At 42.8% G+C, this 71,303-nt stretch overlaps 4 protein-coding genes across 6 annotated transcripts in view; 2 read left to right on the forward strand and 2 right to left on the reverse strand.

Moving 5' to 3' along the window:
- The first annotated feature begins 4,302 nt into the window (after nucleotides 1-4,302).
- On the forward strand, nucleotides 4,303-6,802 carry KCNJ14 (potassium inwardly rectifying channel subfamily J member 14). The gene is made up of 2 exons (XM_042475059.1): nucleotides 4,303-5,001; nucleotides 6,251-6,802. Exons 1-2 carry the CDS (start codon nucleotides 4,303-4,305, stop codon nucleotides 6,800-6,802), a joined length of 1,251 nt encoding a protein of 416 aa, XP_042330993.1.
- Nucleotides 6,803-15,424: 8,622 nt separating this feature from the next.
- Nucleotides 15,425-38,807, forward strand: CYTH2 (cytohesin 2). Of its 2 annotated transcripts, XM_042474554.1 has the most exons (13): nucleotides 15,425-15,567; nucleotides 18,688-18,835; nucleotides 19,772-19,838; nucleotides 21,539-21,657; nucleotides 22,154-22,234; nucleotides 23,003-23,115; nucleotides 24,229-24,377; nucleotides 24,750-24,862; nucleotides 30,952-31,030; nucleotides 31,828-31,899; nucleotides 32,008-32,162; nucleotides 34,766-34,854; nucleotides 38,401-38,807. In XM_042474554.1, the coding sequence occupies exons 1-12, from the start codon at nucleotides 15,549-15,551 to the stop codon at nucleotides 34,851-34,853; spliced, it is 1,203 nt and encodes a 400-aa protein (XP_042330488.1). In that variant the 5' UTR covers nucleotides 15,425-15,548; the 3' UTR covers nucleotide 34,854; nucleotides 38,401-38,807. The 2 variants fall into 2 exon arrangements, with proteins under 2 accessions (XP_042330488.1, XP_042330489.1); XM_042474555.1 differs by having other exon boundaries at nucleotides 24,750-24,861; nucleotides 30,954-31,030; nucleotides 34,766-38,807.
- A 6,778-nt stretch (nucleotides 38,808-45,585) lies between these two features.
- On the reverse strand, nucleotides 45,586-63,808 carry LOC121934887 (neuronal pentraxin-1-like). The gene is made up of 5 exons (XM_042475800.1): nucleotides 62,542-63,808; nucleotides 51,318-51,498; nucleotides 48,673-48,920; nucleotides 47,160-47,339; nucleotides 45,586-46,748 (listed from the first exon to the last, which is right to left on the reverse strand). Exons 1-5 carry the CDS (start codon nucleotides 63,298-63,300, stop codon nucleotides 46,539-46,541), a joined length of 1,578 nt encoding a protein of 525 aa, XP_042331734.1. The 5' UTR covers nucleotides 63,301-63,808; the 3' UTR covers nucleotides 45,586-46,538.
- Nucleotides 63,809-69,694: 5,886 nt separating this feature from the next.
- Nucleotides 69,695-71,303, reverse strand: part of LOC121934712 (toll-like receptor 13) — a 19,123-nt gene continuing 17,514 nt past the window's right edge. For both annotated transcript variants that reach the window (XM_042475485.1, XM_042475484.1), the window contains exon 3: nucleotides 69,695-71,202. In XM_042475485.1, the coding sequence (XP_042331419.1) occupies nucleotides 71,040-71,202 (163 nt within the window). In that variant the 3' untranslated portion in view covers nucleotides 69,695-71,039. The remainder of the gene's footprint in view (nucleotides 71,203-71,303) is intronic.

Genomic DNA, 71,303 nt, shown 5'->3' on the forward strand with positions numbered 1-71,303 from the left:
GAGTCCTTTCCAGATTCTTTCCAGAGGGTGGGAAACCTCTGCATACTGTGTCCTCCAGTTAACTGTAATAGACCCCAGAGAGGGAAGCTGTCTTGAGAGCTCCATGTGTCTCTGGAGTCACCATGGTTCTGTGGCAGAACACCTTCTTGCATAAACAGCAAGTGCTGTACCACTGAGTGATGGGGCCTGCTACACAGATATGGGAGCTCAAGATACCTTGGACCTGGTTGTGGAGTCTAGTGCAATCAGTTTTAGGTATGGCAGGAAGTAGATGTCAGCTCCTTTCAGGGTTTTAAACTTTTTCTACAGGAAAACTGCTGTATTATTGGGTCCAGACTATCTGAAAGATCATAGCTCTCTGTACAAGTCTATATGAGTTTGAAGATCTTTTTTTGTTGTTGTTGGGGGGGGTCTTTCATAGGTAGCTCTGAGGAGGATTCAGGAGAGACCCTTCTTGATGACTGCTTCCAAGGAAGGCTCAATCTGCTGCCCCTCCCTTTTTTTTGTGAACTAGCAAAGGTCTTCTCCTTTAAATAGACCTTCAGCTTTTAGATACAGGTAGTACAACAAGTGTGGTGGTCCTTAATGTCTAAGAGGTTTTAATGTGTTTTCAACTGTTCTGAGTTTTTGTTAATGCTTTTTAATTTTTGTATTCAGATTGTTTTTGCTATTTTCTTTTAATTGTACATTGTAAGCCACTTTGGGTCCCATGTGGGAGAAAAGCAGGATATAAATTAAGCGACTAAATATACTCTTAAGACATGTGACAAGTTTCTGCAGGTAAAACGTTTCTTGTCACTACATCTGCAGGTCAAAAGAAGCTTTACTCCATAAATTTCTATCTAAGGGTCGAGGCATTACTAGGGGAAATAACAGTAAACATAGTTTCTTTGGGAGATCTGCCAAACAAGATTACAGTCTCTGTGTCGATGTGCTTTCAAGTCGCCTGTTGACTTATGGTGCCCCCATGAATTTCATAGGTTTTTTAAAGGCAAGAAATATTCAAGCTGTGGCAGCACCGCAGAAATAATCCAGATGACCCCACTTTAGCTGCCATGGCTCAGTGCTGTGGAATTCCAGGAACTGTCATTTTAGTAGATATTTAGCCTTCTTTGTCAGAAAGCAGTGCCACAATAAACTACAATTCCCAGAATCCCATAACATTGAGACATGGCAATTAAAGTGGTGTCAACTTGGATTATTTCTGCAGTATTGATGCACCCCCCAGAGCTGGTTTGCTATGAATCAAACCCTGTGGGCCTCAGAGAAAGGCAAAAACCCACTGAATAAATCTTGACAAGAAAGCCCCATGATAGGGTTGCCTTCGGATCACCATAAACTGGAAATGATTGGAAGCAGACAACTACAAGCCCAGAATTCACTAATTTCACAGACTAATACAGAGCAGAAATAAAGAAAAAATAAAGCCATTACATTGCTCATATTAGCAAAGCTGATTTTAGTTGTAGGCATTTGTTTGCTGGGTTTCCTTTTTAGAAATTATCATGAAAAATGTTTGACTACTCAGTCTTGACAATTCATGCTGCTTTTTATCTTTATATAGTCCCCTAGATCATTAGTCACTCATTAAAAGAGTCAATAGAAGCCCAACTAGGCAGCGTGATTCAGTGGTTGAAGAGCTCATCAGAGAAGTTTCATATCACTAAGTGGTAGAAGGCCATCTTTCTTCCTCTTAGGATCTAACTTCTCCATGCTCAAAATAGAAGACAGTGGTGATATACATGGGCTAGAGTTAGGGTGAGCCCTCTTTTTCATTCACTTGAAGAAGTATGTTTAATAGCCTTTCTGAAAGGAAGTAGGGGGGATCTGCTTTGAGCACTGCCCTTCCTGGGCTGCTGCCACACTACAGAATTAAAGAAGTTTGACACTGCTTTAACTGCCATGGCTCCATCCTATGGAATCCTGGGATTTGTAGTCTGATGTGGCACCAGAGCTTTCTGACAGAGAAGGCTAAATAGCTCACAAAACTACAAATCCCAGGTTTCCATAGCATTGAGCCATGGTGGTTAAAGCGGTGTCAAAATGTATTAATTCTGCAGGGTAGATGCACCCCTGGATGGTTTAACTTGGTGTTCTTTAAAGCATACAAAAACAGCAGATAGTTCTGCTGGTCCAATGGAGTGAGGGGGGAAGTATGAGAAAAAGAGAAACATTTCACTCTGCAAAAATTCACAATAGCATTGATACCTGTGCTAGAACTAACTAAAATGCCAGAATCATAGAATCATAGAGTTGGAAGAGACCCCTAGGGCCATCCAGTCCAACCCCCTGCCATGCAGGAAATCTAAATCAAAGCATCCCCATTGACAGATGTCCATCCAGCCTCTGTTTGAAGACCTCTAAGGAAGGAGACCCCACTACACTCCGAGGGAATTTGTTCCACTGTCAAACAGTAACAGAAAGTGATCTGATTTACAGTATGTTATAGCGCAATTGTCCCCCTCTAGATTTGCTGTTGCTCTCTAGATTTCTTCGACTGCAGGTCCCATTACAGCCAGACAGCATGGCTAAAGGCCAGTTATGTTAGCTGGGGATGATGGAAGACTAATACACACCTGAAGGGAGAGGAGGCAGAGAAGATTGTCAAAAGAGCCTTTTTTAAAACAAAGTTACAGATAGAGTGTCCCTTATCCAAAATGCTTGGGACCAAAAGTGTTTGGATTTTAGATTTATTTATTTATGTATTTATTCATTTGGCTTTGGAATATTTCAGTATACATAATGAGACATCTTACAGAGGGGACCCAAGTCTAAACATGAAATTCATTTGTGTTTTGTATACAGCTTATATACATAATCTGGAGATAATTTATGCATAATATTTTTTAACAATTTTGTTCATGAAAAAAACACTGAATCATCAGAAAGAAAAGGTGTCACTATCTTAGCCACCCATAAAAAAAAGTTTTGGATTTTGGATTTTGGAATTTTAGATCAGGGAGATTCAGCCTGTCCTGCCAGTTTAAAAAGCATATTTTCAAGGCATGAGCTTGTTAGGAAAAACTAACTGGTTGCTTAGCTTCAGCCAGGTCTAGCATTGATATCTCTTTTTAGTAGCAGTGGAATCTGGAACATGTGAGAAGGACACTGTGTGTTCCCCTCTACACCTAATAAGTGTGTTCTGTCCATCATCACAGCTTCTAAATCTCATTTCCATGTAGAACTGACCTCTATGCCCTCTCCTCTCACAAATCAGTTAATGACCATGATAGAGCAACACCATAGCTCCTCTGCAAAAAGCCATGCAAACTATGAGACAGTGAAAGCAAGCAAGTGTGTCTTCTCTTCACATTTGCTTTTCACAGTTTGAAATCCTGGATGGAAGGAGAGTGCACCTTCTAAGACTGGATCCTCTCCATAGAATAAAATAAAGAAAATAAACTTGGAGAGGTGTGAGTTCTGTTGTATAGAACTACAATTTCTGTGTTCTTTCAAGTGCTTTAAGAAATCAGTAGATTTCACTCCAACTCCCATCTACCACTTTCTTTCACTCCAACTCCCATCTACCTCATTCTGCATGACCAGTAGATAGGGATTTTGGGGACAATAATGCTAGGAAATGTAGAGGGCAGTAGAAAGAGAAGGAGACCACATGCCAGATGGCTGGACTTGATCAGAGAGTCCACAGGCCTGAGCCTGTAGGACCTGAGCAGAGCAGTTGAGGACAGAAGGTCCTCGGGGCAGCTGACAACAAGTCCAGCAACCTCTGGATGGTCACAGGTTGCACAAAATGATATGGCCCACACATATGCAAAAATGACTTTCATGTTTAGAGTTAAGACCCTCGTCTAGCTTGGAGATAATTTTATACATAATAGGTTTAATAATTTTGTGCATGAAACAAAGTTTGGGTACCCTGAACCATCAGAAAGCAAAGGTGTCACTATCTCAGCCAACCATGAAAAAAGTTTTGGATTTTGGAGTCCCAAATTAAGATAGGAATTAAGTATTTAGGGCTTATTCAAAAATGAAACAGAGGCGAGTTAAGAACCCTCTCCTTTCAGTTCTGCTTTGCTTCACATCATGCTTTTGTCAAATTAGAAACAAAGATGAGTTCTAGAGATATGATATGAGGAACTGATTATTATTAATGAGACAATTGGTCAGCTCTTTCCATTTTCCTTCTATAGGTTGTTTTGAAGTTGCAAGTGTCCACTGCACCAAATCTTCACTCGCTGACTCCCCACTAATACCACCTTTTCCTGAACAACACACAGGCTGGGCCACCAATCCCCCAAGCCCGGCCTAGCTTTGGCCGGGACAAAGGCAAATCCCTCCGAGATGGGGGTGGCCAAAGCCATCCGCCGTCTCAGTGGGGGTGGCGGGGTGGGAGAGCTCCAAGAAGAGGAATCAGTGGAGTCCCCCACCACCTGCCATAATGGCAGACCTGCTCTGGCCCACCAGCGCAGTCGCTTCGTCAAGAAAGATGGCCACTGCAATGTGGAGTTTGTCAACCTGAATGAGAACGGCCTGCGGTACATCACTGATCTCTTCACCACATGTGTGGACATCCGCTGGCGCTGGATGATGGTCATCTTCTGTCTCTCATTTGTCTTGTCCTGGCTTCTCTTTGGTTTCACTTTCTGGCTCATTGCTGCTCTGCATGGGGACCTGGCACCCGACCAACCACCCGACTCAAAGGCTTGCTTCTCTGAGGTCACCAGCTTTACGGCCGCTTTCCTCTTCTCACTGGAAACCCAGACGTCCATTGGGTATGGCTTCCGCAGCATCACAGAAGAGTGCCCTTCTGCCGTCCTGGCTGTGGTTTTCCAGTGCATACTGGGATGCATCATTGATGCCTTCATTATTGGAGCAATCATGGCCAAGATTGCCAAGCCCAAAAAGCGCAATGAGACCCTTATCTTTAGCGATACTGCTGTGGTAGCCATGCGTGATGGGAAGCTCTGTCTCATGTGGCGTGTGGCCAACCTGCGGAAGAGCCATCTGGTGGAGGCCCATGTCCGGGCACAGCTGTTGCAGGTAAGGACAACACCAATGGGAAGTCCATAGACAAAATATAAAAAGGAAGAGTAGAATGGCAACAAGATGTTTCTGGAAATTCTTTGAATTACTATTCTGGATTTTTCAAATTAGTGGGTTATACTGGCAGATGGGGACGGATTTATGGGATTCACAGTTTAGGAAGGATTATTTATTATTCTTAGACAGAGAACTCTAGTACCTCACAGGTCCACTAACCCCAGGATTCCAGAAGATGTAGCTAATCCATGGCAGTTATAGTGGAATTATAGTGCTATAATTGTGTGTGATGTGAAAAGATCCTTGATCAGGACCAGACAGATCTCAGGTTTGTGGCAGGATCTATTTTGGTTTTTATTCAAACCCCAACCAGTGCCAGATGAAAAAGAATCAACAAATACAGAACCTAGGCACTAGTTCTGAGTCTGTTGTTGTTGTGTGTCTTGAAGTAATTTCCATCTAATCATGACCCTAAAGGCAAACCTATCACTCAGGATTTTTGGCAAGATTTGTTCCAAGGGGGTCTGTTCATACCTTCCTCTGAGGCTGAAAGACTTGCTCAAGATCACCCAGTACTGAAACTAAATAGAGCACACAGCCTTTCTGTACACATATCAGAAGTTCAGTATAATTAAGGGTGGAATAAAGGAACCATTTTGTTGCTGTTGTTGTTGAACAAGCAAGAATCAGAGATCCTTGTCAACCTACTGTACATCATTCAAAGATTAGTGATTAGATTCATGCTGGCTACCTCTGATCAAGATAGGGAAGGAGAGGTGAGGTTATGGAGAGGTGGGCAAAGAGATAAGAGTGTGAACATGTGCCTAGAAGAGTAACAGCAGTAATCAAAGTCATGGTGGTTATAGCAGTAAATTATAATGGATGAAAAGCAGGATGGATAAATATGTGGATCTGTAGACAAAGAAGGAAAACCAGAAGGAGTGGAAGGAAAGATGGACATACAAGTGGCAATAACAGGAGGTCCATTCACATATGGAACAGGCTCCTTATTTTTTGCTATATTGTCTGTAGGAGATCACACAGAGTGAAGTAGACTGTACATAGAAATCATCAGCAGTAACCAATAGCTATTTTGGCAACTGAATTGACAGGGTTTTGTTGTTGTTGTTGTTTTACTATAGTAAAAAAAGGCAGCTAGCCACTGTAGATCATGTGTTAAAGCCTGTGTCCATTAAAAAGGTACAGTTCAGTATATAACCCCCTTCTTCCTCTGCTTTCTTACCTACAGCCTCGTGTGACCCCTGAGGGTGAGTACATCCCCCTGGATCACAATGATGTCAATGTAGGCTTCGACAGTGGCACTGACCGCATCTTTCTGGTGTCACCAGTGACAATCGTACATGAAATTGATGCTGAAAGCCCCCTGTACGAATATGGCCCTGCTGATCTGGCTGAGGCTGACTTTGAACTGGTGGTTATCTTGGAAGGTATGGTGGAAGCCACAGCAATGACCACACAATGCCGTAGCTCCTTCCTGCCCAGCGAGCTGCGCTGGGGACACCGCTTTGAGCCCGTACTCTTTGAACGACGCGGCCACTATGAGATTGACTTCCTGCATTTCAATCGTACATATGAGGTACCCGGAACCCCAGCTTGCAGTGCTAAGGAGTTGAGTGAACGCAAATACAGGGCACCCCCTGCAGGGGCCACAGCTGCTCGTGCCTCCTTCTGCTATGAGAATGAGGTAGCACTCAGCTGTTGCCGTGAGGAAGAGGAGGAAGAGGAAAAGCAAAGCAGCAGGCGAGTGAGCCTGGAGAATGAGATGTCCACCACTACGTGACAACAGTGATCTCTTTGGACTGAGGAGGGACAGTGGGAAGTGGGCATAGCTCCATCACCACACTTCATATTGTTGGGCAGCTGGGGTAACTGGCCAAAGAATAACGCTTTCATACTTCATTCACCCTGTTCCCAAATCTGGCAACTAGGTTTTGGCTTTCTGGAACAAGTAGCGATGTCTCTCTTGGACTGCAGACAGACGGAAATGCTCATTTCTGAGTATCTAGGCTCAAATGACAGTTCTGGCACAAGCTGAAGCATTCTCTCTCCCTCATGCCTATGATAATCCGAGCTGTTGAAGAGAGTTAAAGAATTACAAATGGGAGAGGCAGGTGACAAATGAACACTCCATAGGAAAATTTGAGTTGTAAGAAAGTACCTGTTCCATCTGTCTCTGAGGAGCTGGAATATTACCTGCCTTCTACGGCAGTGTGATTTCTGGTTGTATTAATACTGATGGGATCTTGATGGATCTACCCATCAAGACAGTATGAGGAGCATATAAATTGTTCTCAGTCAGGAAAATCTCTCACATGTTTCTCTGGGGCAAAGATGTCTTCTTTATAGGGCTCTACAATGAATAAGAGGCAGTAAGGTTAAGTGGAAATGACTAGTCAATGGAATTACAGGGAATTGGAATGTATCTATAACGTCTAGGAAAAGTGCAAAGGGGGTGGCTTGTTTTGTAGCGTTTTAGAGGTGTGTTTCTCATTTGCTACAAGGGCTAGAAATTATATGCCCAATGGGCTATAAACTGCACATGATCTTAACTGCCCTCCCCCCAGCCCCAAAACTTGTTTGTCAAGCCTAAATGAAGAAACCCTGTTTAAACTCCAGCAAAACTAACTGGATGGTGTGGATTTTTTTTTTTACGAAAAAATATCTGAATGCATACCATGGGCTGACAATGTTTATAATAAGGTGAATATTTCTTTATGAGATGTATAAGTTGTATAAAATATGTTCTCATAAAAAATGAAATTAAAACTATTTTAACCCCCCTCATGTTTGAAGTCCTGCAAAAGAAAATGAACAGTATATAATGAAGGAAGATATATGCCCAAATGCAAACAATGCACAGTCATTGCCACCATATCTTAAATTTAGGAACAAAGGCCAGAATCTTACATCATTGTCTCCATATATAACTTTATATGCTATGTGGCAGAGGCAGTAAGAAACACTGTTAATAAATTGTGAAGATAGGTAACGGGACACCAGCAAGTGTGCCCAATATGCATTGGTGCCTGATGTGCATCAGTCCCATTGCACATCAGTCGCTTTGCCGGCTCTGCTACGTAGCAACTAACAGCAATCCTCTAGCAGATACAGATGTCACAAAACTGCCCAATTGTAATTCTCACATACTACATCCAATTATGAAGATTCCCAAACAGTCTTTTTGTAACAGCCACAATATTCTGAAATATGGATATGAACCTATCTCCTGAAAAGGATTTACACACATGCCTCTCCCCAGTCAAATCAGATGCATATATTTCAGTGTGTTCTAGAAATAAGGGGGAAAGGGGGAAACAGACGAGGACCAGGTTTATGTCCTGACCACATCACCATGGTCCACTGATGGTCAGATTGAAACTGTCTTGCAGAATATGAAATTGCCTTACATACAGTACTTGTCCACTTAATCTAGGCTTGTATGTTCCAGGTATGACCCAAGTGAGGTTCTGGGGCTCCATGCAGAACCACTCATGGTTGTTTTTGTGGTGTCTGACACAGCCTCCAGGCTTCCCCAGACCACCATGAATGCTCCAAGAGCAACAATTCACCTTTTAAATGGATTGCCATGCTGTTTAGCTTCTTCTTTCCCCCCCAAAATAACCTAGAAGTAGACTTCCCCAGTCAGTTCTACTTTGGTGTGTGTGTGTGTGTGTGTGTGTGTGTGTGTAAGACAGAATTTTGGCAGTCCTTCAGAACATCTCATGAAATTGGCCCTCAGAGCCACTAAAGTTGCTACCAGTCAGAGAAGACTATTAGCAAATTGTTCCAATTTCAAGCAGTGTTTTTTCTCATCAGTAGTTGGAGATGCTAAGTAAGGAGTGAAACAGACCCTCAGCATTCAAAACCAGTGCTCCACCACTAATCTCTGGTCCCTTCTCCATGTGACTCTCCTTCTACTGATTCATTTTCATTCATTTTAATGAGACATAATGGAATTTGCTGAGATGCTCTATCTGTCTCCCACTTTTCTGGCCACAAGTGTCCCAAAACTACCATCAGTCCTATCATTGCCTTTGGAATGGGAATGAAAGGAAGGGAATTATCACAACATCAGTCTAAACATCTGCTTTTACCCCTGAAGCAGGGTGCATTTCAGTTCTATATGAGAAATCTCGATATAAACAGCTGCTGTTCAAGCTGGTTGGGTGACATCAGCGTAGGCTGAAGGTCAGAGCGGTGAGAGCTCAGATTGGATTCGCAGCTGGGAGCTCAGATTAATACGACACAGTCCCATCACTAATCCTGACTGCTTTATACCAGTAACACTGGAGGGAGGCAGACATATTTGGGACCCGCTTCCTCTGCACACCTCCCACATCCTGCTCCTCTCTCTGGTCACATCACCTTGTGCCTCAAAGTGCTGGCACCTGCTCTTCATTCCAGCACCACAGAAGTGATGGGATGTCAGGAACTCCTCAACAGCCACTACAGAGAAGGTGACAAGATCAAGTGGGAAAGCATTCCTGTTGAGCCAAAAATAACCTCTTATGTGCCCATATCTTCCAGCCTTGGACATCTATCAGATTCAGATGGCATATGAAGGTCACCACAGGTTGGGACAGAGGTCAAACACCAGCTCCAGTCTCTTGGGGGGGGGGTGACCTGACATTCACCTGTGGCTTCCCCCACATTGCGAATGACCTCCATTCTGACTTGCTAGTATTTCTCGAAATGATATAATAACAGCCTCCAACGTTTCCTTCGCCTTCAACAAGGCAAGGTCATTTGGCAGGTCTTTTGGGTCATCTCAGGAAAGGCAAAATGTTGAGATACAATGACAAGGCAATTATTATTATGTTATTTTACTTGATATAAATAAGTAGGAGGGAGGGAGAGGTCATTTAGATTTTTACAATTTTAATTCTGTTTTGTTTTAGTTCTTTATTTATTTTCTTCAGGCACCAAAATGCCTGCGGTTTTAGGCTGCTTGATACCAATAACGACCTGTCATTATTGTGCCACACATCAGTATATTTATTATACTATCCATCCCTTCCTCCAAGGAGTTTAGGACAAGATTAGACCTCTCTTCACCATCCACTGTATCATCACACCAACTCAGTGAGGTAGCAGCTGACCCAAAATATCCAAGTAAGGTTGGATTGGGTGTGCATTTGAATTTAGGTCTCATTGGTATAGTTTGAATGACCAAGTGAGCTGGAGACTCTGGGAACTGTAATACAACAAAGTAACTTTCCAAGCTCTGGCTTTAAAACTATTTAGCCACATGTTACTGCAGCCACAACCCCTCTTCTTTATCTCTGAAGAGATGTTCTCTACATTCTTAATTTAATAATAATAATAGGATTTATTTACAAATGGCAACTGACAATGAACTGTGAAGCAGGTGACAGACAATTCAAACACAAGTCTTTCTGCTACTCTCACTTGTCCCCTGTCATACATACACACACAGCAAGGCTCCCGTAGCTCTAGGGGTTATCTGACTTGTCTCTTGCTCAAAGTCCTTCTTCCTCCCCCCATCAATCAAAAAATGGAAATCAGCTCTATAGCCAATACAGTGTACACACTTCACATCTGCATTAAAGAACAGTTTAAAGGAAAGCAAATGTAAGTATTGCAAGTGAAAACAGCTATAGAAGCAAGGTCATCTGGATTGTCTCAGTAGATGAGACAGTCCTGCAGGGCAATGCACATTGAGATGAAGGAGCCAGGTCGCATACTCTCCAACTGACCTGATTTGGTAGGGACAGCCTTGGTTTATCCTCTGTCATCCCATTTTCAGCTGTTTTTCAAATGTCACTATTGCTCTCGCCTCCTATTTTCCCTCTTTGTCCACAGCTTACTTCAGTTGCTGCATACCAAGTTCAAAGTGCAAAAGTAGCTTATATTCATTAAATTCAAGAATGAGAAGAGGAGAGAAAGAGTGGAAACCTGCACTTCCCTGTAGACTCAGGCAAAAGCAACCCACTGCAGCCTCTTCTAGTTGGTATGTTCTTCCTCATTCCTAATTTTTGTCACCTTGACCACACTTTGGTGTAGCTTGGCCATATGTGTCCTAGTTTTCATCTGTGAAATGTTGGTGGCTATAGGTCTGGGAATTTATCATCAGTGCTTGTCAGACTAGGATGGAACCCAGTTGTGCCTGATGGGGACAGAAGATTGGCCAGCTAAATACAGTCTGCAAGGAGGTAGCAGATAAGAAGAGGAAACCAAAAGAACCTTTATGCATGGAAGTAAGCACCTCCCTGACCTGACCCTATTTGTCAAAGAACACAAGAATACTGAAACTCCAGATCAAATGTTGAAACTACAGGGAGAGGAGGGTTATGGAAAAGTCAGTTTTGTAGCATTCTTGCGTCTCTGTCAATCCTATATGGTACTAATCCTTTTAATCTCTACCACAGATGCCTAAGTCAAACCATTGGTTCACCTAGCCATTGGTTCTTCTGCACCTGTCTTTCCACTAACACAGTACCTACTTTTAGACTCCATCTCCCATGATAATAAATAATAAATAAATAAACTTTATTCTTCTACCCCATCTTTCTGCTGCAACAATCAAGGCGGCTTACATGACTAGAATATATTGGAATAATATATACTCTCAATAAATAAATTGACACCCCCCCCCCCTTTTAAAACAGGATTAAATGATGATGCTTGACCATGCTGACTAGGGATTATGAGAAGTACACTTCAAAACTTGTGAAAGGCTAGACTCCACATTAATTTTGGCTCTTCAGGCTTTCTGAGGCCTCTCTGGAGATACCAGGGATTGAACTCAGTAGCCTTTACCTGCAAAGCATATGCTCTATCACTTAGCTATAGATTTCCCTCTTTTCATCCACTGTAACAGTAAGGACAGTCATCTACTGGTGTTGTCATCCAGCATGAATGAAATGAAGTAACCAGACCACCTCTGATTTGAAAGATGGGCACAGAAGAGAGCAGTTTGCTGCACTCCAAATGCTTAACTCCCAGTACCATCAAAGTGGCGAGAAGGCTAATGGGGACATCTCGCATTCCAGCTCATTTTTGAAAATCAAGAGTAGTTGTATAAGAACTGAGCATCAGAGAGACCAAGAATATAAATACTCAATAAACGAGGCATGGCAAATAGTTTCTCCACTCCAAGGGAATTATTTTAAGCAGATTCAGAAATGTGTTTGGGGCAAGTAAGCAAAAGAAATTCTGGTACAAAAGGCTGTGAGTATAGATTTGCTCCATCACCACCCTGTGCTAGCACTAAATCCATCGCTGGTAAACTTGCTTGGCCTCCATCCAACTAATCAGCACTGACACAGGGCATCTTATTAGAGACAGATGGTTCACAAGCAACTCTTCATCTGGACCTGCCAGCAGTCGAAACAACACTTGAGCCTCCTGCTCAAAGAATCAACATTCACACACCAGTTATCTCAGTCAGCCAGCTCCCCATCTGATCTGACAGCAGCCTCATGACAGTAACCCACAGCAGTCTGCGCTCACTTGCATTAATTCTCTACTCATCCATTTGGGGACTCACATGCACACAGAACTGTGGGATTTAGCATAGATTATCTTGCCACACCCTCCAGCGTCTACCAATGGAACTACAATGTCTGGATTTTTCCTTTGCTGTGCTACATGGCACAAAAAGTGCTGTTGGCATTTCCTGAGCCTGGAATTCACAAATGAGATCCACTTGCAGAGCGCAAGAGAAGCTCAAACAAACCATTCGTATCTTCAGTGAAAACATCCTGTGTCTTCTCTCATTTAAACCAACTTCTAAAAGATTTCCTCCCATTATCTTCAGGTAAAAGTAAAGGTAAAGGTATTTTCCTTTGACAAGGTTGCTCATCTTCATTACTAAGCCGAAGAGTCAGCGCTGTCAAAGACAACTCTGTGATCGTATCGCCAGCAGGACTGCACAGAACGCTGTTACCTTCCCACTGAAGTGGTACATATTTATCTACCTGCACTTTGACATGCTTTTGAACTGCTAGGTTGGCAGAAGCTGGGACTTGTGATAGGAGCTCACTTCATCACTTGGCACTTGGGCCACAATAACTGCCGACCTTGCAGTCATCAAAGTCAGAGTCTTAACCACTGACCCACTGCGTCCCTCTTAGAATACTTAATAGGTGTTACAACTAGTGTGTGCAACGCTTAAGAATTCTTGAGTAAGGAAGAAAGACAGCAATAACTTAGGACCGAAACAGACAGGCCAAAAGGACTGCACCAGGACTGCGCTGGCCCCAATTGTGCTGGAACAGTGGTGACCAACAGGCCCAGTCCCTATCCAGGCCACTGTTGTGGTCCTGAACTGGATCCTCAGAATGAGAGGATCATACCTGCTCCTTTTTGGCCCAATTCTTCTTGCTTGGTGCAGCACCAGCACAGTTTCCAGTCATGTTCACAGCGTGCAATGTCTAAACTCTGCACCCCCAAAGCTGGTGCTTTGTGCCCATCTGTTTTAGGCCTTAGAGGAAAAAAGTAAAGACTTTATCATAGTAACTTCATTCTAAAATAGTAAAGTTACTTAGGGTGCTAATCTAATCTAGCTGTATTCTAGGGAAGAGCTGAGAGAGTTCTAGGAAGGAGAGGAAGCGGAAGCATCCTTAAGAGACAAAAGCTCATTTTGATTTATCAATAATAAATTGTTGGAAAAAATGTGGTTTTTCCACTATATCTTTAATCTCAAAGAAAAACAATGTGTAGAGAGATATTGTAGCACCTTTGAGACTAATGAAAGGGGGGGAAAGCATACTCATCCCTCCACATTTGCGGCTTTGACTTTTGCAAATTTGATTATTCACAGATTTTTTTAACTTGTTCTCTCTAGGAATACTTAGGCCCTTCAGCGCAAATCAAGTCGCATGGAAGGACCTAGACTAGAGATTCCTGCAGAGAACACTTCGCTAGGCATTTGTAGCTCCTCCAGTGCAGTTCTATGGTCAATATCTGGGCAGATGTTGACCACAGAGTTGCACTGGAGGACCTAGATATTCCTAGAGAGGTGTTCTCTCAGGTAAAAACATAGTGTTTTTGTTATTTGCAGTTTTTCCACATTCATGGGGGTCCTGTGCCCCTAACCCCAGCGAATGTGGAGGGACAAGTGTATTCATTCTTCTAAAGAGGAAGGGACTGAGCTAGGGGAGAAGAAATGAATTCAGCTGGCAGAGTTCAGTCTTCGGCAAGGTGAAATAATCTGCTGTCAAGTCGTTTCATACTTATGGCGACCCTATAATGGGCTTTTCTTGGCAAGATTCTTCAGAGGGGGCTTGCCCTCCTCTGAGGCTGAGAGAGTGTGACTTGCCCAGGATCACCCAATGGCCGAGCTGGGATTTGAATCCTGTGTACCAGTCACTCAAACCACTACGCCAGGTTGTCTCTCCCTTCTTGCAATATGGGGGTAGCCCAAATGCCCTCCTTTTCCAGGAGATGCCCTACATTTCAGCCTTCTGTCCAGGTCCAAAATGTCCTCCCTTTTGAGCCTGACTGAGAGAAGCATTACATTGCTATGAGTGGTTTTTTAATGGCTTTTCTTTGGTTATGTCCTCCGCTTTTCTTGACTGTCCTCCATTTTGCAGTGGCTTGTCTTCCTTTGTGGTCACCCTGTAATAGTCCTGAATGGGAAAGGCATAAGAGGCTGCATCCATACTGGAGAAATAACCCGGTTTGGTACCGCTTTAACTCTTTGTCTGACTCTTTGCTATGGAATTCTGGGAGTTGGAGTTTGTTGTGGGGCCCAGAGCGGAGCCTTGAGCCAGGCAAAGAGTTAAAGCGGTACCAAACCGGGTTATTTCTCCAGTATGGAATTAGAAAGAAAGAAAAAAACATGGATTCCTCTCTTCCCTTTTGCTTATATGTTGTCTTTGATATGGCTCCATCCTAAAATAAATAAACAAATAATACAAATATAAGTATAATGAACAATATAAATATAATAATAAAAGAAAATAATAAAATGCTACAGAATCCTGGGATTTGTAGTTCCTGGTGACACCAGAGCGATCTGACATAGAAGGCTAAATATCTCACAAAACTACAAATCCCAGGATTCCATAGGATGTCACTACAACATTTTAAAGCGATGTCAAACTGCGTTATTTCTACAGTGCGGATACACTCCTTTCTTTTCCCCCCCAGGAAATCTAATTAGCACGCTATAGTTTTCCTATCTCTATGTTCAAAGGGGTGGGGCCACTGAAAGCCTTATATCCATGAAGAAGATCAGTTGGGCTCTTGTAGAAAATGTAATTGGACGACTCCCCTGTCAATAATACCACGGAGATGCCTATTGGTTGCGATGGGCGTACGTCGTAATATGGGAACATCCTCCTTGTTTCTATTGGTTCCCTCGCCAGGCCGTCAAGGGCGGGCTAAAGAGTTCTTTCCTTCCTATTGGCTACGCTGTTCGTGGGGGGCGGGACGTTCCTTCTAGTGTAAGGCCAGGTGGCTGAGGGAGGAAGGCGCAGCCGTCGAAATCTCGAAGAAAGGAAAGACAAGGAGACAGTGGGGAGCTTGGCTTTTCCCTCTGTGGGGACGCTCTGGTCACCATGGAGGACGGTATCTATGGTAGGTCCTCCCATTAATCTGGGGTGGGGGGCAATAATATTGAGACCCACCCATTACCTACAATGGAAAAATAGGCTGGGAGGACTGAGCCATTCTTAACGGGAGGAGAAGGGGGCGGGGCCGATCCCTTACAAAGAGGGGTGGGGCTGGGATGAACCAAACGAAACACGGGGGGAAACATGTCGCTGGATTGTCCCATTGTACGAAAGGGGGAAATGATGATTATATGAAATCTTAACGACGGGCTTCTGACGTGACCCATATTAATTATATTTATCGGGCGGGTCTTATTTTAAGTCTGTGCCATTCACAGTGTAGGGGAGAGGAGGCTGGGTTGTACTACAGCAGTCTCCCCTATCTTGTCAAAATGGACGAGGCCGTTGAAACCGAACCTGACAGGAACCAAGGGTTCTGGGCCGTACCAATTTTTAGGGTGGGGGGGATTGGGCGGAGGAAGGGAGTCGTGAGGAAACCCGTTACAATTTAAATGGGGGACTGTACCATTCCGATTCCGAAGGAGGGGGGACTGTGGGTGTGCTAGAGACACATTTCCTCCCTCAGAGCTGTATTTTATTCATGGAGCACATTGTCATAATAATAATAAATGTCAATAAATCACTGTTTTACATAATTTATGTTTTCATTTTGGGTGAAAAGGAGCAGACTGAAAACTGCTGAGGGCTTCTATACTTTTAATGGGTATAAAAGATGGCACTTCAGCAGCTGTGTGTTGCTTTATCACACAATTGGGTAATAAGCAACACCTGCTGATATTCTTTCTTCATTGAAAACACAGGAGCCCTCTCAAGTTTTCACTCTGGCAACTCTACTATGGGCATAATTAAAATAATAATAATAATAGATTTATTTATATCCTGCCTTTCCAAAAGGATCAAGTCAGGTTACCAGAAGATACACAAACAGATACAGACATGTACACAACTTAAAAAATTATATATCTCCTTATCCCTTGCCTTAACTAAAACACCAACACTATCAATACAAATTTAAATAAAAATACTACTACGGATAGTTAACATTGGGCCAAAACGCACTGCAGAAATAATCCAGTTTGAGACCGCTGTAAACTGCCTATGAAAGCTCATGCTAGCACCTTACTTTCAGTTAGCCTGAAGGGTGCTACAATATCCCAGTGTGTGTACAAAACACTGTTCTGGTTGGAAGCAAGCTATCCCAGGTGAAGGAGTGCTTTGTGTTTCACCTTCTTTTCAACCATGCTCTCGGGGTGTTATACGTGATTCTTTCCCCATCTCCTTGAGTGATGTAGGCTGGGCTGAGAGACATTGAATTGAGGTCAGCTTTCAGGGCTATCTGGAAACCTGAGTCTTGGATGTCCTCGTCCAAACCCCAGCCGACACTCCTCTGAGGACAGATTATTCTCACACATCAATGTACTGGTTGAATTGTCACAGTCAGTGTAGGGATACAGTACACCCACCCACCCAAAGGCTGGTTAGAAATGATGTAAAATCTGGAGTTCCAGATCAGGCAATGGACAACCCCTTCACTAATAGGCAATTTGGATATGCAGGACCTTGTAATCTCAGTTCATTTGTGTTCACAGGCATACTGTTTGCAATTTACTACTTTACAACCACTGAGTTTGCTATCCATATATCAAAGATGGAAGTCTGGGAGAGGCTCACAGCGCAGTGTCTTGTACTACACACATGTTGCAATAAATCTCAAATGACTACCTCTGTATGGACCTAAACACCTGAATGAACTAGTGCATGTTAGCATCCCCATCACTCCAGCCTTCATTGAATAAAGATGTGTTTATTGTGAGCACAAAACTGGTAATTAAAGTATGGGTCTTATTAGGTTCATAGTTAGGCATTATGGTCTTGGGTGGTGGGTCCCGCTGAATTGAATGGGCTTTTATTTTTAAGTAAGCATCCACAAAATTGGAGTTCATAATGTTCATTGAGGAGAAATTCTGCCCATTTTATGCTGTACCCTGCAAACTCCTTTCCAGGACAATGCTCCCCCCCCCCATTACTATACTACTTTGTCATGCTCTTTTCTCATGTGTTGTGTGCATTTCTGTATACGATCTATACTATTTATCTTGTTCTTTGTTTTCTTCCTTTTGTGTATATGTCAGAGAGAAAACACATCCTGAAGAAGCAAATAAATATTTTGAAATAGATGAATTAATATTAGAAATGTAAAATTTCATGAATTCAGTAATCAATAGTACTAAGTGTTAACACTAAATAATATTAGTATTATTAAATAATATTTTAGATACCAATAATCTAAACCATCACACTAATCATTTAATGTAGTAGTCAATGTCGGCCTGCAACAAAGAATCTGCTTTACATATTTATACATATCCCCTTCCCCCATTTCCTCCTTTTCTTTCACTCTTCCTTCCTGTTCCATAGTCTGTATCTTGGTACAGTATGTCCTTTTCTCTGTCCTTCTAAAGCAAGTGGGAATCATGCAACCAGGCCTGCAAGTGTTGCTGGCCTGCAGCTTCAAGCATTCCTCACCACTGGCTAAGTCTGCTGAGACTTGCAGTCCAATAGAATCTGGAGGACCACAAACTCAACCAGTTCTAGTCATAAAGTATAAGGTACTGCTAGAATATTAATAAAGTGCTGGCTGGTCATGAAAAATGGAACAGTTTTTGTTGGGTTTATGGACATTGCTGTCTCTCAGGGTTGGGGGACAATTTGCCATGCAAATGTTTTATACTGTAGTTCCTATACTCTGTTACCCTTGGCCATGCTGGGTAGGGCTGATGGCAACCGAAGGCTGAAACATTTGGAAACATCAAGGTCTCATGAGCTTCCGTTATCTTTTGTACACCCATGCCTTGAATTGTTCTGTAGAGAGTATTTTAGCAGCTGAGAGGCTGCCTCTGCTGAGCTTCTTTACAGCTATTAAAGGTACAAAGAGGTCATCTAATCTCCTCTTTTCCATGGGGCTTTTGGGGAAAGATAGGGCCTTTACCAGAAGAGAGGGATTCTTTTGATTCCACCCCCAACCCCCTTTCTAGTCTGTGTTTTCCAATGCTGCCATCACCAGGAGTGAACTAAATACCTAGAAGATTACAGTTTCCAATCCTCTTTCCTCTTGCTAATGCAGTGCCTCCAGACCTGACGACGGAAGAGAGGGTCGAGTTGGAGAACATCCGTCGGCGTAAGCAAGAGCTCCTGGTGGAAATCCAGCGGCTACGAGATGAGCTGAGTGAAGCCATGAACGAGGTGGAGGGGCTGGAAGCCAATGAGGGAAGGTGAGGGGCTTCCTTTTGTCTTCAGTTGGCTACACCTTGACTCTAGGCTAGAGATTCTTTACATCAGGAGTTATTTCTTCTAGATTGTGGCTGCACCATAGTCTTAGACAAAAAAAAGCAATGTTTTCGGGAAAATAAAAGATGGTGGGCCTCATTAGGCTTTGATTTCTGCTTGTTGATCACTCTTGGAGGCAAGCACTGTCCAGGATGAACAGAACCAAACAGACCCATCCACAAGCAAAAACAAAAGTGAAACCTTTTTCTTCTCTTGCCACAATAACTGCACCTTAATTTGGAGAATATGTGAATACCTTGTCTTAAAGATTTTAGTCATCGTGTTAAAATAAAACATTCCATGATTGATTTTCTTCCTTTTTCCAATTTTTTAAATTTGGGGGCGGGGGATCAAAAGAGGCGGGGGAAATGGGTTTTCCCTCCAATTTTTCCATTTTTTTTTTCTGGGCTTCACATCTCTATCACACTACTTTGAAATCTTCAGATATAAATAGTTTTAAGTAAATAAAATAGGCAACAATGTTTTTATCATCTCAATCATTTTCATAATTTCAGAATATCCTTTCTAATTACCTTATCTGAATGCTGGGGGGGGGGGACGTGGTCCAGTCGTGGAACTGATTGTACCATGCCAGAACACAAGTGGGCAGTTCCAGACACCACCACCACCAACTCACCGCCAAAAAAACAAGTGTGTGGAAAGTATGAAAGAACTAATTAATTAATTAATTGATTTGTTTTATTTATATACCGCTATTCCAAAGATCATAGCGGTGAACAGCAAGTAAGCTAATTAGCAAGTAAGCTAATTTGCCCCCAACAGTCTGGGTACTCATTTTAGCGACCTCGGAAGGATGATACTTGCACTCTCTTTTGTGAAGCATCAAAGAGTTAATAGATATACTTCCTTGTTTTGAACAGTAAAACTCTTCAGAGGAACCGAAAGATGGGGATGGGTCGCAAGAAATTTAACATGGATCCCAAAAAGGTAAGTAGGTCCTGGGGTTGATGCAATCATTTGTTAAGATTTTGTGGAAAACTAGTATAGGTTGATTAACCTTTATCCAAAATTCTTGGGACTAGAATTGTTGAGCTGGTATATTTTGGGGTTGTGGAGTATGTAAGTAGCATAGTGCATACCTGTACTGTATTTAGGAGGCTGGAGAGAGACGCAAGGATCTGTGAAATGGTTGGAGGCATTGATTCGTGATGATCGCTATGCTTGAATTCCTGCCATTTCACACATTCCCAGTCTCTCTCCAGCCTCACATCTTTTTGCCACTAGCCACTCGGTTCTGTCTTCAAAGCAGCATTGCAAAGCTGTCCATTCGTCTCTCTACAGACTCAGGTTTCTCTCCAGCCTTAGGTCTTCCTGTCACTAACCACCCACTTCCACCTACAAAGCAACAGCAGCTGCTACATTCCTACTTGTCTGTGTCCAGTTTCATGTCTATCTCCAGCCTCGTGTCCTTTTGCCATGAGTTGCCCCCTTCTGTCTTTGAAGCAGCAGAGTCACTTCTGCTCGTTCATCTCCTGTAGCCTTGCTTTTCTCTCCATCTTTGTGTCTCATTCATTTGTTGCTTGCTGTATATACTCATGTATATGTTTAGAAACTTTAGTGAAAAAATTGATGCAATACAACTGAGGGCGAGAACAGACTGGCAGCTTCAGCTGGCTTCAAGCTGGGTTGGGAGCATGGCATGTACATGCACCATGTCCCCAAGTTGCCCAGAAGTCACACTGGTGATTACACACTGGGCGACATCCGGTCAACTTAGGGGCTTGGCGTTTAGATGCCACATACCCCGGAGCTAGTGGAAAGCTGACTCCAAAGGCAAAGGGGCGGCTTTTCTCTACCCCAAATAAGAGTGGGTTTTTTCCTCCCGCTCCTGTTTGGGTGGAAGCTGGCTGGATTGAGGCCACATGTCTGTTTGCCGCAACCCCAATTCAGCCTTAATTGGGGAGGCTCCAAACCACCCCATCGGGGCTGTCTCTTTCACCCCTGAGTTGACTTATCCACAGGTCACTGTAAGTACTGTACCTTAATTCTTATATTATAAAGGAAACAAGGCAAGAATGTAATCTGTCTTGAAAGCGCGCGCACACACACACCTTTTATTCTCATCAACCTTTACTGTGAGCACAAACAGTTATGCCTGCTGGAATTTTGGAAGTTCTTTGGCATTGTTTTCCTTTGCTTTATCCTTTAAATCCTTTGTTATTTCCCAGTTGGTTTTATCTTTCATTTTATCCATGGGTCGTATCAAAATCCATAATTTTGGCCCCAGAATCTGCCTTCAATTTATACATGAGTTCAATTTGTAGTCGAGTATATACAGTATATAGCACAAGGCTGCAGAGAGCCTGAGAATCTGAGAAACAAATAAGCAAGAGTGCCACCTCTGCTTCAAAGGTGAAAACAGATGGATGGGGGGGGATTCTGCTTTGGAGGGTTTTGAATTTTCAAATTAGGGGTGCTCAACCTGGACAAACCTGTTCTGGTGGAACATGAGCTACCTGGCATCCTGGATTTTCTGCCAGCGGAGTCAGGTCAGAATTCTGCTAGTGAAGACCAAGCAGCCAAGACTCCTAAGGTTTCTAAGATAAAAGATTTGGATGGGGTGGGAACAGGTTTGTGCTCAGATGCCTGGGTCCCATGATTCTCACCTTCTCTGTTATGTTCTACAGGGAATCCAGTTCCTGGTGGAAAATGAGCTGCTGCGCTCCACTCCTGAAGACATTGCCCGTTTCCTCTATAAAGGAGAAGGACTCAACAAGACAGCCATTGGAGACTACTTAGGAGAGCGGTAAGAAGGGATGGGAATGCAAAACACATGAAACATCCAAAAAGATTGGGGCGGTTGTAATGTACAGGTCTGTTACAGGAAAATTGGAGCTTTTTAGAACATGGGGATCTGAACTTAAGTTCACCCAGTAAAGTGTATATAGAAATGAGTTTGGGGCCTTTGCAAATGAGATGGGGGGTTTAAAATGGAAAGGATGGGATTGTGGCCTTGTACAATGCACCCTTGTTATACACTGGGGTTTGGTTCCAAGATCCCCTGTGGATAACAAAATCTGTGGATGCTCAAGTCTCATTAAATATAATGACATAGCAAAATGGTGTTCTTTATAAAAATGGAAAATCAAGGTTTGACATTTGAAATTTATACTTTTTCTGAACATTTTCAAACCATGGATGCTTGAATCCATGTATAAGAAAGGCCAACTGTAATAGATTGAGATGAAAGCAGTCATGGTAAAAAGGAGAGGCTTAATGTGAATTCTCCACACTTTTTTCAGGGAGGATTTTAATATTGCTGTGCTCCATGCTTTTGTCGATTTGCATGAATTTACTGATCTCAACCTTGTGCAAGCACTCAGGTAAGTCTGAAGCTCCTCAGTCCTGTGCTAGTGCAGCTCTGCCAGCTAGGGAAAGTCTCAAGGCTTTTCAGCTCCAGCCTGTATCAAAAGAGAAGATGTCACTGGAAAGGTGGCCTTTTCTTCAGCCAGAATTGGATGCTTTTAGCTCTCTTCTGTTTGATTCTTAAATGAGACAGACATCTGTGAAGTGTGCTATGTGGTACAAACAGTGGAAAAACTGATGATACCCATAAATATCAAGAAAGGAAAAGCATATACTTCAGTCTTTGGTCCCATACATTCTTCTGAAGTGAGACTGTCTTGTTTCTGGTGTACCAGCATCAATTTGTCCCATGTTGAACCATACCCATGCTTTAATATATATGTGACTGTACTGAGGCTTTCTTCTGTACAATAAGGACAGGGAACTTTTGCCTGCCAAATGTTTTGGATTACAATTCTAGGAGTTGAAGTCCCACGTACCCAGAGGGCCAAAACTTCCCCATCAATTATGTACATCAAACTTCAACTGAAGGAAGAAGCCAGGAGAGACTCATCAGGATATGTTTTTAATAGCAAAGATGTAGAGCTGGAAAGGGCTAGAAAATCATTACATTCAACATCTGCCTCAGAAATAAAATCTGGCATGTCTAAATATGACTAATTTGCCTAACTGCAGCATTACTGATAGAGAGAAAGAACAGATGCGATATTTGTGGAATAGCCAATTCAGGGCAGTTCTCTGTTATGGTATTTATTTGTTCATGAGTTTTTTCATTCTTTTTCCAGGCAGTTCCTGTGGAGTTTCCGATTGCCAGGGGAAGCTCAGAAGATTGACCGTATGATGGAGGCCTTTGCCCAGCGATATTGTCTGTGCAACCCAGGGGTCTTTCAGTCCACAGGTATTGCATACTCTAGGAAAGGGCAGAGTTACCCTTACCACAAGAGCAAGCAGACCTGAAAAGTATTCAGTAAAGCAAGAATGTCCCCTCTAACATGTGACTTTAAAAAAAATGACTTTCAGAGAGAGAGAGAGAGAATAGCTTTACCCTGCTCTTCGCCAAAATAGTCCCCCAGAGTGGCTTGCAAATTAATTTGATATTTCCATGCCCTCAGGCTTAAAATCTAAATAAGATAACACACAAAGAAAAGGGGACAGCAGTGAGGGGTGAGATTAAGTCCAGCAGATACTGCCTCTTCTCCCATTCAGAGGACCAAGCAATGGCAGTTGAGATGGAGGGAGAGCCTCTCATTAGTTGTTGAATCCAATGCATAGTACAGCTGTACCTGCCTCTTCTCTCCCTCAGAGGTCACAGGAATGGCAGTGGGGAAGGAGGGAGGGCCTTTCAGCTGCTGGTCCTAGACAAAGTAACAAGGTACAATAATAAGTAACATTTATTTGCTACTCCTTAAATGTTCCCCTTGGCTTGATTTTTTTGGTATGTTTTTATATTTGTAGCTGCTATTTTAAAGATTAATTTATTAATTAAAAGTAACTAAAATGTAAGTAAAAGTTATTAAATGTTACGTTCTTAACAACTAAAACAAGTTACTTTTTTATAATGAGTAGCTGAAACAAGTTGCCCTTTTAAATAATGAATAATGAGTCCGTCTGAAAAGCTAACATCCCAAACTCTGAGCATCGCCTGTTCAATTCTTTAAAGCCATAAAATAAACAGCTTTAATGTATTTTCACAAACACGTAATAGGATTAAGTTGTATAACAGGAGCAGGAAAGTTTTGATCTTCAGATGTTTAGGCTCAACTCTTCCTTTCTTCCTCACCTCCCACAATCCCACCCATGCTGGCTGGGGCTTCTAGGGCTTATTTTTCAAACCATCTGAAATCTGAGAAGTTGTTCACATCAGTTCTGTCAGATGCTTTACTTTGAATAATGAATGTATCTTGTGATAAGAACCTAATGCTAGGTAAATCTGCAAGGCTACATAAACTAGAAACAGAACAGATGTGCTGGGATGGGTATCAAGCTAGTTTGTTTTGTCCCATTCCCCCAGATACCTGTTATGTCCTCTCCTTTGCTGTGATCATGCTGAACACTAGCCTTCACAACCCCAACGTCCGTGATAAGCCTACAGTCGAGAGGTTTATCACCATGAACCGTGGCATCAACGATGGAGGAGATTTACCTGAGGAACTGCTGCGGGTGAGAGAGACTGGTGAAGGGAACGTGAGATCTTAGGTCTGCCTAGATGGACCTTTGGGTTGGCATTTTGTGGGGAGGGCAGCCTTTGAAGCTCATCTTCACCATCTCAAAAATCCTCTGCCTGCTTGCAAGAAGATTCATCTTCTTGTTTTGATATAACATTCTGACTGCAATTGTGATTTCTTTTTTATGTATTTATTTTAAATAACTGTTAAGAGCACTTTTTCCCTGTATTATTTTGTCTGTGTTTTGATGCCACGTGGTATCAATGCTGTGCCAAACACATACATGCACCCACACTCTCCTTTCCTTCTTGCCTTGGAAAGGAGTGTGGTCTGCCTGTAACTCCTCCCCTTCCTCCCCTCCCCCTAGAACCTGTACGACAGCATCCGTAATGAGCCCTTCAAGATCCCCGAGGATGATGGGAACGACTTGACACACACTTTTTTTAACCCTGACCGCGAGGGCTGGCTCCTCAAACTGGGTGAGAAGCGCCCCCTTCCACTTGCCCTTAAACATTGCAGCCTTATCCCCTACCATCCCTTGCTACCCTTCTCCTTGCCCCACCCCACCACCACTCCCGCTACCCCATGATCTTTGCACGTCTCTGCGCTCTCCTCTCTTCCCCCCACCTGTTGTGTCATTTAAAGCATGACCTCTCTCTTCATCAGATCAAAGGGATCCTCCTGAAATCCACCCCAGTATTCCTTCCCTCCCCTCCCCAGCATCAAATACGAATGACCCATTGGGATCCACTGTTCCATCAGGATGCAAGGATCTGGTTAAAACCAGGATCCTCCCTCCTTTCCCCTCTCCCCCAACTCCTCCTTGAGGTGGATCTCCTGTGACAGATGATGAGAGGGTCTGCTGGGATTTTTTCACATTCCCTCTAAAAAGCAGGGATCTACTAAAGAAGTTATAGATGTTACTGAAAGTTCATGGCCATTGAAAGACATGTTAAGGCCCTCTGGTATCTGACGTTTAGCCAGTTATTGCTGGTATGTTTCCAAACCTACCTTAAGCATTCATGAGGGCTAGAAAGCTGCTTTTCAAAAGAAAAGGGCAGCTTCTCAGGATACCGGATGCTACGTTCATTCCCATATTCAGTGCCAACTATTCAGGTAGCCTTTAGGCATGCATACTTTCACATGAGGCTAGGGTCACATGTGGTATAACTGGTCTCAGAAAACACTGGCAGACTTGTGGACATGTGTAGTTTACATGGCCAGTAGCTGCCCTTGCATGACTTCCAAAGGTTGAGGTTTCTGAGCCCTCTCTGGTGTAGGGACATGTAAGTCTATGATATCATTTCCAGCCTTGAAATAAAGAGAAGTAAATTGGCTTGACAAAGATCACCCTTCTAATTTTTTAATTTAATTTAATTTAATTTAATGCATTCTGGAACCCAGGGAAAGTTGGCTGTTGGTCCAAGTGGACATGAAATAGATAGAAGCAGGGTTTCTTCAGGTTCCTGAACAGTCAACTCTGACCAAGTGTAGGCACACAGTCAAGACAAGGCAGAGGTTAAGAGACATGTACACAAGAGCTTTGACAGCATCCTCATACCAGACAAAAGTTGCTTGGAGTGAGAATGGGGTTGCCATAATTCTCTACCACAAACCGGAACAAAATGTTGGACAAAATTTAGACCAAAATGCAGGACAATTGTAGGATAAAATTTAGCCCAAACTGTGGGACATTTAAGGTCCTCCATTTTTCTTAAATGTCCTACATTTGGGGCTAAATTTTATCCTACAATTGTCCTGCATTTTGGTCTAAATTTCGCCCTACATTTTGTCCCGGTTTGTGGTAGAGAATTATGGCAACCCTAAGAAGCAAGGGTTCTTGCTTCTTGGTATACAAGTCCCAGTGCACGGACTTGTATACCAAGCAAGGAATCTGCTGGACTTTCAGTCAGTTGACTTCAGAGATCTGGCCAGCTGGTATTGCAGTTGAGCAAGCCCTTGAGGCAGAGCACTTAGTCTGCTAAGCTTGCTGTGGAAATGGAGTGCTGATAGCAAGCATGGGAAGTAAAGTGTTGGAGGCTAACTGCCAGGAACTCCAGCTCAAGTCACTTGTATCTGGTGCCTCACAAGGAACTTGATGTTGGGTGAAAATATCTCATCTGGTCAGCTGTCATGAAGTAGACATTCTGCTTTAATTACTTTTCCTCCTCCTCTCAGTTCCAAGATCACCAGTTCTTGGACCTGCTAGAGGATGGCATTAGGACAGAAATAGAAGCTACAGAAATTCACTCCTTCCTGAATAAAGTAGCTCTGAAGAGGAAGCCAGTCTCCATTATCTTGCATTTCACCCTTCTCTCAAGGAGCACGATTGCCATTTCCTTTCACATCCTTTCCTGTCCTCCAAAGCTGGATGGGGCACCAAGACAACATAGTAATTGGTTTCAGGGGAGCAAGCCATAGCACATTAGAAGCCTTCAACTGGCAATCAGGATAAGGTGAAGAGTAGAGCAGGTCAGAAGTAAAGGAAAAGGAAAGAATTGTGTGACTCCTACTGCATGACTTTAAGGTAGACAAGCTGCCAATATCTGGTGTAAGAGGAGGTCTGCTGCTTATGCCATTAGCTCCCACACAAGGGGCGTATACAAGCATATATTTGCAGTGTTAGCTGGAACCCAAATTCGTGCTCTAGCTCAGATAAGGCAAAGGCCTGTTGTCATAGTCCAGGCTTCTATGTGGGCTGGGACTTGGAACACTGCAGCTACAGCTGATTTTGCTAGTATTCTCCAAAATATTAGTGATAGGTTTTCAAGTGACGTGCCAAAGTTTAAGGGGCCTGTCCCCTTATATTCATCCCAATTGACTTTAAACCCTCCTTCCCTGTGCCCTCCACCCCTACCCCTCACCCCTGTCCTAATGCTCCCAAATGCCTGTGTCTGTGTCGGAGGATTTTTGATTTGACCATGTACTTCTACCTTATGTTGATGTAACTTGTTCTCCTTTCTCTCTCTTCCTCTCTCTCTCTCTTCCTCCCTCTCTCTTTTCTCACCCCCATTCTCTCTATCCTGACTCCCCTGTTTCCCACCTTTCTCTCTTTCTCTCTCTCCCTACCTCTCTCTCTGCCCCTTCTTTCCCCACCACTGCTGCCCTGCCCCCTCTCTCCTCCACCATCCCACGGCGCGGACTACATATGTTCCACTGTCTGAATACTGCCCCCCAACCCAGGAGGTAGGTGCGCAGAGGGGGCATTTTGCTTTGCAGCTGAGAGCTGGTTTACCTGGTGCTCACCAGAAGAGAATGGGAGCTGTTGTTTGGGGAGGAGGGATGGTCAAGAATGTGGACGGTTAAGAATGCGTTCTGCTGGAAATGGATATTCGGAAATGAAGTCTTTTCTTCTCTGGAAGGGGTATGTGTTTGAATGTACCCCCTTTCTTCAATCTGGTGACTTTACCCAGATAATAATAATAATAATTAGTAGTAGTAGTAGTAGTAGTATCCCGCCTCTCCCTGTATTGGATCGAGGCAGGTTACAACAAACATCAGAACAATAAAAATAAAACACAACAAACCACAAGTAAAAACATAGCAAAACATATAAAATCCAATTCCCTATCTCCCTCCCACCTTAAAAATGTGTTGGGGCTCCAACTCCCATCATCTCCTGTGGCCATGTGGGTAGGAAATGATAGGTGTTGTAGTCCCATCACATTTGGGGGATGTGTTGATGCTCTGAAATTCAGCTGGCTGGGCAGGGCCCATGGATGAATTGCCCCGATCCTAAATTGGGTTGTGAGGCGCAGCAGCATTGCTCCTATCCAGTTTGTCTATTTTTTAATTGTTTTAAAGAGAGGAAAAAAATGTGAGAGAGCGAATGAATGGGTGTGAAGGAGAAAGGGCTATCTATACTTTTAAAATAGTTTCACAGGACATAACTAAGTGGAATATCCATATTTAGAGGAAGTACATGCCATTGCCAGAGTAGAAGCAGGAGAGTTCAAGACCTGCTTATGGGCTTTCCCAGAAGCATTTGGCTGTCACTTATTAGAAGCAGCAGAATGCTGGATTTGATGTGTTTTGTGTCTATTCTTTAAGGGGGGAGTTATACACACTATAGCTTTGCCCATTTCCACACAAGAAGATGCAACATTTCCTGTTCTCACTTCATAGCTATTTAAAGGCAGATGAACCCTCCCCTCCCTTGTATCTGTTTACCCTGAAGCAACCATTCTCAACCAAGGAGGCTTTACAGGTTGTTGCCTGTCATCTCCCAGAATCCCATGCTGCTTGGGGTTTCTGAGAGGTGAGCATACAGTCAGTAACTCCCATTAGCTCCAGCCAATGGTGAAGAATGCTGGGAGTTACAGTCCAGAAGCAGCTGGAGGGGCCACACTTTCACCATCCTTGATCTTAATGGGTGGGGGGAAGTGCATGTTTGTTGGAAAGTGAAATTGGGGAGGGGGGCTGAATGAAATCCCAGGCTTCCAAATTAGCCTCTCCAAAGGGCACACAGGAAGTATCTTAAACAAGCCCTATCCACATATATAAATTAACCTGGTCTCATACAGTACTGGGAATGGCTCTTGTCATTGCAAAAGGATCTGAGAATAAGTCAGCTTTGCAGCAGTGATTCATCTGAAGCCTCTAGCTTCTGCTTGGTTTGCATGCTGAAGTGGACAATATTTCTCCCCAGGGCCTTTTTCTGTATCTGCAGATTGGCCTTTGTTCAAAAGAATCCAATGCATCAGCAAAATCTGTCTCCTGGAGAGGTTACAGATTCAGTCCAATGACACATTGGAAGTCAGGAATTCCTCCTCTCCTTCCCTCTTACCCTTTACTGCAAGAGAACAAAAAGCCTAAAGCCAGAAACGGCTGCTTACTTCACCGAAGCAGCAGCAAATCTTTTTCCCCCTTTTAAGTCAGCAACATGCTTGCTTTGTAGAATATAGTCTAAAACCAGTAAATGTTAGGCATGACATTTGGATGCAAGTCAAAATCTGAATTTGGAACATCAATTTTCAATAGGTTGCTTTGTAAGTCACTTACTAACCACAATGGTAGCATTAGCCTTTAATTTTGTAAAGTGGATGGGGAGGGGTGTCTTTGCTAGAAAAAATTCTGCCTCCTATACGGATTCTGAAGTTGTCAAAGATGGCAGAGAGAAAGAATCCCACACTGTTGTGAGGAGCACAGGGCTGTTATTTTCAAGCTAAAAATATAGTGGGACCACACCCAGAGCTACCTAACTAAAGTAAGCAGAAACAGCAGTTGTGGTACCTGTATTTGTTATGTCAGAAAAATATCATTATTCTTTTCCCTCTTCCTCTTAGAACGTACCCTTGTTACTACTTGAAAAAGTCATGAGCAGCTGTATTAAAATTGAAAATTTCCAATGCATTCCTTCTTTTCCATATCCATGTGGACCTAAGATCACCACCACAAGCCTAATAACGGTTCACAGAGCAAACTTTGAATCATATCCCATTAATCTACCCTTCAACAAAAAGTGTGGGTGGGCAAAGCACGGGCTGTGGGCTACATACACGAGGTAAAAATATATATCTTCAAAAAATTATTCTTCAAAATAGCTGAATACTCTCCCTAGGGAAATGAGAGGCATTTTTATTGTGTTTTTGGCTGGGGGGGGGGGGGGCTGGACTAATTTAAGCCTAGTAGAGCCCTCTTAAGTGCCCAGAAGTTACTTCTTCCCACTTTGTGTTTTCAAAAGAGGTCTCTTCTGGACCTAAAACATGGTGAAAATACCCCCCAGGCCGTTGTTTTGTTTGGAGGCAATTTTTTAGGTGGGTCTGCAGGCCTCCTGAAAGGATTATACAGTCCCTTAATCTTCCAGAGTTGAACCTCCCTTGCTTTAAAGAGAAGGGCATCAGTAGGCAGAGGCCCATTGCATGCATTCTGTTTTTTCCAACTGCAATATTCTCTTTTTTTCTAGTGGCAAAAAAATACATCATGTTGACCAACAAAACCTGCCAGAAAGTAACTTCAGAAGTTGATGGAGTTATTTCATTTAGGCTGCATCCACACAGCAGAAGTAATCCAATTTGACAGTACTTTAACTACCAAGGCTCAGTGCTTGTCATGGCACCAGAGCTCTCTGAAAGAGAAGACTGTCTCACAAAACTGCAGTTCCCAGAATTCTGTAGTATTGAGCTATGGTAGTTAAAGTGGATTATTTCTACAGTGTGGATGCAGCCTTAGTGGAGGCCTACCACCGTTCATTCCCATCTTCATACGCCAGACCAGAATAACCCACATTTGTTAAGTAAATCCACACTTGAAAGGATTACATAGTTGTCTGTTCTGTAGAAACTTTCTCCTAGAGTTCCTAATTTGCAATTTTGTTTAATTTAGTTTGAACAATTTAGTTTGAACAGAATCATAGCAGTCTCACTCTGGGATTCTCCTTTTCCAGTCTTCTCCCATTTTGCTCATTTGTTGTTGGGCTTTTGGCCCTCTTTTTTCCTTATGTTTTTATTGAATGTGTTTATTGCATTGACTTAATCTGTAGGCATGGCTTCCTGCTGTAAAACAGGGAGAGGCTGGCAATCTAAGGAAGATACATAAAGATGAACACAAATCTCCCTGCTTTTCCTTTCAGGAGGCCGAGTGAAGACGTGGAAGAGACGCTGGTTCATCTTGACTGACAACTGCCTCTATTACTTTGAATACACTACAGTTAGTACAGTTTCCCTCCCCACTCTCTTCTACCCTACACTCCCTTTATCAGCAGTATAGAGTCCTGAAAGGCCCAGTCCAGGACAGCCCTGTGGTCTGCTATGTAATGAATGAGAAGGAAGAACCACCTTTGGGAATAATGGAAGTACTGGTATTGCACTGCTGTGACAGAGACCAAGGACACTGCAATAGTGTGGCTGCATGGGGCCCTGCATGTGAACTAGAATACCTGGAGTTTATTCAGGACATGTATAGACAGAGGATAGGCAGAGCATGGGAAGGACATCTGTTAAGGACATGGGTAGGATATGTGTTAAATTCAGCCTCATCTATGTCAGTGGGACCAACAACACCTCCATGCCTGTCTGGCCACCTTTCCATTGCTTTTACTGTTATGACCATAAATCACATATTGTGTCAAACACAGGAGAGCCACATGCTAGCTCAGTTTTTCCCAAACTTTGGTTCTCCAGATGTTTTGGACTTCGGCTGGCAAGTGTTTCTGGGAGTTGAAGTTCAAAATGCCTGGAGGACCGAAGTTTGGGAACAACTTGCTAAAGACTCAGAGCTAAAACTAATGAATATTAAGCGCTCATGCCAGTGAGCTGGAGAACGCCAATTCCTTTGTCAATGTGGAATGTTAGGTCCCATGCATTCAGGTTGGAGACTCACCCCCAAGTCTCAGAACAGGCCCACTGAGCTCAAATCTGGGGTTTCTTGAGCATAATCTTTTCCCCTGACTACACCCATCTATAGGGACACTTCCATTTTGTTCATATTTTTAAATTCATTGATAGGACAAGGAACCAAGAGGAATCATTCCCTTGGAGAATCTGAGTATCCGAGAAGTGGAAGACCCACGGAAACCAGTGAGTTAAGCTATCTTACATGAACTTTTCCATCTGATGGATGGGGTTTGGTTAGAAAGTACTTGCAAATGTCAGATCTTGTAACAGACTTCTCCCTCATTTTTTTAGAACTGCTTTGAGCTCTACATTCCCAACAATAAAGGCCAGCTAATCAAAGCTTGCAAGACAGAGGCTGATGGACGTGTGGTTGAAGGGAACCACATGGTTTACCGCATCTCTGCGCCTACACAGGAGGAGAAGGATGAGTGGATCAAATCTATCAAGTGAGGATAAGTCTCAGGTTCCTTTTTGAGCATCCCCAAACCTAGATCTTCTTTATGCTGTAGCCCACTGGTTCACAAATGTGAATCCCAGGTGTTTTTAGACTTAAGCTATGTGAGTTGCTGGCTAGTAATGCTGGTTGGAGTTTCTAGGGGGTAAAGACCAATAATAGCAAAGGATTCAGACTAGGAAGTAAATGTGCTAGGATCAGGGCACGTCTACACTGGAGAAGCAAAGCAGTTTGAAACTACTTATCCTATGGAAGCTTGGGACTTGTAGTTTTACAAGTTCTTTAGCTTTCTCTGCTAGAGTGTTGGTACCTCACAAAAATACAAATCCCAGGATTCTGTGGGATGGAGCAATGGCAGTTAAAGTGGTGTCAAAGTACATTATTTCTGCAGTATATATACACCCTTAGATATCACTACTATTCCAGGGAATCAGACTGTCTCTATTCAACATTCCTGGGACTGGAACACCAGGTTTATTATTTTACTTTTGTAGCTTGCTTTTCCTCAAGTGAAGCCAAGGCAGCATAAATGGTGTCTTCCTCCTCCTCCCCAGTTTAAACTTTATCCCTTGTGCAGTAAGCCAAGCCATTTGGGATTGACTAGCTCAGGGTCACCCAGTGAATTTCATGGTTCAGCAAGGCCTTGGATCTGAATCTCCCAAGTCCCATCTGGCATTATAATCTCTCCATCACACTGGCTCTCTAGATTCTTCAGTCCCATCTAGAACTCTGGTCAGCAACAGTTTTTAATGAGAATCTATTCATTATTGTGGTTAGAGGGCTGGGCTTGGGAGATCCAGTTCAATGGCTTACCTTGGGCTAGTTGCCCTCTCTCAACCTGACTTTTTGCACTTGTGAGGATAAAGTGGGGAGAAGGAGAGCCGCATGCTACACCATGAAAGCTGCAGACACTACTTTTTCTTACTGGAGGAAAGGCACGGTATAAATGTATTTCTTCACCATAAGAAATTTGGGGGAGCAGCAAGATGGAGGGGCATGACTTTAATGTAATAGAACTGGTGTAAAATTGTAGTACTTAGAGCTATACCTCTGAGATTCCCAAGATCATTATCTTAATTTAAGATCATCTGCTTCAGCAGATATTCAGATCAGGAATCGGACAAGAGACAGTTTTTTTATAATTAAAAGAATTTTGCGAGGGTAAAAATAAAACATTCAGAGACTGAAGTACAAGAGTTTATCAATTGGATCAGGCAAGAATTCAAGAAAATGTGCATCTTAAGAATTGCTTACAGACTATAGAGGTTACAGCTCCTTATTAAAAAGTTCTGCTGTCTAGTTGGTGGGTGGTGCAACATTGTGGGCAGAAAATGTAGCTATGTGGCTTAGATGGGATGGATTTGCTCTTTTTAGAAACAGTGACATAGAGTGAGTCACAAGTGTTCACCCTTTCTTGAAAAATCCCCACTTCTCGGATTGCCCTGAGAGGTTTCATTTTCTCATTGTGCTAGAATCTGGGTCTAATGTAAAGTTTACAAATGACACATCTTCTGATCTGACCTCAGCAAACATAGACGTGGCCTCTTTCTTGCTCGTTTCCCCCTCTAAACTAAGGGCCTATACTGACCAGCACTTTGTGCCGGCCTGTGGGCACAGTCAGGGCACAGTGTCCCCTAACTCCACCCCAGGGTGCCATTTTGGCGTGCACTGGTCCACATAGTACATGCCATCATGGCGCAACTGGTGCTGCATCTACATAATGCAGTGCCAAAAGGGTATCATAAAGCCGCACCACCATGGCTATGGCACCCCTAGGAAAACACAAAAAGGAGCTGCTTTTTGTGGCTCCTTTTTGCGCTGTCCAGAGGCTGATTCAGGGCAGCAGCATGAGGTTGCCGTGGCCCCAATCTGGCCAGTAAAGGGGCGGCTGCAGACCGTCCCTTTGGGGCAGTCTGTATAGCCCCTAAGTTTCTATTCTTTTTTTAGAGCAGATGTATTTATGCTATTCTTGTGACCCAGTGTAGCTCAGTCCCATACACTAGATTGGAGATGGGAAATGTGTGGTCCTCCAGATATTGGACAGCAAGTCCTATCTTCTCTCACCATTGGCTATGCTGGCTGATGGAGATTGCAGACCGACATCTGAAGTGAGCGCATATCCCCTGTCTCTTCACTGAAGAATGCAGGAATCCAAATGCTGTTAGTCTTTCCTCTTTTATCACATTGAATCCTGGTTCTATCCCAGGAAGGGAATTTGAAGGCTTTTCTCCCAAACATGGCAAAGGACTTACCTGCAAACAAGAGCAGATGTGCTTTTATTTTTTTTAAAGGCACAATTCTCCATACCTTCATTCTCTACTTATACAGTTGGCCCTTCATATCTGTGGACGTTCCCTTCTGGATCCCCCCTCCCCACATACACGGATGCCAAAAACTGCAGAACCTGTAGTCCTGTTGTGTTTGTTGGTGGCACAGTCATATGCTCATGTTGTCATTCAGGAAAATGGGACAGGGCCATGTGTGGATGATCCAAAATGAGAGCAAAATGTAGTGTGACATAAGAGAGGCTGTTTCATTATACCTACAGCCTAGCTGCAGCCTTGCTTACTGTGGTACCTTCCTCTTGTCTCCCAGGGCTGCTGTGAGCGTGGATCCTTTCTATGAGATGCTGGCTGCCCGCAAGAAACGAATCTCAGTGAAGCAGAAGCAGGAGCAGGCATGAGGTGGGGATTCTCCTGCATCTACCACCTCCCCCCTCCCCTCTGTGTCTCCTCCCTCTTGGACCTGCTGACAAACCCACCTGGGTTGAGCTCCATGAAACCAGCTGGCCCTCTTTCCCTCTTTGGATTATTGGACCATTCACAGCATTGCCAGTTTGATGGCATACCTGCCAGTACACACTTTCACATCTCCAGAGCTTATACTTGGTCTGTTGAAATATGCCTGAGGACATGAACTTGGGAACTGTCACCTACTAGTGTCTTCAAAATTTGCAGGCATCATTTGTTGGTTGGTGCAGCTTCTCCTCTGAAGAGGCCCTAAGCAGATGCAGGTGAAAGTTTCTATGTTATGCCACTGAGACCATGTGGCCTACAAACTTGGGCCATATTAAGTGAACACTTCCTGTTTGATCAGATCTTTTGATTTTTCCTCTTTAAATCTATCTTGAAGCCAATTGACTCATTCAGCAAAAGAAACTAGGAAAAGCTCTCTCAGAACAGAACCATTTTATTTTGTAGCAGGGAGGGATGGGACTGCCTATTTTGCTGGTCTATTACATAAAAATAGTATTCTGCATACCTACATCAAGGTTGTGAGGGAGTAGGCTAGCTTATCTTTCGGGCAGGCTAGCTTTGTAGAGTTTTTGATTTCCACACTCATTCTGTTTTTTTATTTCCTGAGCTCCATCCTAATGTTGATACAGTCATGAAAGTGTTATGCCACATAATATTTCCTGGGATTTGGGAGTACACAACATGTTCTGTTCCAAGGACCACATCTGATGTTAGTATGGGTCTGCACATGTACACATGAGTGTACACATTGTGCAGGGATCAGAAAAATATAATCTCCTTTATCTACGGAGATCTGGGCATCAACAAGGAAGAGAGATGATAGAAACCCAGGAAGCTGGTGGCTTCCATGTGAGTGGGACAGATAATCCATGCCAAATTTTCTTCTGAATGTTCTGGAGCTTTGACAGATTCTCTTCCCAAAATGGTTTCAACATCTTGGATAGTGCATATGGAGATCAGACTACATCCCAGTGGATTCACCCTCCCACTTAAAAGGGAACCACCAGCTGACAGAATGGAAGCCAAAGCATCTCTCATTGCACTGCATTGGAAAGATGAAGTCAGTGTGGCTTATCCTACTGAATCCACAACTGGGATGTTGTGAAATGCAGGTGGTGTCCCACTAGCTTCAAGGGCCACGTGTAGAAACCTTTGGCCATTTGTGAGCCTCAAAGTATAGAATGCCCCTTAGAGTCTGTTGCCAAACCATTCACACTGTGCATCCAGGTAACCAGGGTTCTCATGACTTATTAATATAAGCAACTGCTGTCCCCAATTACTTGGGCTTTGCTTTACAAAGATGTAAGCATGCCAGGAACCAGCAGGGGACAGCAAAGGCCCAGACAGCTGACACACCCACTGACACTACTTAAGTTCCTCCAACAGAAATTGCCAGCACAGAAGCACAAGTAACAGCTCTTGTTATTTTGCATCCAGGGACAGGGTCATGAAACAGGGTCAGGTACTTTCTACTGCTATCACCTCTCCTAGATATTGAAACACTTCCCCGCCCCAAAAATCCTTGCAGATTCAGCTGAAGATTGCCTCTGAAACTGATCTTGTTCTCTTTCTCTCTGAAGTCCTTTTCTTCTACTCAAGATCTACCGTCAAGCAATCTGGAGCTTCACTTTGGAGTTAATCCAGGATGTTTCCATTGCTTTAAAGAGGAATCTGATTATACTGGCATTATAAAGGGTATACATTCATTGGGATCTGTCCCTGATCCTGTAGTACATGCAAGGGGCAGGGATGACTGGGTTTTTTTTTTCTTCCCTAGATGGAGTTTAAATTAGAAACAGCTCCATCCCATCTGTGGTGCGTTGTCTTTGAAAATTCTGGTCATTGGCCTCAAACAAAACTGCTGCTGCTTAGTGTTCATACAGATGAACTAATCCCTGAGTTTAGTCTTTTGCTACTCTACAGACCTTCTAGTTGTTAAAAAGTTGGAACATTTCCACTTCCTGTTGAAACTTGCAGCTAGGATTAAAATCTGTGTTGGTAGTTCACAGGAGGCGAGGTTGCTGAGTACATTAACCCAGAGCAAAAAGAGTGCCTACCTCTTAGCCAGATAGCTCTACATTGTTGGATGGGCTCTTTTGCCACCATTTCTCTCAATTCTAAATTGAATTCTGCTCTTCCACCTCTGCTTTGCTTCAGGCAATCCTAATAGCTATGCAGGACTCTTTCTAGTCCTGGCATTGAGAATGCAGGGTTTGCAATGCAGCTCAGATCTTTCAAAGGGGCTAAGCTTCTGAGCCTGCAAAGGAATGTGGTAGTGTATTAGTCCATGTGCATTTCAATCTGATCAGTATTTCTCATCTGCAGGGAATCTTTAAATAGCCAATTTAAGTCTTGTTTGGTTTAAACATGAAGCACCAGAAGATCTGAGTGCCACATATTGCCCTGAATTTAAGAAGGTAATGGTTTTGTCCTAATCAAAATTACTAGTTGATTCTCTTTCTATATAGAAAAAAGGAAAACAAAGAGACAGTAGACATCAAGGGGTAAATAGCTTAGAATTGATTAATTTTCAGCCTATAAGTGCAGGAGAGAAAGAGCACACTACTATATTTGGGAACAGCTGATATGAAAAGGGTCTATATTAAGTCAATGCAAATTTTTGTCTGGCTAGAACATGCATTTTTATTGCTCCAACTTGTCTTCTCAAAATTCAGTGATACCAGTTTATAAATGTTTCTGCTAGACAGGTCCCTTCCCCATTTAAGTTATTTCACTGTGCCAAAGGGACTTGGAATACATTTCACTTTTGTAATACTGTACATCCATGCTTGTTGTATTCTATCCTGTCTACTAAACAGAAAGGAGGCAGGATTGTTTAGCCTAAAATTAGCTTGTTGGGTGCAGTAGACCCTATCAAGGGCTCCTGTCTCCAACAGCTTTCAACACTAATTGAATAGATGCTATTCCCAAAACCATCAGATGTTAACAGCCCTTCTTGAACTACTAGAATTACATTCTTGTAAATGCTATACTCCAATTCTATCCCCTCCCTCCATTAATTCTCAGTAGGCTGCACTGCCTTTTCACAAATACTGGCCTAGTTCTCCTTTTGGATCTTAAACCAGTTCCATCTCAAAGTTAGGTCCAAACATGTAGCGCATACATATTTACAAAAGCAAATAACTGCTGTTGTGAAAATTATCTGGATGACGACAGGTGAGGAGGTTTTTATCCCTTCCCTCCCTGCTCCAGCTCTGACAAAAATTATGCTCCCCAAACTGCTATTTGCATTAAGAGAAAAGCTCCAGTCACTCCAAGTGAAGAAGTGTTTTTGTCCTAGAGAATTAAAATAACCTCTTCCTATTTTGATAATAGTTGAATTTTAATTTAAAATGTACATGTTATATGCAAATATTTATTTAATGTCACACCTGTTTTTGCCTACATTTGCTATTTTCCCGATAACGTTTTTCTCAAACACTACAGATGACTTCTACTCTCTTCAAAATTTAGATCACATTTTTGGAAGTCAGGACGAAGTTCTTATCTCAAATTAGCTCTGGAAAAAATACTTTTAAAGCATCTACAACTGACACTTGGATGAATTGGGCTATTGGAAGAATCCCTTCTTACAGCCTTCAGGATAATTTTTGTTTTCTTGAGCAATATTAACAGTACACCTTTCCCTTCCTTACTCCCTATTGTGGATTAGTGTACTTTTATTGTGTGGGTGGGATGTGGGGAAATTTGACAAATCCCTCACCTGCTCCAGAAGGCGAAAGAAAAGGAAGGGCATTTTACTTGTTTTTTAATCTGTTTCTGATGATGACGATGATGTTTTTTTTAAAGAAGAAATGTTAATTATTATTTAAAATTTTAATGTATGCATCTCTGGATGATATGTAAACACTATGGACTTATCTATGTGTTGCTGGAGTCTTTATTTTTATAATTAGTTTTAAGGAATCTGAGCTGACTGAAAGAAGAGTTGCCCAGCACTGGAACAAGGATCTGAATCTTGTTGGTGCAGCTGTGCAGAGGTAATTATGCTAGCATAGATGTGGAAGCCAAGATGACAAAACTGAAACTGTTCTACTTTGGACACATCATAAGAAAACAGGACTCATTGGGGGGCAAAAACAATAATGCTAGGAAAGTTGGAGGGAAGCAGAAAGAGGAGGACCACATGCTAGATGAATGGACTGGAGGTCATGATGAATTTCAACACAGAGAAATGTAAGGTCATGCACTTAGGGCGGAAAAATGAAATGCACAGATATAGGATGGGTGACACCTGGCTGAACACGACTATATGTGAAAGGGATCTAGGAGTCAAGTAGACCACAAATTGAACATGAGTCAATAGTGCGATGCGGCAGCTAACAAGGCCAATGCAATTTTAGGTTGCATCAATAGAAGTATAGTGTCTAGTTCAAGGGAAGTAATAGTGCCACTCTATTCTGCTCTGGTCAGACCCCACCTGGAATATTGTGTCCAGTTCTGGGTCCCACAATTTAAAAAGGACATGTAGAAACGAGCATGTCCAAAGGAGAGCGACTAAAATGGTGAAGGGTCTGGAAACCATGCCATATGAGGAACGACTTAGGGAGCTGGGGATGTTTAGGCTGGAGAAGAGAAAGTTAAGAGGTGATATGGTAGCCCTCGTTAAATACTTGAATGGATGTCACATTGAGGAGGGAGCTAGTTTGTTTTCTGCTGCTCCAGAGACTAGGACCCGGAGGAATGGAATCTCCAGGAAAAGAGATTCCACCTCAACATTAGGAGGAACTTCCTGACAGTAAGGGCTGTTTGACAGTGGAACAAACTCGCTCGGAGTGTAGTGGAGTCTCCTTCCTTAGAGGTTTTTAAACAGAGGCTGGATGGCCATCTCTCAATGGGGATGCTTTGAGATTTTCTGTATGGCAGAATGGGGTTGGACTGGATAGCCCTTGCGGTCTCTTCCAACTCTATGATTCTAGTTTGCAGGACCAAAGAGCAGTGGATGATGAGGAGTCTTGGAGATGTCTCATCCACAGGGTTGCCTTGGATTGAAATTCACTCAAAGGCAGTTAACAATGACAAGGTGTGGGCAGCAGGAGGGAGAAGGGCACAAGCGCAACTGCCAAGAAGAAGTTAGAGGAAAGACAAGAAGGAGTGTTGGAGAAATAAGCTGTTCAGAGATGGCAGATTTTGTCTACCTTTCCTTGGCATGGCTTCGTCAGCCTCAAAAACTACAACCTCTAGGTTCTTTGTGCATCATTCTACTTCTGGATACAGTTGTCTTTCCCCAAAAGTAACCTGCATATTCCAGGCTTAACTGGTCCACCTCTATTGTAGGCACAGGACCTCATAGCCTCATTTGAGTAGTATCAAATTTATACAACATGTCACTCGATCCTTGTTTCAGTTTCATCTCATTTTTTGGGGGCAGGGGGGCGGGATTCTGGCACATTTCTAGTGTATGTGGGGATTTGGAGAAATAAAACGATTGCATTATTCAACACCTTTGAATCATTGGCAGGGGGAGGGGAAATCACATTAAAATGTATTTATTTTTACCAGGACTAGGGGCTTTGGTACGCTGCTACAGCCCACCAGAGGCACACAGGATTGAAAGTCCCTTTACCTTCTGCAGTTGGCTGCCCCAGTATAAATTCTGGTGTGTAGACTGAGAAACCTCTTATAGGGTTCTCTGTTCAAAAGAAGACAGTCTTGTTTGGAAAATTGACCTTTGATTGGTTTGGGACCATTGCCTCCTCTGGAATAATGGCAACCAAGCTTTTCCCCACAGTCACAGTTTCCACCCATTTGATTCAGGGGGACAAAAGCCACCTTAAAGGGAATACAGTGTGACCCCCATGCCTACAGGACCAGCACCCATGGTTTCACTTATGTCTGAAAAAAATATGTTCTCTCTAGGCATTTTCTAGGTCTTCCAGCATGGTTTTGTGGATGCTTCCAACAGAGGTTTGCCATAGAATTGTGCTGGAGGATCTAGAAATACTTTAAGAGGTGTCCTCTTCAGGAATCTCTAGATCCTCCATCCTTATTCTAGAGTAAACTTCCTCTAGGTGTCACCCGTTTCAGTAGAGTTGAAACTTGTAGTTTCACATTTCCACAATAAGTCTGGAAACTTCTCCGCCATTCCTTATGGATGCAGGAGTCTTAGTGTAGCTCTGCTAACTTTCATTTCAGTATAATGAGCCCCCTCTTAATTGTTGGCCTAATCTTCCTCAGCACTGCACAATAAAACTCATCCTATTTTCTAGCATGCTAGAGCAGCAAAATCTCTTCATCCCATCCTGCATTCCAAAGAGACTACAAATAGCTGGTAACTTTTGGGTTTGATGATTAGGATTGATAGAAAGAAAATTGTAACTAGAGAGAGGTATGAATATTTATAATATATATATAACTGCTGGAAGGAAGATCAGAAGTCATCTTTTTTTCACGGTGTGTTTTTTTTTTAATCTCTAATTCTTACTGCACTTTTCTAACTCATTAATTTTTAAAAAGCAAAGGAGAATACAGAAAATAAGGCATGGAATTGAAATGCCTTCAATGGTGGGAATGCAGTTTCTAAAGCCAGCATACCTTGGAGAAGTTAAAGAGAATCTTTCTTCCCCCACTCTGTTTCCCAGGAGCCAGGCTAGATTTCTTTGTGAGCTAATGCATCCTTCTTGCATTATGCTATTAATATATTGCTGCTCTGGTGACCTTGCATGTCTGTCCCACTGCCAAGGAGGCAAATCTGGCCTGAGCCATTGCTAATAAGATCAAGAACAAGCAAGTGACCTGCCTGGATATGAGCCAGAACAAAGCTGAAACTTCTTCGTTCCAAAACTGCTCCATTTTTTTGGTTGTTCGCTCCCTGTTGTGAATTTTGACCTAAAATATTTGTGGGCATTCTCTGGTCCTTGTTAGCATCATTTATTGGTTATACCTTATTGGTGCCCAGTGCACCTAGCAACTTGCATATAGTTCCTAGGAAGTCCTCCAGCTGTACAGCTTAGATGGCCAAAGCCTGCTCAGCTTTCTCTGCTGCGTTGTCAGATATTAACTGGATAGTTCATAGTTCCATTCAGTAATTAGTTAAGAGTAGCTAAGGAATTAATTTGGCATAATATTGGGGCCATGAGCCAATTAAAGAAGTTTTAATCAACCTTACATATTTTACTCAGTTCATCCATTCAATGTGCATAACGAGAAAATAGTTTTGAGGCAACAAGTTATTTAAAGATGGTGCTCATTTGTGCTCTAGCATGTAATATGTGGAAGATTTTTCCCAGTGATCCTGAAATCCCTATGAGATTTTATTTCTGGTGCAAATACAGAAATGTTCAACACTTATCTGCATTCTTGCCACCAGTGATTGGGGAAAAATTGGTCCAAATGTTACTGTGTACCTTCAATTCATTTCTGGCTTATTGCAACCCTAAGGCGAAGCTAGCATGGGGTTTTCTTGGCAAGATTTGTTCAGATGGGGTTTGTCATTGCCTTCCTCTGAAGCTGAGATGGTATTACTTTCCCAAGATCACTAGGTTTCCACAGAAGAGTAGGGATTCAAATGCTGTTCTCTCAAAGTCATAGTGAGTCCATTACAAATCACTACATCATCCTGGCCCAAATTAGTTCCAGACAAACGTATCAGGGGCTGCACCTCCACCTCACAGCTGGCTTAAGGCCTCAATATGCTTGTGCCCCTCATTTACCTCTATTGCACTCCTACACAGTGGATTGTGCCTACCTCATATCTTCCTTTGGAGCTTCGAAAGCTTGCAACAAGTTTTCGAAGTGCATTTCGGTTGTGCTAATAAAGGTATCACTGTAATATACCTTGTGAGGGAAACCAAGACCAGAAGCATTCGTCACAAAGCAAGGACTATCATGCTATTAAAAGGTAATGCAGAAATAAGTGTTTTCATAGTATTATTGCTACCATTGTAATCATATTAAAGATACAGTATAGCGAGCACCCTGGTGTGGTAGGTCATCAACCCACGTAATGGAAACTTACACATGCAAATGTCCCTAACAGAATTCTGGTCAGTGTGTAACTATAATCACAGTGTTATGTTTCACTTGTACTATGCCATCTTGTTACAGAATTTTGATGTTGCCTAGTTGATGATGCACAACACACAATCATTCAATCAGTGCAATACACAATGAAGGGCAACATACGAGTACAATGGTGCACGACAGCACCGCATGCACAACCCCACTTCTGTAACCCTCCACTATGTGGCTGTTACACCTTGGCCACCCATTTGTGTAAAGGAATATATGGGTGCGTGAGACACTGACAGGGTGCCTGCAGGTATCTGGAGAATGCTGAGCCCTTAGGACCATTAGGATAACTGTAATGAAATAAATGTATTATTAAATTAAAAGAAAACCAAAGGTAGTCAGGCAAGGGTCACAGTTTCTTTGGCAGGTTTATTGCATCCAGTTTGGAGTAAGAAAATTCAGAACTTTATATCACACCCACCCACCCCTTCTGCACATAAAACAAACATTGTCAAACCCCAGAAAATTTCAGTATTTACAAACAGAGAAAGAAAACCCTATGCAAAGAAGAGTTGATATAAATATATACACACACAGAGAGAGAAACACATACACATACCTACATATATACACACTAAAGAAGACATTGGGTGTTCTTTTGAGCAAGCATTCTTTCAGACTGGGTCTCCTACCTCCCTCTGACTTCTTTTGAAGACCTTCAGTTTAGATTCTGAACTTTAGAACCAAAGAGACATGGAGAACCATGATCTGTTGATCATTGGTGCACTTAGGTAATTCAATACTCAATTATTTTATATTCCCACACATACGCCCACATTAAATAACATTAGTTGTCCCTACATATACTTCAAAACACAAAAGGGCCAAATACCCCTTCTCTAGCTCCACTGTTTGTGTCACATCATACTACCTATGTATGCACACAACCCTCCATTGCAACTGCTTTCATGTTTTGCCTTTTTTTTAACCCTAGCATCTCATCTGTTTTGGTCTTTTCATGCAGCGGACATCTACTCTTCCAGATAATTAAGAAATTCTGATTCTTAGCCACACCTGTTCTAGTTATGTTAGACCTCTTCCACAGAATCAAATGTGCTGACTCCCACACTCTTTATCATAGTATTGTCACATACCTCTTTCTATTTACAATAGCAAATAAATAAAACCATAAGCTATTGGACTATCTATCTGATCCATCTACCACAACTATCAATATTGACCCACAAGACCATTTCCCCATTGTTTTTCCTCATCTCATGTTGTGTTTTCTGGGCTGAGTTTGCACTGAGGGTGTTGATTTTAAGACTTCAGCTAAGGACCACTTCCTTTCTACTTGGTCTGTCTCTTGTTGTATGCTGTGTTATAATGCGGATGTTGTGAAAGTCACCAATGGAGCTTATACCTGGAAAAGGGTTCATGGCATTGAGACCTTCCCCTCCCACACTATCACAGTGTTGAAAAGTGCTGTCTGCATGTGCATGCATCTTGTTAACTGCTGACAAATTGGGTTTGACTTATGGTGACCCTATGAATGAGAGGAGAGCAAGTATGGTGTAGTGCTTTGAGTGTTAGACTAGGACATTGGGAGACCAGCTTTGGAATCCCCACTCAGCCATGAAAACCACTGGATGACCTTGGGCCAATTACACTCTCTCAGCCATAGATGAAGCCAACAGCGAACCCTTCTGAACAAATTCTTCCAAGAAAACCCCATGATAGTGCCGCCTTAGGCTTGCCCTAAGTCAGAAATGACTTGAAGGCACACAATAATGAATGAAAGACCTCCAAGACACCCTGCCACCAACAGCTCTGCTCAAGTCCTGTAAATCCAGGGCCATGGCTTCTTTGATTGAGTCTTATCTCCCTGTAATACAATCTTTGTATTTTCCTACTGCATTCCAATTTACTAAGCATCAGCTTTTCTAATAAGTCATGTTATCTTATGATATGTCCAAAGTGCAAAAGCCTCAGTTTGGTCATTTTGACTTTGAAGCATGCAGTTTCCCATCCATTTTGTAGATCTAAGTGTTGTCCAACAAAGACCTAGAACTCCTCCCCCCCTGGAATTAATTTTGGGGGCCAAAACATCAATATCTTAAACACACCTTGCTTCTGAAAACGCCTCAATAATCAATGTAAGAACAAGAAATGACTTCCAGGGTCACATTTTAGGCTGAGTGTTGGCTGAAAATGCAAAAGTCCAGCCAGCTGGAAGGGTGTGAGGCTGAGGAGTGGCCCCTACCTCTGCTGTTGCTGATCTGTGCCTTTGGCCAACAGTAATGACAATAAGAAAACAAAATTTTATGGTGATGTGTAATGTGGTTTCATGGTGTTTCCAGAAACTATAACCTACCAATCCATATTTTATTTCTTTCTGTGGACTCGACTCCTGGTTTTGGTTTACACTACATCCAGATGATTTGGTTGATCCTCATTTGTAACATGATTTGGCTCATTGTGAGTTTTCTTATGCCAGAGGAGATATGTTGAAGCATTAGCAGGACTACCCTAATCTGTGCAAGTTAGGCTTGTCAAGGAGAAAAGTGAAGAGGGCACTTGTACCTTTAAGGGATGTGAAGAAGAGGGAATTTCACCCGGAGTTGCTCATCATGCAACCAGTTAGCAAGTAACACTTGCTGAAATTCCCTCTTCTACAAAACCGTTAAACGTTCTGGAGCTCTCTCTGGTTTCCACACAATCCCAGTGCAAATTCAACATTGGATTCAACTGGAACTAGTGGGATGGATGGGGAGAGTATGAAAATGGTTGTGTGAATCTACCTAGAGAAAAGCATCAAATATAGAGGCACATATTTTATATATGTGTGTGCATGCATATTATTTATATAAATACATACATATATATATATAAATAAAGAGCAGAGCAAAACATGCTTCTGTGGTCACATTTCCTACAAAGGCAACAGAAGGAAGCTGCTACTCAAAACTAAGCCTTCAGCTTTTCTAGGCGGCAGATGGGTGCATATTTAGGTTTGTCAAAGGTTGGATATTCCCACTCTTTAAACCACCTTCTCAATGAAGCAGTACAGCCCAATTGCAACCTTATGAAAGACCTATAAACAGACCCACAGTTTCCTGTGGCATAGCCACCTCTACTGGAATATAGTTTTCATTTACTTCAATATGCTAAATTCCAAAATATGATATTGCCATATAACATTTGGAGATATTACTTCTTTTAGAAAACCCTCTATGCCATAAAACTCTTCCATAGAATAGATGCTGTAAATATGTCCTTATTTATTTCCTGCTTTTTTCAAAGCTTTTCTTTTAGGTAAAATGATCAGGCACCCTTGCTACAAATCCAGAGATGCTGGCTCCAAGACCCTAAGACATTCGTATATTAAATTCTCTACAGACTTCTCATTCTCAACCCAGGGGACTGGGGAGAATCCCCACCTCAAATAGAAAGATTCTCCATTTGTTTCCACGCAAGGATTCCAGGAATCTTTCTTCCCCCTCCCACTTTGTAAAAATTGGTACTTTTTTCCCTTCAAGAAATCCTGGGGTCCTTGTTCCCAACCCTAGCCCCTGCCTTTAACTGCTAAATTCCATTGTCCTCCCAGAAAGCCCCCAAGTCTATTTGTTCTTTGTGACCTCTCAGTGGCAGGCATTAAATGGTAGCTTGACCACTCCTCCGTGAAGCTCCATGGAGGCTTCAGCCCAGTTGATGAGGTCGCCACCAGCAAAGCTAGTACAGGTTGCCATCTTGTAAACTTCTCCTGGTGTCAAAATATGGCCCCACATGTTGAAATCTGAGATTTCTCCAATGAAGGCTTGAGTGGCATCAAAGCGGCCACCAAGAGTGTCCTAAGGGAAGAGAAGTTCAGAGAGAGAAAGGAATGAAATCAATCAACCAACCAATCAATCAGTCTAGAACAGACCTGGGCAAAGTGTGGTTTGCAGGCCCCTGAATGACGCAGATACCACTACCCCGTTTTTAAAATGGGGGAGGCATTTTTCACCCCAAACCTTCTCAAAATGTATCAAAAGTAGAGATTTTGCTTCCACAACCCTCAAGGTCCTGCCATATAACCCCAACCCTTTTAAAAATGAGGCAGGGTTCAAAAAAGTGGCTAAAACTCAAGCCAGAAGTGATGCGATGTCATTTCTGGTCATGTTAGGTACACTGATGTGAGCTGGAAGAGTGTTCAGGGATGAAAAATCCATTACCAGTTCTTCTGCAGTTGCCCATGCCTGATCTAGAGGAATATGTTTTACCTGCTCCTGGCCCAGTACAAAAACACCCCCAGGTTTTATGGGATGCCAGGGAGCCAGATTCTCCCCACTCCCTCTTCGGACGCCATCCTGGTAAGATTCCCAAATGCCATCCCGGGTTGACCATGTCACACAGATATGGTGCCACTTGGCATCGTTAATGGTCAGTGGCAATGTGGCAGCCTATGAAACAAAGACAAGAAAAGGATTAAACCAGGAATAAGCAGACATGCAGAGCCTTCAGTATAGTGTTATTGTGTCATGGTTTGGATGGGACCCATTTTGTTGAACACTGCACAGTTTTTGATCTGGGAGAAGGAGATTTAAATCTGGGAGAAGGAGGAGGATCTGGAAGGAGATTCAGTGTGAGAGATTTTATTCAACTTTAACCTGCGTCACAGAGATAGACTCTGTGCAAACTTCCAACTTTTTCTGGAAGGAAATCAATACATATAGAAAGGCATTTTGGAACCTAAGGTCAGGATCCTATGATGATAAATACATAACAGACTATTTAGATGAGTGTTCTGGCAGTTTTAACAGCTACATAGGGAACTATCCAAGATCTCCCTACACAAAAAGAGCAGTCATGGTGACATGGTGGTGAACAACCCTGGCAACCACTGCCCATGCATGCTAACTACCAGAAGATGAGGTAGCCACACCACTGTTTGCCTCCAGCCAGAGGGCGATTCTTTGTAGAGCTGCCTATTTCATCTATGGCAGCACTGGCTTGGAAAAATGCAGTTCACCAAGCCATCCCTCCTATGGCACCTAGGCTCCAAGGATCTCTCAAAGCCATGCATTGAAGAAACTAATGGCTCCAGAAAAATGTGTGCCTCTTACTGGAGGCATCATGTGCTGAGAAATCTGCAGTAGTAATGCTGGGGAGGCATTCTGCTTCGCTCCACTGGAACTGAAAATAATCTTGGCTTGAGTTATTTTGCCTTGCCAACTGGTTTAAACATGAAAGCTGAATGCTCTCCTTTCATATCCCTTTATTAGCCTTCACAGAAGATTTTAAGGACTAATTAGACTTGCACTGCATTTCTAAGTGATTGAATGACATGCAAATTAAACACCTGGATGTTGTTTAACTAGAATAATTTATTCCAACCGCAGAGCTGGATATTAGGGATGGTGTTGGCCAAAGAACATTCTAGCACACAATTACTAGCAATCATGGATACGTATTTCTCAGCAAATTCTTGGTGCAATCTTCTTGACCCTTTATTAGTATCAAGAACAACCTGAGAAGAACCCATTTAGAACTATATTCTAGAACTACAATGTAGAGGGCCTAAAACTGCAGTGAACAAGTCAGGCTTCTGCCTCTTGAATTTATCGTTAGCCTCTCTTTAGATCTGGAGAGGCATCACTGACACACTTTAGACTAAGGGAACTTAAAGGCTCGACTTTGATGTCTAAATTATATCCTACATACATAGCTTCCCACAACCCGTCAACAAGTTACTAGATTAACTCTAAGCCTACAATATCGAACCTGCTCCCGTACCTTGTCATTGATTAGTAGTTCCATAGGGTTATTTCCCCACTCAATGAGCACCACTTCGTTGGCTTGGCCTGGCACTGAGTATGAGAATGGGGTACCCATCCCTGGTGCCGAACTTGATTTGAGCCATAGGCAGATGGAGAAGGCAAAGATCTCATGATGGAGAGTAGGCTTGACTTTGACATACATATAGTTGGTGCGGAGGGGAAATCCCACACGGAAATCCTCAGAATGCTTCTCCACCTTGTACCCTGGAGGACAGAGGGGATCAGAGATGTGGTACTGAGCTGCCAACACAGAGAAATGGAGGGGAAGTGGGTTTGTCCATCCATAGGCTGCCAGCTAACCTGCCTATTTGCCAAGCATCCATCCACAGGCATGCCTCTTACACTCATACATTCCAATACCAATGGTACCTAAGGCTGAGTAAAGGCAACTGAAATAACACATTTTTCTCCTTTTTACCTTGCCTTCTCTTCCTATCAACTTCTTATGTTGAATTTTACAATGTAAGCTCCTCAGAACAGGGACCTGTCATATGATTTTTTTGTAATACTACCATGCATACAGATGGTGCAACAGGCTTGATGATGGTGACAATGGTAGGTGTTCTGTATTGCAGTTACTGATTCATAACCTAGAGTTACAGAGCCATAACTGCTCCATGTTCAGTAGGACTATGTAAATACCTCCACAGCCCACCTGAACAGCAAGCAGATGGATTGGGTGAAGGAGGTCTTTTCAGTTGCCAATTGAGACTGAACCCCCTCTCACTAGTAAGTGAGGTTGCAATCAAAAGCAGTACCCTTGTCACAATTCCTTGTAGCAGCCTCGCTTACTGGCAGGAGGTTGGAAACATCATCCTTCTTGTGTCCCAACTGGCAGAAGACCTCCTTTGTCGGATCCAGCTGCTGACTCTTAAGGTGGGCTTAGAACAGTGCTTCTCAATTATTTTCTGTCATGCCCCCCCCCGGAAGAAGAAAACATTTCGCGCCCCCCGCGCGACTGTAAATAGTATCATTTGTCTATAAAATTGTTATAAGTACACCTCTGCATAACAGAGCCTCGCGCCCCCCCTGGGGGGCCCGCCCCACTATTTGAGAAAGGCTGGCTTAGAGGAAGGGCCAGGACAGAAGGCATTATTTAGTTATGCATACATGACTAAGTAAATGATGTAGAATGTTGGAAGGGGGAATCAATCTGCTAACTGTCTGTTGAACTATCTATCACGATTCTACAATTCATCTGTTCATCCCTATTCATTGAGTTCATCTCTACAGTTATCTCTGTCTCTCATGAATCACACACTGCTGTTATTAGTCCAACATAGAGATTGGAATCACATAGCCAGAGGCTCACATGCCTTACCATGGCCTTTTTTGCATCCCTGCTTTAAGAAACGTCTGCCAAAAATGGACAATTGGATACAAGAGTCAGCCCTCTTCCAAAGCAGAGATTTGCTTTAAAGATGAACGAGGTGGAGTTTTTTCTCCTTCCCACCCTGAAACCAGAAATTACTCTTTGGTCACTTCCAGGTGTTTTTTTTCTGGTGGGGGGGGGGGTTTGTAAGGGGAAATCATTTTTAGAGGAGGTAGTGGAGTCTTGAAGGGTTAAAATAGATGCTCAGAGTTGCCCTTCCCTGGTTTAATAAGCCAAGATGCCATTAGCCCTCAGCATTGCGAAAGTTGGGCAAGGCTGAATGATGTTGCAATTCATCAGCCTGTGGGGGTCCACACTTCTCCAGCTCTGCAATAACCTATCTGTCCACTGAGCTGTCCACTTCATTCTTTCCTGTCTTTCCATGGCCTCTCTACCGATCTGTTGACTGTAAACTCTCCCATCTATTCTTTAGCTCCACTTTTAAAAAAAATTATTTATGATTCACCCACAACACAATTACAGCCACTTATTCATCAACTAAAAGGCTTATTGTTGTAATCACCAATTGGGCTTTAGCATCAGGAGACGGTAGCTAAAGAGACTTAACTACATAATACACATACGTCTTCAGATACAGGGTCTCAGTCAGCAATAACCAACTGAATGAATTCATTTTGAAAAGTAACTTGCCTAGCTCTACCTTGGGTCAGCCATTATCTCTCAGCCTAACATATTTCACAGGGTTGTTTGGGAAGATGAGGTTACCATGCACCCTGCCTTGAGCTTCTTGGTAAAAGGTGAAATATAAATGGAGTATATAAATATTAAATACTGTACTTCTGTTTATCCATTTTCTCCTCACATCTACATTATCCTCTCTCCAGGTGCCTGTGTAACTACTTACTGTACAAGCCCTTGCCCATTCACATTCTTATCCATTCATCTACCACTTGTTAAATCCACCTTCCTTTCATTAAATCTTTCTATATGCGTCCAACTAGCAACTGATCCATCTGTACATCCTTCCTTCCTTCCTTCCTTCCATCCATCCATCCATCCATCCATCCATCTCAGGGCTTGGGAAATTTTCCATTTGGCTTACAACTCTGAAAAACTCCAGCAAGCATAACCATTTGCAATGCTGGCTGTGGAATTCTGGGAGCTCTTGTTCAAAAAGGGAACTTTTCCAAGCTGCCTGTCTTCCATCCATTCATCTCCACCCCACTAGATCAAGAACAGACATCCCTGCTTCATTCTGGAGAACTCACCTTTCTCAACACTGTGTCCATGAGAAATGTGTTTGTGCCTCAGCCCTGCTGCTATTGGCACACCATTTGTGTGGTGGTCCGATGTGTTTAACTTCTCATGGATTTGATGCTCCAAGATGCTAATTTTCTTCTGAAGTGCATCGCGCAGGGATGTGGAGAAGAGAGAGCTGTTCCGGTTGTGCTGGGGAAATAGAGGGCAGATATATGCATTAATAATTGGAAGACTCTACCCTCCCTCTCTTAGAGCCTCAGTAGGCCTAGTTCTGTCTTTTTCCTTCCTTCCAATCCCTTCTGAAAGCCACCTTTTTCATGAAGCATTTGGCACAGTCCCTTAGTTTAACAGTCATGCTTCAGTTAACAAAGCCTTTGACAAAAAAGCTTCTTTTAACAAAGCCCTTTTATGCCCCCTTTCCTTCTTCTTCTCTATCTAGCTGGAGGTTTTTTTAGCAGCATCAGCATTAACAGGATAATGAAAGAGGGTTGGAAAAACATAGACTTCCATGAATCTGAGTAAGTAGACCAAGTTTATGAAAACTCATGCTACAACCTCTTTCTCACAGTCTCAGAAGTGCTGCAAGCTCCTTTTGCATAGTGATATTCCAGATTAGCATAGCTATGTCTTTTAATTCAATAGACTCTCACTGTTGGGTTACAACAGCACACCTACAGTAAACAATGCAATAAAGTTTGAGTTGGGAAAAAGCAAGATTTTACTCTGTTTTACTCTACTGTAGCTGTTTGAGCCTGCCTACAAGAGGCAAGGTAAACAGAAGTTGCCCCCAGGACTCCTTACCAAGTTTGTGTGAGCAACAAAACAGAGAGAAAGAGGGAGAGCTGGATATAAGCCTTCCTCACAAGCAACCCCTGCATGATTAAGAAGCACAGACGTATACATTTGGCCACCAAACTGGAAATCATAAGAAAAGAGGAGGCTTGAGAAAGTAATCAGTCGCTGTACTTTGGACAACACGCTTTCAAGTAATCTCCAGGCGATTCAAGATGTTGATGTTTACTTGTTCAAGGTTTATCTGACCTGGTTGTTTCATTTCACAAGTGCATATTGTTAGCTTTGGATATAAATGCCTGCTGAAATATATTGAACTGATCCTCTGTTTTTGGGTGCAGAAACCTTTCCCTATTCTTTCCAAAGTTTCTGTTAAAAAGTAATGCCTGGGAACATACCTACTTTGCTGTCAGAGATATAGCTGTACAGAAGATACAGGAGGTGTAGCTACATAGGGGCAAAACAATGGCATTGTCCTTTCAAATACAAATTCTGTTTTCTCCCTCCATCAGATTTTCCTTCAGTTCCCCAGCTTCGGCCATGAAACCCACTGGGTGACTTTGGGCAAGTCACATGCTCTCAGCCTCAGGGGAAGGCAATGGCAAACCTCCTCTGAACAAATCTTGCCAAGAAAACCCTATGATAGAACGACCATAGGGTTGCCAGAAGTCGGAAGCGACTTGAAGGCACACAACATATGCAGAGAATAATAACAATGAAGCATTCTGAAAGAAAATCATATAGAGTGGTTTACAGTTAAAAAGAACAATCAATACAATTATAACAGAAGAATCATCCTAAAAAACAGAACATTAAAAAATCCCATCATGTGGTGACCATAAGGCTGCCATAACTTGGAAATGATTTGAAGGCACACAACAGCAACAACAGACGACTTTTGGACTTTGAACTCAGTTTGCAGCAATTGAACTAAGCTTGAACACCAAAGAAGAAAACTGGGTGGAAGATAGAGAAACTGGGACAACACTGGATATACTGGGAATGTCCTCGCTAAATCAGGACAGTGGGAAAGTATGAGCCTTTCCTACATTTAGGGGCAGTAGGCTGGCTTGGGGGTTAGGATAAGCATCTTACCACTGTGAGCCACTTCTGTGAAGCTGCTAGTGGTCTCAGCTCAGTCCAGCTAATAGCAGGGCCGAAGGCTGCAGCTATAGAGAGGAGTGAATGAGGACATGGCCCATCCATAAAAATGCTGTCCCCTTCCCATGAAATTTTCCTTCAGTCCCCACATTACTAGCACTGCAGTAACTTAAAACTACAGTTGAGCATTTGGAACTACAATTTAGGCTGCATCTGCACTGGATCAATAATCCAGTTTGACACCCTTTTAACTTCCATGGTTCAGTGCTATGGAATTCTGAGAATTGTAGTTTTGTGAGACATTTATTTAACCTTCTCTGTCAGAAAGCTCTGGTGCTGCAACAAGCAATAGTTCCCAGAATTCCATAGATTTAAGCCATGGTTGGTAAAGTGGTGCCAGAGCGCATTATTTCTGCAGTGCGGATGCAGCCTTATAGGGATCCAAAGAAAACAGGTGGACAAAGTGACCCAGGAAAGGTAAACAGGTATGATTTTCAGTGTCTGTCTCTCTGCAATGCTATAAATTTGAGGACTGAAAGGAAATTTCATTTGCAGAGGTAGATTTCTTATTTGGGGATGCATGGTCCTCATTGTGCCAGCCCCCCTCCATAGCTACACCCCTGGTTGAGATACATAATTCTTGCTTTCGTGTTAAGATGGGGGAAATCAAGGGGAAAGGACAGCAGGTGTATTTTTAGTCCCTACACCTAGGTTTACACCTCAGATGCTCTTGTAATCTCTACTGCCGCCCACAGTGATGGCAAAAGCACAGTCCTGTCCCTTCTCCTATTGCTAGTTTTACCAAATCCCTCACGCACAGAGAGAAATCACTGGGGAAATTCTGCTCTTTTTCATTCTCAACCGGGGGGGGGTTACATCTACACTGTAGAAATAATGTGGTTTGACACCACTTTAAGTACGGTAGCTACATCCTATGGGCTCTTAGGATTTGTAGTGTTACAAGGTCTTTAGCTTTCTCTGCCAACGAGGGCTGGAGCCTCACAAAACTACAAATCACAGGATTATGTAGGATGGAGACACGGCAGTTGAAGTGGTGCCAAACTGTTTTTTTTTCCTACAGTGTGGATGCACCCTGAATCAAAACTGGATGATCTACTTCACAGGTGTTCCAGCACTACTCTATTAACATTTCACAATTTCCACATTAAAAAGGAAGGTCCTATTTCATTTTCCTCCCTTCATTCGGTTGAAACCCAGCTGGTGCTGATATTTGGAGAATGGCTTTCTCATTTTCTCTAACGTGGCCAAGCAATATCACACACGACAAGTTATTAATAATGGGGAAGGACTGCAGAAGTTTGCTTTTGCCTGAGCCTACTGAGAAAGACAGAATCTTGCTTCTCCACCCTTTTGAGTTAATTGAGTACAAACTACTTTTCTACAAACTCAGTGCAGAAATTGAAGTAAGCTGAAGACAAAGGAGGAACATGGGAGGAGGAGGAAGAAACTGGGACATTTTAAAAGCAGTTGAAAAAGTGGGACCATAGAGGATTAATCAGGACTGTCCCTGCCAAATCAAGACAGCTGAAGGGTATATTTTCTTAGTGGTGGTGCCTAAGCTGGCAGTTTTCTAATTTTGTTTCCAAAGATGATTTGAAAACTGCTGAGGGCTTTGGAGGGCCACTTAAGGAACTTCTGTTTCTTCTTCAAATCAAAGCAACATAGCTTTAGTTTAAATAACTTGTCTTCACTGACATTGGCAGTATCATCAAAATCAACATGGATGGGTGGATAGATGTTGTTGCTGTTGTGTGCCTTCAAGTTGTTTCTGACTTATGGAAAAAAAAACACATAAAATGCAGTAAAAGCTTATGGTTGTTCTTGTTTTTTAAAACATTTCTGAAGTTTTCCTCAAATTTTCTAACTGGAGCTTATAAACCACACAAGGTTGGCAGGTGCGAATCTCTGGCCTAGGCTATAAATTCGCTCAGAAGATCTCAGGGGGCCTCCCTGTACCTTAGGTATCAAACAGCAATATTATTCCAATATGCTTTTCAATCGAAAATCCTATTTTTAAAAAAATTGTTATCAAGCATTTTACTGCATTTTATTGCTTTTGCTTTTGCATGGATTATGATTTTGCAATGGTTGTTGTCCATCTCCTGGCTCCAGCTTTGGGTACAAAAAAATGGGCTGTAATATCAGGCCAGCGTGGTGTAATGGTTTGAGCATTGGACTAGGACTCTGAGAGACTAGGGTTCGAAACCTGGCTCAGCCCTGGAAACCCACTGGGTGACTTTGGGCAAGTCACACTCTCTCAGACTCAGAGGATGGCAATGGCAAAACCCCACTGAAGAAACGTGACAAGAAAACCCCATGATAGGGTTGCCTTAAATTCCTAATAAGCTGGAAACAACTTGCAGGCACACAACAACAACATACTTTCATGACTAAAGTAACAAACACAAAAGATGCTGTCCCATATCTGAAGTACTTAGGATGCTATCTTTTTCCTATTTTCTAACAGTGCCTCAGCAAACCGGTGCAGTGGTTTGGCTCTTGGGCATCCAAATGATGGCTTTTTACTGTCGGAATCTGCGCCCATCAGCTGAAATATCCATATGAGATGCCTTGCCTTTGGAGGTTATGGTCTTCTCGGTAGTGGTACCCTTCCTCTTGAATTTTGTAGTGATTGTTGCCAACTATTAGATGGCAGGAATTAATTTCTATTGGTATCCTTTTTGTTGTTTGGAAATTATATCTGTATTGTCCTGTTTGGTTTGTTTACTTATTATTAAATATGTTTTGTAACTAGAGTTGCAATTGACTTTGAGGACTATAACATCCAAAATCCACAAAACTGTTTTACCGTTATTGGACAAACAAAATGCACAAAATACACAGTGTAAACCTTCAAAGCTCCACTTTGAAATCTTGTAAAATGTATTTTGTGCATTTTGGTTGGCCAATGAAGTTACCACAATTTAGTAGATTTCGGATGGCTACCTCTGGATATATTTTGATGACTATAGAAATACAAAGGTAATATGTGGAGTCGAAGGCTTTCATGGCCTGCATCCATAGTTTTTTGTGGGTTTTTCGGGCTATGTGGCTGTGTTCTAAAAGAGTTTATTCCTGACATTTCGCCAGCATCTGTGGCTGGCATCTTCAAGATGATTTGAAATAAATAAATATTATTGAAATAAATACAACACCTGTATTTTAGGATGATATCCAGTGAAAGAGGTCTTATTTAATAACTCAGCTGAACTTTAATGGAGGAGTGAATGAACTACTTACATCTCCATACATTTGTAGACAATGAACAAATAAAAATTCAGTTTTTGTAGGAAAATGCCATACTCCCCTAGCTTTCTAGTGATTGTGTTTATTGCATGTGATGCCATTTTAGAAGAGGCACCTCATGCAACACACAATCACTACAATGGCCATTTTAAAAGAGGCATCCCCTCTGGTGTAAGCGCATGGGTAATGTCTTTCCTAAAATAGTAGCTCTTGTCTGTTGTTTTATTAGGTACAGTATTTAAAAAATAAATGCTTAGGCTTAAATCTAATTCACAGGCCTGCAATGAAAAAAACTTTTTTTCGGTATTGTAGCTAAGTGTATTTTTGGATTGCTGAATTTGAAAAAAAAACACAATAAAAATGTTATGCCACACACACAGCTCTTTCACAAATTTGATCTTTTTATCAGTTCAGGTTTTCAGTTGGATGCACATGTCCCAATGCAATTTCTTTTAGTGCTTTTGAATAGATGTTTGTGTTTGATATCAATGAATTAAAGTGTTTTGAAAGTCTATTAGAAAACTTTAACCCCTTTCTCATTCTTTGTGTGATCATTTATTTCAGGCTGCTGGTACACTGCAGAATTCATGTAGACCAGTGGTTCCCAACTTTCCTAATGCCACGACCCTTTAATACAGTTCCTCATGTTGTGGTGACCCAAACTCATTAAATTATTTTTGTTGCTACTTCATAACTGTAATTAAATAGGTATTTTCGAATGGTCTTAGGCGACCCCCATGAAAGGGTCATTTGGCCCCCAAAGGGGTCCCGACCCTTAGGTTGTGAACCACTGATGTAGACTGACACCGGTTTATCTGTCGTGGCTCCATTCTACAGAAATGGGTGTTCTAGTTTGTTGTAGCGCCAGAGAAGGCTAAATAGCAATAGCACTTTAGAAATAGCACTTTACATTTCTATACCACTTCATAGTGAATTAAGCACTCTCTAAGCAGTTTACAGTGTATTACCGATTGCCCCCAACAAGGTGGGTACTCATTTTACCAACCTACAAAAGGATGGAAGGCTGAGTCAACCTTGAAGCCCTGTTCAAACTCACAATGTTGTGGCTGCAGTACCGGCATTTCACCACTGCACCACCAGGGCTACAAATCCCAGAATTCCATAGCATTAAGACATCGCAGTTAAAGCGGTGGTTAAACTGCATTGATTCTGCAGCATCAATGCAGCATCAATCCCGTAATTATAACACAGAAATGTCAAAGCCAGTTATGTAAAAAAAAACCTGTATGTGATGGAGCAAATCTGAGATTATTTTTTGGATTTAGAATCCCAAATTCCTATAAAACCGACATACATTTTTAAAAGGTTTTTATGATCTTCAGTTTTGTAGGTCTCTGTTATTAATCCCTACTATGGTTTATCTATTGTATAAACCAGTCAGAACTGAATAACATTATGCAAGTTCCAAGAGTGGGTTTACTCTAGCTGGGACAAAACAATGGATGTAGGACATGATACATATTTCTAATTCTCTATAATCTGCAGGTAAGACGTTTTCATCACATTTTGTTATGTGATTCACACAAAACTAGGCATTTCACAGCATTGTTACTTGCCATATAAAACTGTTTTCCTACTGACAAAAACATCCTTCAACTGTCCCGACCAGGCAGGGACTGTCACACTTGATCCTCTATCATCCCACTTTTTCTGATACTTTTAAAATGTCCCAGTTTCTCTCTGCTGTTCCCACTTTCCCCCTTCATGCTTGGCTTACTCCAGTTGGTGCAAACTTAGTTGATAGTGCAAATGTAGTTTCATACCCTCCACCTCTCTTGATCACTCAGTGACGGCCTCTTTTAGCTTTATTATTATTATTATTATTATTATTATTATTATTATTATTATTTTCTTATATCCCACCTTTCTCCCAGTACAGTATAGGGACTCATAAAAGTTCTACCTCATTGATAACTTTAGCCATTTGGAGCACCATAGGATGTTACTTGGCCAGATGTGTGATGAATGTATAATAAAAAGCATACTATTTATGGGGGCTTTTCTGTTCTATCTTTTAGGGTGATTATTCTATTTTAATTTTATTGATTCGTCTTTTTAATTGTACACCACCCTATATGATTTTATTTCTGGATGCTTTATTGTTATTATTCTATGTGTGTGTTGTGTGCCTTCAAGTCGTGTCTGACTTATGGCAACCCTACGGCAAAGTGATCATGAGGTTTTCTTGGCAAGATTTGTTCTGGTAAGGTTTGCCATTGCCTTCCCTTGAGGCTGAAAGCACGTGACTTGACCAAGATCAACCAGCAGATTTCATGGTTGAGTGGGAGTCAAACCCTGGTCTCCAGAGTCATGGTCCAATAAACCACTATGCCACACTGGCTCCCTGTTATTATTCTGTTGTTGTTGTGTGTCTTCAAATAGTTGCCAACTTATGGAGACCCTAAGGCAAATCTATCATGGGGTTTTCTTGACCAGATTTGTTCAGAGAAGGTTTGCCATTGCCATCCTCTTGGGCTGAGAAAGTGTGACTTGCCCAAGGTCACCCAGTGGGTAATTATTCTATTACGGTCTAATCTTCCTCTCCTGGGAATTTAGGACTCCCACTTTTTGGACTAGGTGGTGTGAGTTTCTGCTTCAGAGATACCTAGTTAGTTACTACCACCTAACTTTCTTTTCTCTGTTCATTTCTGGAGGTTTAATTCTTCTTGCTGGAGACCGGGAGCTTCCCGGTAACTTAGAATTTAGTTCCTAGATGGCACCAGACAGAATGGGAGCAAGAATATAGGGCACGGGGCACGCAGAGGACAAAGGAGGTGGAGCTGTGCAGGAATGACTTTCCATAAGCAATTAACCAAAGATGGATGAGGGAAAAGCCGAGAAGGTGAACAGAGGGAAAGCATCAAAAGGGACAGAGCAAGGCACCATGGCATGGTGGTTTGTGTGTTGGACTAAGACTCTGGAGGCCAGGGTTCGAATCCTCACTCAGTCATGTAAACATATTGGGAGACATTGAGCAAGTCACATTCTCTCAGCCTCAGAGAATGGCAATGACAATTCCCCCCCCCCCTCTGAAAAAACTTGCTAAGAAAACCCCATGATAGGTTTGCCTTATGGTTGCCGTAAGTCAACTTGAAGGTACACAACAATAACAACAACAAAGGCAGAAAAGCAGACCAGACAGTCACAGAGCTAGGACTGGAGAGGATAGGGAGGTATCACAAGTGTATTTATGTAGTGGTGGTGGTAGTGGTGTGTGCCTTCATTTCTGACTTATGGTGACCCTAAGTTTTCTTGGCACGTTTCTTCAGAGAGTTTGCCATCGCCATCCTCTGAGGCTGAGGTTGAGAGTGTATGACTTGCCCAAGGTTAACCAAGTGGAGTTTCCATGGCCAACTGGGGATTCAAACCCTGGTCTCCAGAGTCGTAGTCCAATGTTCAAGCCACTACACTATGCTGGCTCTTTATGTGGTGTATCAGGGCCTATTTTTCCACCTGAAGTGAACCCTACGATGTTAGAGGGGATGCATTATTTTATTCTTATTCCTAAGAAATATTTTAGCACTAAATGATACTTTGGCTGCTTGCGCAGTGGAGAAGGATCTGTGTTGTATATCTATATCTCCTTCAGTCCATCCAATTCTTGCTTTCATCCATTCAATTCTTCCTTCCATCCATCCATCCGTCCTTCCTGACTGACTATCCATTTCCCTTTTATCCTAGGAATCTAATCCATCAATCCATCTCTGTCTCACAAATCCATCTACATGCTTTCACCCTCCTTCCTGGGTTTATTATCTCTCCTCAGATAGCCACTTGGCGTAGTAAGATCACATTTTCTCGCAAAAGAGTGATATAATTGTATTTTTTTTAAAAAAAATAACCATTTATTTATTTAAAGTACTTCTTTAAAGTAATCCCAGCCCACAAGAAAGTACTGTATTAAACTTTGTTTAAAAAATGAGGGGAGGGGTTCATTACTCCTTGGTTAGTACAGTCCAGCTTTGGCTGCATCTGCATCTGCACTGCAGAAATAATCCAGTTTAACACCACTTCAACTTCCATGGCTCAATGCTATGGAATTCTTGGAACTGTAGTTAGTAGTTTTCGAATTTTGTGGAATTCTGTAGTTCCCAGAATTCCATAGCACTGAGCCATGGCAGTTAAAGTGGTGTCAAACTGGATTATTTTTGCAGTGAGGATGCAACATTTATCACATTTTAAGCTCATAAATGAGACTCACACGATCTGTGAGACAAAAGTACAGGCTAGTTCCAACTTCTCTCAAAATAGTATTCAGCTGTCTTACTTTTCCTTTCTTGGAAGACAGAAAAGTGAATGCTGTCCTGTTTTGTGGGGCCACATATTTTTTTAAAAAATTACAATTGTGTGTCCAAATGGACACCTGTCTTTTGGATTCCCAGTGGAGACAAATGGACACATACCATTTAATCTATAAATCACATGATTTCCACCGGTTTTAATGCCTTCTTCATGTTGTTGCAAACAAGCATACATACATCTATATATAGATATAGATATATATCTTTTTGCTATTTCAGATCAATTGTGTGTTTTTAATCAATTTATGTGAGCTTTGAGTTTTAGGGATTTTCTGGTGGTGAACAGGATAATAAAAATTTATAGGAGATTGAATGTGCAAACTCTCCCTAGAATTCAAGAGGCTTAAACTGAGGCCATCGTACTTTGTACGTGCCATCAATCCATTATGGAGTCCTGGAAAAACATTTCATCTATTTTTGGCCCTGTATGTAGGAGGGGAAAACATTCTGGAAGGGCCAAGAAACCATGTAATCTACCTTCTTTGCTGAACTCAATGGATCCACAATTCAGATAGGTAATTTGACAGATAGGAGAAGAAAGGCAGAAATGTTGGTGGAGGAGAGAATGGATAGGTGCAGGCAACATGACAAAAAAGATTTAGAAAGTGTGTCACATGAGGAAAGGTTAAGGAAGCTGTGTATGTTTAGACTGAAGGAAAGAAGATTAAAAGGAGACTCAGCTGGAATCTTTGTCTATTTTAAAAACTGCCAGAAAGAAGGGAGCAGGCAAATTAGTCTCTGTTAACCAGAGGCTGAGCCATGGGTTTTACATTGCAGGAATATAGGTTTTGGGGATAGAAATCTGGGGTTGTGTGAATGACTTTTTAACTTATAGAACTATACCTTGCATGGAATTAGTCTACAGCTTGTTCATGCATACATGTTCATGACTTGCTAAAGATGGGCACTAAACAATTATAGCATTCTCTCCAACATTTCACAAATGTAAACTGGGACACATATAGTCAAGCGATATCAAAGTGTAGTCAAAATGCCAAAAGTTATTGAGGAAGAACACACAATGTAAGAGATGCTGCAGCTGTTTGCTTTTGCCTGAGCCTACTGGGAAGGTCAAAGCTCCACTCCCTTCTCTCCTCTCCTCCCAGTTTAATTAACTGAGTGCAGACTACTGTTGCACTTTGAACTCAGGCTTCAGAAATTGGTGTAAGCTGAGGGACAAAGTGGGAAAGTGAGAGAAGGGGAGAGAAACTGGGGCATTTTTAAAGCAGCTGAAAAAGTGGGACAAAGGAGGATTAATTAGGATTGTCCCTGCTAATAGGGACATATGAAGGGTATATTATAGTGCTATATTCCTGTTTAACTGCCATGTCAGCATCCTATGGAATCCTAGGGTTTGTAGTTTGGTGAAGCACTAGAGCTCTCTGGAAGAACATTCTAAATACCTCTCCCAAAACTGCAGATCCCAGAGCTCCATAGGACAGAACCATGGCAGTTGAAGTGAAATCATAGCACTACATAATAATGTGAAAGGGCCCTATGACGTGCAATAATGGTTAACATGTGCACATGAAATATAATGCCAAAGATAAAATGTTAATATCTACAGACATGAATAAAAGAGTGGAGTGGAGATGGCAGATTTGGGAAAGAGTGCAAGAACTGATGGTTGATGAGAAGTTGCATGGCTAAGGAGTAGATGGACAAATCTGAGGAGAATTAATAAGTGCATTGTGGGTGGGGGGGGGAATATTTTTCTCAAAAAGAAGTATCTGATGTACAAGTGTGGTACCTGTAGATGCTCCAGTCTCTCCTTGAGTGATTCCAGCATCCGCTCCATCTGGTTCACTCCTGCAGATGTCTCCTTAGGTGGATCCTCCATGGTGTTGGCAGCTGCAGCTCCCTTACGAAAGGCATCGTGGGTGTTGTGTCCCACTTGTAGTTCATGGTGCTCATGTTGTCCAAAATGATGGTATTCATTTTCCCTAGCATGGATGCTTTCATGGGGTTCTTGGTGGCCTGCTTCATGGTGTCCCCTATGACCATCTTCATGGTGGCCTGGAAGTTCAACCTCATGAAGTGCCCGGTGACCATCTCCATGGTGGACCCGATGCCCACTCTCATGATGGCTTCGATGGCCTCCTTCAGGATGCCCATGCCCATGCCCATGTCCATGACTGTGATTCTCTTCATGATGACCACTATGGTGCTCCACACCATGTCTTCGAGAATGGGCTTCGCAGCGGGTCAGCTTGGCTGTCAGTTCCCGCACTGTTTCTCTTTGGTCGAGGATCATCTCCTTCTGGTGCACCACTGTCTCCCGCAGGTGCAGGATTGTTTCCTTGGCTTCTTCAAGAGTTCCTACCCAATGCCCTGTGCCCCCACTGTTGGCTCCTGCCCCATGGCGCTGCTGCTGGCTTGCTGACTGGCAGCCATTATCCATGTCCAGTGGCATAGGACTGCAGATAAACTTTGGCAAGGCATAGTCAGAGGCTGATACCAGAGGGGGGAAAACGAGGCAGAGCAATGCCCAGTGCAAGCCCATTTCCATAATAATATGGAAGATGGGAAAGGGATAGGGATGGAGATTACAGTTCAGGATGGGTTTGATAGCCAAGGAAGGAGAATAGAGACAAGTCCAGCTAGAGGCTACTACTCTACAGTCTAAGGACCATGTCACACAACAGATTTAAATGTAACATCCATCATCCAGGTCCTGTCGTAGAAGACTAACCCACAAATTCAAAAAAGAAATCCCAGATGCCTGTTCAGTGCCACAAAAAGACAGTTTGAAGGCCTCTTTTAGGAAGTAGATCCAAATGTCTTTGGTAGATAAGGGGAAGATGATCCAGTCGAATTAGAAAGTATAACACTGCTACTGAAGTTGGGTCCAGCAAGCCAGCAATCATGAATGAGAAGTTGCCCTTAGATGCCTCCAAAGTCAGAGTTCCCTCAGCAAGTTGAGCAATTTTCTCCTTTCTCCTGGTTTCTGTGCCTTGTTACCCAGTAGAACCAAGCCGCCAGCAAGTGTCCTGGTACTGTGGGTAGGTGGGATTTGTGCTTTTCCTGCCTCTCCTTCCTGTCCAATTTGCCAAATCCTCTCCTGATGTGGAGAGAAGCATCGTCTCCCCTGGCGACTGAGAAATTAATGGGCTTAAGGTGTCACGGCAAAGCTCTTTCGTTCACCCGGCCCATCCTCCCCAACCCTGTTGCTAGGGCCCTTGCCCTGGAGCCTATATACAAACCTTGCTCATGCCACTGCCCCCAGCAGATGAGAGATTTGAACAGATAAAAGGCCACTCAGAGGAATTAAGGGACCAGCCAGAAACAGAGAAGCTAAGTCAGAGCTTTGAACTAATTTATATGTTTCTCTTCTAACAAAAATGACTTCTATGGAATCCATTATTCACAGCTGGGTTTAGATCGCATGGCGTTTGCAGAAGTCCAAGGAAGAAATCGTGCTGAATCAGCAATATGCTGGGATAGACAAGTAATATGTATCCCAAGATAATAAATCCTGTATCTGTGACAGATAAGTAGGTATATCCCAGCTATCCACAGAAGTGGCTCAGAAACAGTAAGTCATTTCAAAAGGGCCCAAACTGGTACATATATATTAATAAAGGGCCCCCATTACATACATCAGTGTCAGACATAATTTCATTGGCTGAATCTACACTGCAGAATTAATGCAGTTTGACATTGCTTTAACTACCATAGCTAAGTGCTGTGGGATTCTTGGACTTGTACTTTTGTGAGATATTATCCTTCTCAATCAGAGAGCTCTCTTGCCACAACAAACCACAAATTCCAGGATTCTAGAGGATGGAGCCATGACAGTAAAAGTGGTGTCAAACTGCATTAATTCTGTACTGTGGCGGCGCCAGCACTGATGTTTTCCCCTCTCCTTACATGGGAAAGGGACTCAGGTTGTTTATCTGGGGGTGGGGCGAGAGTATTTCATTGCTATTCATCGTATTAACTCAATCAGACTGAGAGTAGTCGGTAGCCATTCAGCAGCAGGACACGATTCATGCTATTCCCATGTAATACAGGCTCCAGACCATAACTACAGTAGGCGGCAGCTTTCATGATTGCCCTTAGGGTTGCCATATCCCACTTTTAACCAGGCGGCGGCGCCCATCCTGGGGGTTTATATCCTGGACCCGGGATTGCCCTGGGTCTGTGCCAAGAGCGGCGTGCAAGGGCGCTGCACAGCAGCCCCTTCTGTGGTTGCTCCTGCGGCCTTGCGCGCTTCATGCCAGTGTTGCACAGTTGTCACTGCTGCCACCCAAGGCCGCCTCTGCCCACCCTAGCTCTGCCCGAAGCATTTACCAATTCACGAGAGGCTTATGCTATGAGGTCTGTCAGACAAGCGTAAACATCTCGAATGGGCCGGCGGAGCCGTGCAGGAACGCCCAGCGGAAGGGCAGACGTGGACTCACTGAGGCTGGTTGGTAGTGGAGGAGCTGCTGAACCACGAGGCGAGGGACGACTAGGACCCAGCGAAAACGATGTCCTGAGTTACTGTACACCTTCGAAACGGGCATCTCCTCAGCTGACTGAGCAGATGCACAAGAAGGGAGCAAGAGACGACCCCCCTTTGCTCTCTGTATCTATGACAGGAAAAATCCACTTGTGAATGGCCGACTAAGAGGCTTTTAATGGGAGCTGCTGACGAGCACTGTACTTTTTGTCAGGTGTTGGCACTAATGCACCACATATCACCGGGGGGGGGCTTTCCCACTTTTTGCCCATTCGCCACAGTCCCGCCACTGCACCTGCAGTCCTCCCCCCTCGACGTGGTACCAGGGCGCCGCCGCCCCGGGTCTTTTGGTAGGCCGTGGCGGAGCCTTTGGCTGCTCTTCCCTTACAGCCACCGCGGGACGCCGCCCGCGCTTTCCTATAGCCCTCGCCGCGCGCTTGCGGCAGCCCATTCTCCAAAAGGGCTCATAACAGGGGAGTTTTCTCATCTGGGGATGGCTTGACCAATGGCTCTGCAGGGGGGGGGTGCTCGGAAGCTCCACTTCCCCATGCGCCAGTCAGCCTCAAGAGGAGGAGCTCTCCTCTGCGTCCCACGTGGGCCGGCCCCCAGACCCTTAGCGAGGAAGAGAGGAGGAAGGAGGAGGGAGGACACAAGAAGAAGAACAAGAAGAGAAGAGTCTAGCAGGAGGAGGAGCGAGGAAGAAGAACTGTAGGAAGTAGGAAATGCGGGCAAGTAGCCGGAGCGAGGCAGGAGGAAGAGGATCGCTAGCAGGTAGTCAGGAAGAGCGAAGAGGAACTAGTGTAGCAGGAAAGGGGACAGAGGCGAAGAAGAGGGAGAGAGGAGGAGGAATTACGGGACAGCTCGCAGCGGGAGGAGAGAGAGGGAATCTCCCCATTAGCAGGAGAGGAAGAGAAAGAGGAAGACTCAGTAAGCTGCAGACCGAAGAGGGAAGAAGAGGAGGAGGAAGAGGGCCAACGGCCAGTAGTAGCAGGAGGGAAGGAGAGGAAGGAGCATGCAGGAGTAAGAGGTTTTTTGAGGCCTGCACTCACTTCTGCCGGGAGACAGTTGTGACTTTACAAAGTTGCATTTCTGTATTTTTGTTTGCTTTTAATGCCTAAAAGGTCTGACTTTCACAATGAAGTGATGATGAGATGGATGGTAGGGTTAGCCATCCATCCGGACCTCCCAACCGGGAAAATGTAGGACAAAAATTTTCAAATGTATGACACATTTTTTTGTGTGTCTTACATTTGAATAGGGAGGCTTTCCTCACCGCCTGGCCCCGGACCTCGCCACGATAACGGGGGGAGCGGAGCACCAAGCCGGGCAAGGGAATTACTCCTTGAGGATAGGCTGGGATACGACGGGCGCGGGGCGCCTGGCGATCGCCCGGGCCTGCCCTCCTCTCTCGGCATCCGAGTAGGCGCGGAAGGGGGCGCCGGGCCACCAGCAGAGAGGCGGGTGAGGAGTGGTTTGGCGGCTCGCAGGAGGCGCCCCTCCACCCCTTCTCGCCTCTCCGCCCAAGCCTCGTGTCTCATTCTTCCTTCTGCGCGGTTACCATTTGCACCCGTGATGTGATGCGGGGCAGGCTGCCGCCAAAAAGCAGGAAAAGGAAAAGCCCGGTTGCAGCCGGGTTATGGCAACCCTAGTTGTGATGGTGATATCAGCCACGCTTCTGAGGCAAGGCATGATGTAACGTTGCTCTGATTTTCTACAAACTCATGCACAGTGACGAAAAACCAAAAGTCCCTTGACCAAGTACACACTTCGAGAAGATACAGTTGCAAGCGACTACTGAAAAATCTGAGCGGCAAATTCCACTTCTTGTTAAACCCATCTTGACATATTCACAATGCATAGCCACGTGAACCCATGTCAGTGTGAAACCCAAACGGAGTTTGGTTATGGAATAAGCCGCTGAAAATGCAAGGACGGCCACGTTAAATTAACAGCCAGTCAACGCCCAAATGTGTGCTGTTTTGGAATGGGCGGCGGGCGGGGTGTTGGCACGAAAGGGAGAAAAGTCAGTTCTCTGCCATCTGTCTACGGAAACAGCCCTGGTGGGCGCAGGTGGTTAAATGCCGTGTACTGCAGCCATTACTCAAGACCACAAGTGGTTGCGGGAGTTTCAAGACCACCGCAAAAAGGGCCCAAGCTCGACCTCAGGCTTGCATCTTCCCGATGGTCGACTCAAATGAGTACCCAGACTGTTGGGGGGCACAATTAGCCTTACTTGCTACATAGGCCTTACTGTGCTGTTCACCGGCCAGATCTTGGAAGAGGGGGAGGTAGCGAGATAAATAACAGTAAATAAAACAACACAGTCCTCATTTGTTCCATGGCCTAAGAAAACATGCATTTATATTACACATTTTTTTAAAAGAGAACCATCCAATTTGTTTCATGTGTTCCTCCATTAAAAGTCCTACATTTGAAAATGTTGTCCTACATTTGTCCCGGGTTGGAGGTCCTGACTTAAGGCAACCCTAGGCCCCTAGCCATCTTATGAAATTCAGTACTTTTATCTATTCCTGTCTTGTTCCAGAATGTAGCTCCATGTTTCTGCTAGGATTGTTTTGATGCCACCATACACATTACTGCTATAGCATAACTTTACTGCTGGTAAATGATGCAGCAAATGGTACACGGCACAGAGGCATTCCAGTCCTTTCATTGACAGGGTCCAGTATTGTGTCAGTGTCATTGTTTCATAGTAAAACTGGGCCCCAAACAAATTCTACCTAGACTTATCTCTCAGCAGCAATTAAATCAAATGTCTATCACTAGACATACAGGGCACCTTGTTTGCAGTGCTCTTTCCCCAGGCTGAGGCTGATGGAAGATGATCTCCCAAGGGTTATATTGTGCAGAAGAAAACAAAGAAAATCAAAGTGCGTAAGCATAACCCATACTCCCCAACACAAGCAGGTTAACAACAGAGGAAAATGCACTCCCCTGTCCATCTCAACCTTCAGATCTTTTCACACCCTCAGAGCTGCAAAGCCAAGGAAAAGGTATCCAACAAGGTGACTAAAGTAACTCTGGATCTGATGCTAACAAGGACTCCAAAACCCATCTGCCTCACAGCAAAGGCCCAGTGCAATATGATACCTAAATCCAATAGGATTTGGAACTGGGAATGTTAGAATGGTTATGATCACTCAAATGTGAGTTGCACCCAGACTAATTGCACAGAAATATAGGTAGGAGACATCTTGAACATGACAATATTCCAAAACCCATATTATGGTGATCCTTTTATTAGGTCAACCCCAAAGGCACAAGTATCTATGTTGTAAGCTTTCAAAACCTGAAGATTCATAATCAAAGAAAGATGCTTTTAGAAAGAGTGAAGGGGAAAAGGAGGGGAGAGTGACAGTGTTAGAATTGCATAGTCTACAAGCTGTGGTTTGAGAAGCGACGTTGGCAGCGATATCAGATTAGGGTTATCAAACTCTGGATGGCCTTTGTGGTATCTTCCAATTCTATGATTCTATGATTTTAAGAACGGTGATGAAAACAGAAAAATAAAATCTGTGTCTCTGTTTGAGAATGCAAAGGACCCCCTTGAAACCTCAAACCTGTCTTAATCTGGTGTCAAGATCACAACCCCCTTTGCAGGTAAAGGGATCTTGTGACACCTTTGAGACTCATTGAAAGAAAGAAGCTTCCTCGTGCATCTGAGGAATTAGGCTCAAGTCTAGGAACACTACTAGCTCCTTTTAATTAGTCTCAAAGGTGCTACATGATCCCTTTGCACATTGATTTCCCAGTCTAACATGGCTAGGTTTTTTAATTCAATCCCTTTGTAGAAAGAGACTGTTGAGTTCCTCAAGCAGCCTATATATGTGGGGTATGGAAGGAGTGGTCCACAGGCTACATGCAAAAACCCCCAAGGCAATTCTATGGCTTCCTCAGGACCCATCAACACCTACACACAAAAACTACATTTGTTTCATTACTTCAAAATGTCCTGTAGGAGGGACAATTTTGCCATGCTTCTGCCCTGTTCTCAGGCTGTTTTAAGTCCAGGAAGGCCTTTCTTTTTTTGTCAGAATTCTTGCTGAGATGCAGATGAGAAAATGGCCCAGAGAGGTTCAAAATGTAGCTAAATTGGGAATATTCAGAGGCAAAAAACTAAAAAACAGGAGTAAGGAATGGTGAGGTGTATGCATGGCCCTCCAAGATTGCCATGCGGCCAATGTATCCCACTTAATCTGCTGCAATCCTTTATTGTCAGTGCACCAGATGAATTTAGGTACTAGGTGAGATAAAGAAAGTCAACAAAAACCCATGTGGATAGCCTTTGGTTGAAAGGATAATCCCCCATAAGATAATGTCCCAAGTCAAGAAGGCATTAACCACTCCAGTGTAGAATCCCACTGGTGGGCAGGTAATTTTTGATATTCTTTAAGTGATACAAATGCCATGTTGATCATAAGATAAATTCCAAAATCCATGCTGTGGTAATATCTTTATTAGGCCAACCAAAAAAAATTAAAGCACAAAAATCTCTGCATTTTTTTACAGCAAAACTTTCATCATCAGGCAAAACGATTTTTAAAACACATTCAAAGGAAAGTAGGGAGAGTGATAGTGTTAGATCCATCTGTTGTGTTCAGATGGTTTGGAAAGAAGCATCCTAACAAACTATGCTGATAAGGCCACACCATGAGATAGATCTCAGTGGAAATGAAAGGGATATAGTTACATGATTACTAATTGATAGTAATTTTCATATTGATTTCAGTGGGATTTAAGTAAGGTAACTGTGACTGGATCTGACCTAAAATCCAGATTAAACACAGGTCCTCCTTTAGAATCAAATGCATTGTCATTAGTAACCGACTACATTAACACACATGGATATCTTTTAAAACTAGAAAAATGGACAAGTTTGACAGAAACCTAAATGTGATTTTCAGACCTTTGAGCTATTATTGTTATTTATTATTGTTGTTGTTATTATTATTATTATTATTATTAGTTCAAGGTACCATGCAAGTGATTATATTAAAAGCAATAAACCTTGGCTGGAGTCCTGAAGGTTAGTCTCAACTAGAGTAGACCCATTCAATGAATTGTTGAATGGTAAATCAACACATAGGTAAATGCCATTGATTCAAGGGATCCTACTTTAGGTAGATTAGAAATAATTCAGGCCCTCCTCTATTGTAGGTTTATCATCTACATTCAGAAATAATCTTGATTAATAGAAAGGTTTTTTTTAATTTAAAATCACAATTCTTGTTTTTAACTTTTACCACAATCCTGTTAAACAGCACTATATTAAATAGTTTAGCACTTTGTTTTCTTCTGAATATTTTGACCACCCTCTGAGAAAAATGTGTGTCCAACAATAAACCAGAGAGCCAACATAATATAGTGATTTGAGTGTTGGACTGTAACTCTGGAGACTAGAGTTCAAATCCTTGCTCAGCCATCAAACCCCACTGGGTGACCATGGGCAAGTCACATTTTTTCAGCCTCAGAGGAAAGCAGGGCCAACCCTTGGCAAAATGTTGCCAAGAACACCTATGATAGGTTAGTAGCCTTAGGGTTGTCATAAGTTGGAAATAACTTGAAGGCACACAAAAAACAACAAACCATAAATTATGACACTAGAAAGCCATTTATGCAACAATAGTTTTTAAAAAATGAAGCATTTAGACTTGAAAAATATGATACCCAAAAGTATGCAGTAATTGTTGGCAGCATTAAGCAGTATATTGCTTATTGTCATTGTACAGAAGTCCAACTGATATCAGTAAGTCAAACCATGATGTTTTCTTCTCAGCCACCAGCTACTCAATGACATTGAACTTCATGACCTCTCGTTCTTGCTCTCCGTAGTCCAAGGCTTCACGCAGTCTGGTCCAGAACACATTTTCAGCCTCGGGGTCTTCAGGCCAAGTGAGGTAGCTTTCTTGTTTAATTAATTTCCTCAAGCGATGGTAAGGAGACAATCTAGAAAGGAATGTAGGACTGAAATTTAAAGTTTTCCATTCTTCAAAGCATGCACACATAAAAGCACGGATGCACACTCAGCCCAAAACACACATCTAAAT

This window comes from Sceloporus undulatus, chromosome 6, assembly GCF_019175285.1.
Source record: "Sceloporus undulatus isolate JIND9_A2432 ecotype Alabama chromosome 6, SceUnd_v1.1, whole genome shotgun sequence".
NCBI classification, from domain to species: domain Eukaryota; kingdom Metazoa; phylum Chordata; class Lepidosauria; order Squamata; family Phrynosomatidae; genus Sceloporus; species Sceloporus undulatus.

Excerpts from the sequence above, each read along its gene's own strand:
- KCNJ14 (XM_042475059.1), top strand. The coding sequence starts at position 4,303 with ATGGGGGTGGCCAAAGCCATCCGCCGTCTCAGTGGGGGTGGCGGGGTG. Across the intron at positions 5,002-6,250 it reads TCCGGGCACAGCTGTTGCAG|CCTCGTGTGACCCCTGAGGG; the intron begins GTAAGGACAACA and ends TCTTACCTACAG.
- CYTH2 (XM_042474554.1), top strand. Across the intron at positions 23,116-24,228 it reads AGGGGTCTTTCAGTCCACAG|ATACCTGTTATGTCCTCTCC; the intron begins GTATTGCATACT and ends CCATTCCCCCAG. Across the intron at positions 24,378-24,749 it reads TACCTGAGGAACTGCTGCGG|AACCTGTACGACAGCATCCG; the intron begins GTGAGAGAGACT and ends CCCTCCCCCTAG.
- LOC121934887 (XM_042475800.1), bottom strand. The coding sequence starts at position 63,300 with ATGGAAATGGGCTTGCACTGGGCATTGCTCTGCCTCGTTTTCCCCCCT. Across the intron at positions 48,921-51,317 it reads TGGACACAGTGTTGAGAAAG|GGTACAAGGTGGAGAAGCAT; the intron begins GTGAGTTCTCCA and ends TCTGTCCTCCAG. Across the intron at positions 46,749-47,159 it reads TTGTACTGGGCCAGGAGCAG|GACACTCTTGGTGGCCGCTT; the intron begins GTAAAACATATT and ends CTCTTCCCTTAG.